The sequence below is a fragment of the Cannabis sativa genome, chromosome 8, assembly GCF_029168945.1.
Source record: "Cannabis sativa cultivar Pink pepper isolate KNU-18-1 chromosome 8, ASM2916894v1, whole genome shotgun sequence".
In the NCBI taxonomy this organism is placed as follows: domain Eukaryota; kingdom Viridiplantae; phylum Streptophyta; class Magnoliopsida; order Rosales; family Cannabaceae; genus Cannabis; species Cannabis sativa.
Window position 1 is genome coordinate 49365177 of NC_083608.1, and position 72089 is coordinate 49437265.

A 72089-nucleotide genomic window follows, 5' to 3' on the forward strand; every position below is an offset into this window, starting at 1 on the left:
TATTGCATTAGCTCGTATACCTGCATATGATGATACGCACACAATAAGGCCTAGGTAGACGAAATATAGTGAGTACTGCCAAAAATGGAAGGAATAGAGAATTAATACATGAATCAGATCTGAGATCTCTAAGTTCAATCCAAAAAGCTTAGTTCTTTAATTTAAAGATATAGTAAGTGAGTAGTGAGTGTGTCATTCATTGCCAAACCTTTGATACTTCATCAGTCATTTTCCTTAAATCCATTTGGTTTTTCCCAAAACCATTGACCATTTCACCAAACAAGAGGAAGAAAATAGGCATGGAGGAGCCATGGATAACAGCTCCTATACTTCCAGTTGTCATGAGAAGCCAATCATACTTGTCTGCAAAACAGAAAAGTTGGTAAAAGGGAAGGGTTTGCTCCTTCTTCTTTTCAGCTTCTGGCAATGTCTTCGCCTGATCATTGGTCTCCGCCATTACTACTAGTTATGCTGGTCAAAACCCAGATTTTATTTTCTTTTTTCCCCTTAAGTGGGAAAAATGGTAAAGTAGAGAACTGAGTGATCAGTAAAGTTGGTTCATTTTCACCATTAGAGAATGGGTTTGTTGTATTTGATCAGTGAGAAGTGTCAATAAATGATAAATTTTTTTTCCTGGGCATAGAAATACAAAGGAGAGAGATCTAAATTAAGAAGAAAAAAAAAATCTTAGCTTTTTTTTTTGTTTGTTTTTTTTGGGTGTTGAAGAAGTGTCAATGTCGTTTTATAGTTTCATCAATTCGAGACAGACACTATAAATAAACCTCAGTGAGACAGAGTCCCTAGAGGGCTACGAGAGCTTCGTTTGCCGGAAAAGAAATAGAAGAAGAAGAGAAAGAGAGTGTTGTTTGGACCAGTGGTCAAAGGGACCTGAGAGAGAGAGAAATGAGGTTTGGAGAGAGACAGGTGGTGAGTGTGGTATTTTTATAGTGAAGAGTGAAGAGGGTGTTGAATTGAAACATGTATAGCTAAAGCTAGCTACCGTTTTGATCCTGGTTAATTTGAAGATTCTGGTAAAACTGTGTCTTACTTACAATTGCTTTGGTTTTCGTTCCTCACCCAAAGTTCAAAACATTTTATACACTTTCCTTTCCACACCTTTATTAAATAAATCTAAATACATAACAATCACACTAATATCTTGATCAAAAAACAAGCACAAATAATTATATATGAATTCCTAATATTTTGTTTGGCAAAATAGTTAGTAATTACATGGGAAAATAATATTTTTTAATAGCTAATGTTTAATATGAAAAGTTTTTAGTAATTACACAGTGTAATTACATTCAATTTTCATGGGGGGCCATGAGAATTGGAGAGTGTAATTGAAACCACTTAATTACTTCCAATTACACAGTTACAATGTAATTACATGGTCAGACAAACATGCCAAATTGTGTAATTACCTCCAATTACACACAAATCTAATTACATTGTGACTTTCCAAACACATAATTGTCAAAATATTCTGACAATTAATGTGACACAGATACTTGATGGATTATCTCGCCTGTAAATATAGGTTTTCGGTACTCGAGTTCTTTACTCATTCTGTTCATAACAGTAAAATTTCATCTAAAGAAAGTTTAGATATTGAGGAAGCCCGAACTCCAATTCTGAAGTTATCGCAGGGATTGAAGCTCAAACATTAATGACTGAAGGTATTTTGATCATTTTATTGCATATACATTTCGATATGTTTATAGTTTATTCTGCGTTACACATCGTTATATATGTTTTATTACATATTCAATATTATAGTCTAACATGAACTTTTCAGGTCATTAAAAATTCTCTTTGAACTATTAAGATTATTGAATTTAAGAATTTTTGTCCAATTTTATTAAAAAAAACGTCTAACCTGGATAAAATTTTAAGAGACACAAATCAATATAAGTTAAAGTTAAGGGGGCATGATTTTGTAAATATCAAAATAAAAGAGAAAGATGAATATAAGTAGTGAGACCAATAATATATGAGAAATTTACAAAAATACTGGAATTTTGGTTAATTTTTACAAAAATACTGTCACACAGAAATTTTTTCGAAAATACTGTGTTTTTATAAAACACCAGTAAAACACAAAGCAGAACAACTCAAAACAACAGTTGAACACTAGTAAAACACTAGTAGAACACCAGTGAAAACTTAACACAGTATACTGCAGTATGAAACTTATAAAAAAACACAGTAAAAAAGTAAAAAATACCGCCTGGCAGTATTTTTGTAATAAAATGACAAAAGTTAGTATACCATGTAAATTTCCCTAATATATTCAATATATATGTGATATTTAATTACACTGTATTATAAAATCCAATGTGTTTAGATATGAGATGAATGTATTTTAAATATTTAATTTAGTAAAATAATTAATAATTATACAAGAAAATGATATTTTTTTAATTACTTTCAATTATACAAAATTATGTTAAATTATGTAATAAACTATAATTATACTTAAATCTAATTACACCATAGTTTTCCAATTGCATTTTTTTTTAAATAATCACCACAATTAATTATTGTAATATTTCACAATTAATTAGAAAATAAAATTATGTTAATAATAAATTAAATTAGGTGACTTTGTGAAATTAAATAATTAATATTTTGTCAGTTAACTACAATTGTTTTTTGAACAATCAACATTCAACTACAATTTTTTTTTTTTGTTGCAATCAATTAACTACAAATTGATTTTAATATTAAATCAATTATCATTAATAAGTATATTAACTAACTATGGCTCGCATGTAATTTCTAAGATTGTTATAGTTAAAAGGGTTGGGAAAGAGATCTGTTTTGCACCACATAATTCCTTCTTTCTTAATAAAAAAAAATATAAAAATTAAAATAAAATTTATTATATAGTTATTAGTATTCATTGTCTCATTAAAATATTTATTTCTAAGCTTACCATCCTTGTACCTTTTCTTTTCTTTTTTCTCATTTAATTGAAACACACACTATTGGCAACTAAATCAGAATATAAAATTAACAGACTTATATTATTTTTTATTTTATAAATAAGGATATCGTCCTACTGTACTGATGAAACTTAAATGCTTTTAAAAGTTAAAAATAAATAAAAAAGTTTTCACTTACTATTGCTTTGTTTGGTAATAATAATTTTTCAAACCAATAAGTAAGAATAAAAGATAGATAGTAAAAGGCAGACATTAGTTGGTGGATGGTAATGAACTATGGTTATTATTAGTTGCTATGAGTTTGGCTATACTGAACTAGTCAACACTTGATTCCTTTAATAAAAAAATAAAAAAACAATAATTGATTCTCATTTTCTTTAAAACTGGCAAAGTAAGTACTTGTTATCTTTAATAATTAATTATACACTACTCTTTCTTCACCAATAAAATAAAATTCAAAAAAAAAAAGTGCTATTTTCTTTTATTTATGTATTTATGGGTGTAAAGTTGGGTTATGAATTTCATATTGGAATTTGTGTTTCTTACTTCCTCACAGACCTTTCATACTGACATTTGCATGTGTTGTTTCAGACATTTTTTTCACAAGTAAAAATATTAGAGGTGTATTCAATTAGTGATTAAGATTGATTAACTTATTTAAATTCAATTTAGCCTGTTAATTTAATAAGTGTCTTTTAATGATTATGAATATTAATTATATTATATTGTAGGCTATGATTTTCATGTAATAGTTATAGTGTGTCTCTTTTAAAATAAAAATAAAGAAATTAATTTGTGTCATTAAAAATAGTATTCTTGCTTCATCTTCACTGACAACTGAAAAAGGAAATGAAAGTCTGTAAATTTAAGGGACCCCCAATTCTTCACATGCCATACCAACTATTCTTTTTAATTTTTTTTTTTATTATTTTGATGGAACTGTTCTTTGTAATTGCTACCATGAAATGTAAAAGAGAAGAAATTGAATTGTTGGGGATTTCAGATCTTCTTGAGAAAATAACAAGTAAATCCAATAATTGGACTGGTGAAGTTACTATTTCAACAGTCTCTTCTTCTGCTATCATTTGCAGGATTTCATGTGGAGCAATAGAAAACACTTATTGTGTTTCTGCCCAAAAAGGACACCAAACACTTCTTTACATCTCAAAATTTAAATCTATAATAAAAACTCATTGGAATGGAGTACCATGATGAGTAACACCTAAACCACTCCAATACCAAATAAATATAAACTACTAGTAGTAATAACATAAGCAAAGGAATAATGCCCGAGCTTCTGCTTTCTGCTTGTAGCGATTTGTTTTGAAAAAATTACTAAAATTGACTTTTGTTAAAAAGAGTTTTTTAGAGTTAAAAACTTAAATATATGTAACGTCCCCGCTTCAAGCTTCCATTGGGTCCTTACACCCACGGAATGAATGGCTCTTACACACGAGTATGCCACTCTGGCTGCTTCCTGGATTGATGACTGACCCTACAGACCAATACGAGTGTTTCCACCATGTTTTGTCCTCACTCGCACGCTTCCTGGGAAAACTTCCCAGGAGGTCACCCATCCTGAAATTGCTCCAGGCCAACGCTTAACTGTGGAGTTCTTTCGAGATGGGCTACCGAAAAACAAGATGCACCTTGTTGATATATGTAGTACCAATCAATCCATTTAAGTTCTCTTTAACTGTGTAGTCCCATACCTACACAGTCTCCGAATCATCACACTTGACTTTCTCCAGCGGTGTGGGATTGCACAGCTTACCCGGTATTTTCCCTTACGGATCACGGGACTACTGACTGTCACAATATATATTTTGAGCTTCAGAAGCTCGAAAATAACTTTTAAAAGTCGAGCCAACCTGGACAATATATTAGTTGCTTCATACATTTTTGTATCTTATTATATTATTTCTTAATGTTTAAAGTATAGTAGGGTAATGTTACACCTATACAATTACAAATTCTTGTAGCTATATCAACTTCTTTAACCCTAATGATATATTTAATTTATAGAAATAATATTATAAATATATGCATGCATATATCACTAGTCACATGGAAGTTAGGTAAGCACACCTGAATAGATTTGCAGTAATATATCTTCAAAATCATGATTTGATTATATCATAATAAAGCTAAAAACTCCATAATTTTCAACCATGATTTGATTTTGTTATTATATTATATAAATGAATGTCGATTAATATATCTGGTCGGAACAGGTACAAGCTAATATTATTACCATTGCCATGTTATGACAATGACTACCAAAAAAGGAAAAACACAAAAGCATTAATTCCCAGTAAATAATAATAGCAAAAATAAAATGAATAATCATATCACCTAATAAATTCACCATCAACAAATCCTAACATGCCTCACAAAATGGGCTTTATTGGGCTCCAAATAGCCCATATTGGATAAAGTTGGGCTCAAATACGAAATGGGGGCCCTAAGATTTGGTGATATTCCATGTTTGAAATGGACCTTGATTGAACACGTGGCGTGGCCCAAATTTTTTTTTTCTTCTTAAAGAAAAATGTGAATATGTTTAGTCGAGTTGACACTCTATCTGATTTGATGATACAGATAAGGTGGGGTCAACATATGTGTTTGTACATGAATGTTAAAATGAATAACCAAATAATACAACACCAAAAAGAAAAAAGTAGCAAGTTAAGTGATACCTGTTAAATAAATTAACAATTAACCCAAGATCTATTTGTATATAACATAGAACACAATAATAGTATATGATAATTGAGTATGTGTACCTGATTGATCCATAGCAATTATCTCTGATTGATCCACAGCAGTTACTCCAATTCGATAGTGCAATACTATCAACTAAGTCTTCCTCCCTAGATCTCTAAATCAGAAGCAGTTTATTTTATCTGATTATCAAAAAGTATACAATTGTGATGAGACAATATGTATTTATAGAGTTAGGGAGGGGACTTAGCTACAAAACCCTAGTTGGGCTGGGCCTGCTCATCAAAGGCTTCAGTCAACTAGAAAAGCCCACACTTCTGCTTCACCTAGACTTTACACACAGATGCTAAGCCCATTAACAATTGATCACCAACAACATGGGCTAACACAGCAAAGAACTATCCAATCAACCCAAGTTTTAATAAAACCAATAAAATTTAATGTAAGCCCAAATAAAAGTCTAACATTCTCCCACTTGGGCTACATTGATTTTAATACATATATATTATATATCAAAATAATTTTATTTGAAAACGACTCATGGGTTGAACAACAGGAAAACATTTGTGGCCACTTTAAAAACTCATAGTTCTCGATAAGATCTCAACATACCGGTCCAATTTAACCTTTGATAATGAACTATGACAGTCATATTGTTTTTAGCTCAACAAAAGACATTCATAATCACAAATACCAAAGTATTAAATCGACATGGTCAATAAGTCTAGTAGTGTGGTAAGGAATTATGTTCAACATGTGATCAATTTAAAATAACATAATATCCTTATCAGTCCTCAATTTCACTGATACCGTGATGCTTAATAAATAAGCCAGTGAAATTCATCATACACCACTTAAAATAAGTTAGTGTCACTAAATATGCTTAAAGAATTAAGCCAACAACATATCATTGTCATTAAGCAAATATACTTAAAATACAATGATCACAACAAGATATGAACTACATGCTTTCAATTCAATTATTCTCGAGAATATAACAAAGCCTAACTGAAAGCATAAACATCCAATAATAAAAATTATTGGCCCACAAAGTAGTTCATAACATCAACAAGTAAATTACATATAAATGTAATCTCAAAAGATAAAGCAAGAAACTCCCACTAACCCAAAGGAACAAAAGATTATAAAATGCCTATATCAAAAACATGTTTATCAAACAATATGGCACTTGATCCTTTGGTTAGAGAATCTGCAAACAACAACTTGGTCTCTCAATATTCTATCACAATGTCTCCTTTCTTGACCAAGTCTTTAATAGTGAGATACTTTATTTCCTTATATTTGGAAGCACTACTAATCTCATTATTCTTTGAAAAGAAAACAACAATATTATTATCACAATAGATTAGTATAGGAGAGGAAATAGAATCAACTAGTCGTATCTCTAAAATCAAATTCTTTAACCATAAAGCTTGCAAAGATGCACCATAACATACGACAAATTCAACATATATAGTAGATGATACGATTAAAGTCTATTTAACACTTTTTCAAGAAATAGCAGCACCAACAAAAGTGAAAATATAGCCAGAAGTTGACTTTAAATCATCTACACAACCACCAAAATCTGAATAACCAACAACTCGAAGATTGTCAACATGCTTATACACAAGCATAAAACTCTTCGTTCTTTGCAAATATCTCAAAACTTTCTTGGCTGCAACCCAATGATCAAGGCCAGGATCAGATAAATATCTCCCAAGAACATTGACAACGAAAGCTATGTCAGGTCGAGTGCAAACCTGAGCATACATCAAACTCCCTACTACACTTGCATAAGGGATGTTCTTCATTGCTCCTCTTTCCAAGTCGTTCTTAGGACATTGCTGCTTAGTGAACTTGTCCCCTTTCAGAATAGGAACAGAACCAGCTTTACACAAATCCATGTTGAACCTTTTGAGCACAGGATTATTGTAAGCTTCTTGAGGTAAGCCAAGAAATTTTCAATTCTTATCATGATAAATCTCAATCTCCAAAACTAAAGATGCCTCTCCAAGATCTTTCATATCAAAATTGGAAGACAGAAAATTTTTGGTCTCATTTAGTAATGACAAATCACTGCTGGCAAGTAAAATATCGTCTACATAAAGAACAAGAAAAATATGATGACTCCCACTGATCTTCATATAAATACACTAGTCAAACTTGTTCTCGATGAAACCCAACAGTGTCACAACCTTATCAAACTTCAAGTACTACTGGTGAGATGCCTGTTTGAGACCATAAATGGATCATTTCAATTTGCAAAACAAATTGTCATTTCCATTTTCCTCGAAGCCTTCAGATTGAGACATAAAAAATTTGCTCACTCAATTCTCCATTCAGAACAATAGTTTTAACATCCATTTGATGCAACTCTAAATCAAAATGCGCAACTAAGGCCATAATAATTCTGAATGAATCTTTAGTGGAAACAGGTGAGAAAGTTTCAGTGTAATCAATACCTTCTCTTTGAGTAAAGCCTTTAGCCACTAAACGCGCTTTAAACCTTTCAATCTGTCCCTTTTTATCCCTTTTAGCCTTTAAAATCCACTTACAACGTATTGGTTTAAAAACATCAGGTAATAAAACTAACTCCCATACACCATTTTTCTTCATGGAGTCGATCTCATCATCCGTAGCTGCTAACCATTTTGAAGATTGTGGACTATTAAGTGCTTCACTAAAAGTGACAGGATCCACAAAATGATCAATATCATATTCTCCTTCTCCAAGATAAACAAAATTATCATGACACTTTGTTGACTTCTTTTGTCTCTGAGATCTTCTTAGAGGAGGTACTTCAGGAATAACTTCTCTTTGTTGATCATTGTTTTGAATAACATCTTTCACAACTGGAGTTTCTTCAATAACAGGATTCTCATTAACAATAGGAGCTTCATCATTAATAGGCCCTTCATCAATAATAGGACCTTCATCATCTTCGATATCGGGAGCAATATATTCATCAACAATGGGAGCGTTATCAACTAGAGTACGAATAAGACTGCTATTATTATCATCTCTTGAAAAAGACATAGGAATAAAAATTCCTTTAGATGACTCCCCCGTTTCAAGAGATGTTGAAGGAATATTTTCAGCAACATCAAATTCCAAAAAAATTTAGCAGTCTGAGATTCAACAATTCGCGTACCACGAGTAGGATAGCAAAAGCGATAGCGTTTTGAGTGCATTGGATAACCAATGAAATAACAGCGATTTGTTCTCGGATCTAACTTTTTCAAATTAGGATCATAAATCTTTACTTCAGCTGGACAACCCCATACACGAAGATGATTCAGACTAGGCTTCCGCCCAGTCCACAACTCAAAAGGGGTCTTGGGAACAGATTTACTGGGAACACGATTTAAAATATAACTTGCAGTCATAAGTGCTTCACCCCATAAAAACTCTGTAAGATTTGTTCTACTCATCTTGCTTCTAACCATATCCATGAGAGTGTGATTTCTCCTTTCAGCAACGCCATTTTGTTCAGGTGAACCTAACATAGTGTACTGAGAAACTACACCATTTTCGAGAAAATATGCAGCAAAAGGCCTCATGCGTAGTCCATATTCTGAATAACAACCATAATTTCTCCTCCACGATCTGAAAGAACAACTTTGATGACTCTTCCTAATTGTTTCTGAAGAACATTTCGAAAGATTTAACTTTATCAAGGGCGTCAGATTTTTCTTTAATTAAATTGGTGAATCCATAACGAGAAAAATCATTGATAAAAGTGATAAATACTTGTTTCTGCACAACGTGGTGGAATAAGGTCCACTGATGTCAGTGTGGATAATCTCTTATAAAGAGTGACTATAGATAGCAGTCTGTTTTCTTATTTTAGTCAATTTTCCACGAGTACAATCAACACAAGTATCCCAACCAGAAACATCAACAGGAGGAAGAATTTTAGCTAGAAGGAATCGATCATTTTTGTTTAGAAATATGTCCCAATATATTGTGCCATAATAATAAGGATGTTTCCTTAATATGAGGTCTTTTACCCACAGTATTCACAACATTAAAAGAGGAATCTAAAGGAGCCAATGACAACTTGTAAAGACCATCAGAATAAAAGCAATTTCCAATAATTCGAGAGTCAAGCATAATGTCAACATTATCATTTGCAAAATGAAAAGAATATCCTCGTTTAACCAAAAGCGGAAGCGAAACTAAATTCCTTTTAAAAGTAGGAATCAAGAAATTACTGTTCAAAATAATCTGAACACTAAACTGTAATTCAAGAATAAGTGTGCCAACATAGATAACATCAACTCCAACATAAGTGTCACTTTAAGCTTTGACTCCCTCTCACTTATCTTCTGAGATCCCTTAGCCCCTGGTTGTGGTTGCTTCTTTTCATATTTTCTTTATCCTTTGTTGGGCTTGAGTTGAGAAACAAAGTGAGAAGACTCATGCTTTTCATTTTGTTAGCTTGCTTGTTTCAGCTACACACTGAGAAATTAGATCACTAAAACTCCATGTTTTATTATAAGTGTTTAGGCAGTCTTGATAAAGCTAAAAGAGGTAGGGAGTTCATGAAGAACTTAAAGAATGGTGTAAAAGCCGGGAAGAGGAATATTATGTTCTTTCAACTCGATCTGAACATGAATAATTTTCAGAATAAAACCTCGCACTCCTTTGATTTTTCATACTTAATGGTTGCCAGTTCATCCATAAGATGTCCAGCTTTAGCGATTTCACTAGTGTGAAATAGTTTTTCTACTACTTTGAAAAACTCATTAGTATTTGAGGTGTTTGGCAAACCATCAAAAGATGTTCAGGAATTAAACGGTTCATAGCAATGAGACTAAGATGATTTGAATTTTTCCAATGTGCATGAAGAATTTTTTGGGCAACAATTCTGATATTAGAATAAGATCAGCAGATTTTTCTTCTCGAAGGCATAAGTCCAAATCTATTATGCCTAAAGTAATTTTCACATCTCGTTTCCATGTCTTAAAGTTGGAAGCATTCAGAATTCAGATGAAAACGTTATTGTTGTTCGCAGAAAGGAGACCGCAAAATTCAAAAAATTAAAACTTGAATAAGCAATATGAGCAATGCATTAGAAAATATTGTAGAATCAACTGGTCATTATAAACTCCCCTTTGGGGTGAGAATATAACACACACATGATCTACCTTCATGAAGTTAACAACAAAGAAAAAATACATATCATTTAAGAATTTTATTACCTTTGGGCAAATAAATTTCTTAAAAATATGTATTAATTCAAGCAAAAAATAATAATAAATTTATATATTTAAATTATTACCTTTGGGCAAATAATTAAAATATATACATTTAATATTAACTCACTTCATGGAATGTGAACTAATATATGTAAATACTACCTTTGGGCAAGTAATTACACATATAGTCAACCAAAAGATATAATATTTTCTTCAACATGTGAAATTTGGTGATAAAACAATCATTGAAAATTAATAATTTTCAACCAAATTTCCAAAAGAGATATATAATTGCTTTTATTATATTTATAAACAAAAATAAAGTGTCCACCATAACACATTATTTTTGTATCAAACAACCAAGTTTTATAACTTTAGAACAACAAATAATTAAAAGATGTGAAATAAAAAATATTGGTGGAGATTACATAGTCAAAATAAATTAAACAAGAGAGTGACTATGTCATATGGGACGAGAAGAAACCCAAAAAATTTTCTATGATTGACAAATTTCGAAAAATTATCAAAAATTATTTTTAATAATTTTTTAACTGCATAATTATCATTAAAATAATAATAATTATTAAACGGAGTCAAAAAATTAATTAAAAATCATAGAAAAATCAGAAATTGAATTTTAAGCACGCTGGAAAAAAGAACGTCGAAAACCGACGCCGGACGGCACCGCACGCGCCCCCACGCGCCGCTGCCGAGAGTGGGCTTTGCTGGCAGACTTCATCTTCAAGCTTGAACCGGGTCTGAAAGTGGGTCGCACGACCCGGTTCCAGGCGGTCGGGTCGGAGACGAAAAAAAATGCCAAAAATCGACGAAAACAACGGGAAAGCTAGGGGTTTTGTTTGGAATCGATTTTCTACTCTATTTATGGGTTCAATTTGGGATTAAACATGTAAAACAATGCTTGAATTTAATGAAACTAATCCGAAAATATAAGAACTTAAAGAACCGATTTGGCTATGTGTCTCATCCAATTCGAAAAAATCAAACGTCTAGAAACATTTTAAATCAATTGGTAATGAGATTTCCACCATCAATTTTAGTGTATAAACCATAGAATCAAAAATCCCAAATTAAAATTTCATAAAGAAAAAAAAAAAATATAAACCCTAAAAATTTAATCTTAAAATTCTCCTAATTTGTTCAATTACTTTAAGCAAGTAATATATCAAAAGAAAGAAAATTCAATAATGAATAAAATCCCTAACCTTTTAAGATTGAAAAACAAAAAATTCAATATAAAATAATAGCGAAATTAATATGTAATTGAAGAAAATTAACATATACATATTAATTGATATACAAATTATAGGTTCTAAATCATATACAATAGGCAATCTGATACCACATGTTAAATAAATTAACAATTAACCCAAGATCTATTTGTATATAACATAGAACACAATAATAGTATATGATAATTGAGTATGTGTACCTGATTGATCCATAGCAATTATCTCTGATTGATCCACAGCAGTTACTCCAATTCGATAGTGCAATACTATCAACTAAGTCTTCCTCCCTAGATCTCTAAATCAGAAGCAGTTTATTTTATCTGATTATCAAAAAGTATACAATTGTGATGAGACAATATGTATTTATAGAGTTAGGGAGGGGACTTAGCTACAAAACCCTAGTTGGGCTGGGCCTGCTCATCAAAGGCTTCAGTCAACTAGAAAAGCCCACACTTCTGCTTCACCTAGACTTTACACACAGATGCTAAGCCCATTAACAATTGATCACCAACAACATGGGCTAACACAGCAAAGAACTATCCAATCAACCCAAGTTTTAATAAAACCAATAAAATTTAATGTAAGCCCAAATAAAAGTCTAACAATACCAACTAATCAAAACTTGCATTAGAAATTGTTTTTTAAAAATTGAAAAAAAAATACATTTTGCACAATTTTTCAGAATATATTCGCATTTTTAGTATTTTTAATTAATTATAGAAGTACCGATGAAAGTATGTTACAAATTTTTATTCTCTAAATATTACCTACAAAATTATAAATATATAGATATAAACCTGTATATTTTAGTAACCAAAATATAATACATTTTACGACTTATAAATTTTTGTCTTTCTAAAAAAAACAAACACTGTAATTACTACTTTACCCCTCTATATTTTTGTAGTAATTTTTTTTTTTCAAAAAATTTAAATGTAATTGATAATTTTTTTTAATAATCTCTAATATGAGGCTCAAAATTATTAAGATAGGTTTTTTAACCTCGCATTTATTTTCTATAGCTTCTATACAACATGTAAAACGTTCAATCATGATAATTCTTTTATATGTTCAAAGCATCGATCTTAATTATGATATAATAAATTAATAATGACAATTATCTATAATAATTTATCCTTAATTAAGTTAATTAGGGCACACATGTATATAATATAAGTAAGTAGCATCTTATTGGGAAATGTTACCAATATCAAACCAATTATATTATAACTAATCTGGTTTTACCTATCCCATGAAAATAATTTTTGTCGCATTAACCCCATTATATATTTTCTACATATGTAATCCTTATTTTAATTGAAATACCAAGAAAACCTCAGAGACCCCATCTAGAAAATTCCATTAATTAAATGAAAAAAAAAAAGTTACGAAAAAAGTAATTATAAACTAATTATAATAATCGAAGGAAGGTGGTTAGCGTTGAAATTTAGATTAAAAAAAAAACAAAAGTCACCAAAAAAACATCCCAAGTGTGTACTTGTGAGGTCCCTATATTGTGAGTCCAAAAAAGTATAGTGTGAAAGTTTTGTTTAATTAATAAATGTAGAGAGTTTGTGAAATGTAAGGCTAAAGAATTTATCAATAATATGAAGTGGCTTTGGTCTCTTTGTAGCTTCTTTTGGGAACACATGATTCGTTTTGGTGAACTTATTTTAGTCCTATATATACTTTAATATTTCTTTCAATATCATCAAATGAATTATTCTTGCATGTGATATGTTCCTCTACCAAATTAGCTAGAGTTTAGCTAGTTTACTATATATATCTTTACTCCTCATTATAAATTCCTCCTACAAAATTAATAAAGAAAAAGCATTAATATATATTCTACTTCTTCAATGGACACTCTTTCCACCATAAAAAATCAATCTTTATCACACACACATTTATATATATATATATATTATCACATATATAATTATATTAGTTAGGTCCTTTTAGGGTTTCGGATTATCAAGTTTGATGGAGCATGTTATAACTTATAAGTATAGTCAAATGCTCGTGTCTCGAAATGATCATGGACCACAATGCTTTGGACTACTCTTTGTTCCATTTCTTACTTATTATATTTATAAGCTATACATTTATATATATAAGCTTTGAATATATATCATACGATTTTCAAAAAAATATATAAAACATATGTATATATATCATACAACATTGTAATATTTAACAACCATTTAAAAATAATAATACATATGCGCCGAGCGAGCATGTAATAATATATAAATATATATAATCGATAATAATGCAACTTAATATATATATATGGAGATCCTTATCTAACTAATAATATATATTGTGACAATATTGAAAATATTTTATAACATATATACTCCATTTTATGTGTAAAAAGTTTTGGGTTTATTATTGTCATAATTTATAATTTCTTCCCTACAAAACTATCTAATAATAATGTAATGTTTGTGTATATATATATGATAAAATATATAGAGTACACGTACACGTAGGATGGTTTGTTATAAAGGAGAGTAAACAATTTGGCCCATTTTGGAAAATTGAGAATAACGACTTTTAGATCACATGATGAAGCTGACCTGTTCTTTTGTTTTTTTATATATCGTAATTTCTTTAAAAATCATTATTATAGTTTATAATTATAAAACAAAAGTGGCAAACTACTATATTGAATATATATGCAAATAAAGTCCCTGAAAATCATGGAAGAGAAAGAAAAAAAAAAAGTTGTGGTCCAACATCTAAATACATAGCCCAAATCACATTTCAGAGCTCTTTTGGGAGGACCCAAAAGCTTTAACAAACAAACTCAATAATCTTCATTATAAATTAAATCTCAAATATATATATATATATAAGTAACTTTACACCATTCTTACTCAAGTATATAATAACTTTCTTTCTTTATTATCCTTATACCCTTTTTTCCTGGCTTAATTATTTTACACAATCATCAAGCCACAAAAATATGTTAGCTTTAGGCATGTGGGGGTGCTCTAGTGCAACTTTTGTGAATGGATTTAATGAGTTTGGCAAGTGACTCAAAACTATATATATTAATTAAATGTGTTATTAGGAAGAAAGTTTTATGTATATATATTATAATAATACACTATCAAGTATAAAAATTTGACATATTAATTAATTATTAACAAGAATATATATATTAATTATGTGGGCTCTTAGTAAAGTACTTGTGTCTTCAAGTTTCCAAAACCACACCCCTAAATAACAAAAGTATGCTTATTCTTTCTCATGCATGGGCATAATAAAAAATCACAAAATATTTTTTAAATGAATAAAAAAAAAAGGTGAACTCTATCTATTAATTATTTACATACATGGAGGAGGCAACCCAATATTTAAGTGGAGGCAAGAAAAATATTTGAAGTATTAATAAAAAATATAATTTTTATTGAAAAAATATAAATTTTGTGAGAACAAGAATGAAAAATATAAATTTTATAAGGATACAAATAAAAATATGTGAGATAAAAATTAAAAAAAAATACATAAATTTTATAAGGACAAATATAAAAAAAAAAAAAAATATAAGAATATAAATAAATAAAAAAATTATTTTTATGAAGTTAAAATATAAAATACTTAAAATACTATATAAATAAAAGTTAGGGAGAGGCAAATGACCCACTTGCCCCCTTACTATATATGAAGACATTTCTTTCCAGCAAATGTATAGAGATAAATATATAATAATATAAATAATAAAAGTGAGGAATTGTAGTGTGAATCTTTAAAATGATGGGCAAATTGATATTAGCAATGATTTGGCAATGGTGGAATTGCCAGTGAAAATACAGGTAGAGCCAGGTTTAGGAATTAGGCTTTTTCTGATTTGATACATGACCTATATATATATATGTGTGTATGTATAGCTTAATTGGCTATATATATATATTGGATTAATTGGGTGTAGCCAGTAAGTAAATTGTTGGATTTTGAGCCTTTTACATAATAAACTATTAGAATATTTTAGCCTCTATCTCTCTCACTTACTTTTTCTTTAGTTTGATCTTATTGTAAGCTTTTTAGATCAACCATTTGTACATCACAACATCATTATGTACTAGTTTAAATAAGTGAAAACTAATCTTTCTTTGGAAAATTTATAAATAAATAATGTGGGTCCATGGTTTTTTAGGTTAGCCTTTGATAATACTTTTATATAATATAGAGTAATCACACAAAATATAGGTTTTATCCAATTATTAACATTTTATCATGTTGAGTTTTGGAGATTTCAATTTTACATTTGTCTTTTTCTTTTTTCCTCTCTCAAAATAGGGATCACACAGTACATATATATTTCTTTCTCATTTTGATAGTTTAAATAATTTTACGGACCACGTGTTAGTTATAAAAATCTTATATACGTCATTCATTAGTGTAAACTTTGAAGATTTTCATCCCACTAAGAATGGCACCATTGCAAGATAACCTCTTAAAGGGCCAAATATAATATAATCTCTCTTTTGAGAAGTTGTGATAAAATTTAAACTTTTGACCCAAATAATAAAAAATACTAATAAAAATATCTCTACCACTACACTATACTACACAACATGTGGTCAAAACTATATTATGGTTGTAGCAAATCTTTAATATTACAGTTAAAAAAAAATGTAAATAATTCATTATTTTGAATAAAAAGAAAAACAGCTTATTACTTGTATGTTTATATTTGTAAATTAGATTAGATTTAAGCTTTTGTGCGAACTGAATTGAATTAAAAATATAAAATTTATACTTAATGTGAAATAAATATACTATAAAAAAAAATAGTGTGAATTTGATCAAACGAACACTCCATAACTTAAATTTTTGGGATGAACTTGGAGTTTTCATTTAGGTCTGGTTTGGGGGGCTATATTATATTGCTAAGAGGTTTGGGGGCTTATATGGATGCCCTATATAATGTCAAGAAAAAATTATAGATATAGATAAAAAAAAATGGAACAAATATTTTTATACAATGTGTGCAAAATAAGGTTTTTTTATCAAAAATTATTTTGTGGGAAATTTTTTAAAATTCAAATAAAAAAAGGTTAAAAAAATATAAGAAAAACAATTTAAGGTAACCAGTTGCCTTTATGGGTGTTTGGTATTGTTTAGTTGAGAGGGTTTGAAATGAAGAGAATCATTAACCCAAAAATAAATTTATTAGTGGAGACCATTTAATCATAAGCCCTCCACTAATGTTATACCAAACATAGATTTGGTTTTACATTCTCAAGAGCCCAAATCCCATACCAAACACTCCATAATGTTATTGGACCTGGTTACCCTAAACTATTTTTCCCCCCTTTATTTAAATTTTTCTCATAAATTTTTTTTTTTTGAAAAAAAACAACATTTTTGTAAAAGTTTTCCAAAAACCCATAAAAATTAGAATTCCAAAAAAAAGCCACCAAAATATATAATTTTTATTTTATTTTATTTTACACTTTTATGGGTTTTTTCTTGACTTTGGTTTGTATTTCATCACAATAATTAGTTAGGTTACCAATGTCAAATTGATTATTTGAAAATTAGTATACTATTAACTAGTTACTACTATTAAACTAGTTTTTTTTTATTTTTGTGATGTGATAGTAATCGGTTACCACTATCAATTATCTTAGAATAATTATCTTTTTTACCCCCTGTACTTATGACACTATACTATTATGCCCCTTAATCTATTCAGCTTGTTACAAATAGTCCTTGTATAATTTTATATGCATACATTTAGTCCTTCTGCTTATTTTGTTTAAAAATACCGTTTGTATTGATGATGTGGTATTATAACAAAGGATAGAGTAGTAATTTCATCTCTTTTTAGAGGGAAAATTGACTATGAGGTGGCATAATAACTGACAATGAAAGATGATTAAAAAATAATTTCATAACCTTTTAAAAAAATTTAATAAAAGTAATTTTATTAAAATAATTCCAATCGTTTTTTAGCCGTTCAAATTAGAAAAAGGTGTAAAATTAGGATTCTACAGTATTTGAAGAGATGGATATCACTAGAAAGAACATAGAATTTTTGGAAAATTAAGGTAATGATATTCTATTTTTTGGGATGTTATTTTTCATTTTTTTTTTCCTGTGATTGTAATTTTTATGACTTGTAATTTATTTTCCTAATGGTATATAATTTTTCAACTACTATCTATGTATCATCCCACATTATTAATTTAACAGTCAACTTTAGTCAATTTTAACAGAATTAGATAGAAGGATTATACTATTCCAACTGATATATTTTAGGGGGTATTTTTAACTACACTTATAAATTAAGGGGCATCATAGTATAGTGTCATAAGTACAGGGACTAAAAAAGCTAATTATTCATTATCTTATATACAAATAATGAATCAATAATAACATGTTATTACCTCCTTAATTGGTAACCAGTGATTGTTTTAAAAATGAAAAAACAAATTCCATAAAAATGTTTTTAAGAAAAAAAAAAGAAGTCATAAAAATGCACACAAACATTAGCAAACAAAGAGGGCTGAAGCTCAAAACAAATGGGCCCAAACATTTTAATGTTTATAATTTGTAGTTTCTTGAAATTATTAATAGGACTATAAAGCTAAGCTACCTATCAATGGCAATGCATGCGCAATCTACACTACATCTTAAATAGGACTTTGGTACCAAATTAAAGTGGTCATCATACACTAATTCTAATTAATAATCATGTTCAATTTAGCCTTTTTATTATTGTTGTTATTATTATTATTATTATGGGACCTAATCATCTTATTAGAATGATGAGCTAGTGTTTGTTATGGCCGCAAATTTTGAATAAGGAAAAGACAATTAACCTCTTTTTTTCAAAAGACTAAATAAATAAAAAATAACACAAAGTACTATTGTTAGCAAAATTTTAATGTTCTTACGGTCAAATAAGTTTTTTTACATTTTATATATTTTTTTATTATTTTACGGCTTTTTTATTTTTCTTAGTTTCAAGTTTACATTGTCTTATTAAGAAAACATAAAAATAACAAAAAAAAAAACATAGACTTAATAGAGAAACAATAATAAAACAATATAAAGATAACATACAAATAATTAAAAAAATAAGAAAATAACTACAAAATAATATGAAAATATCAATATTCTGTAATTTATAAAGAAAAAATAATTAAACTGTAAAAATATTTAAAACTCCATACAACAATATTTTTGCAATTTTTTTGAAGTGTACTGGATAGACTTGGCCCATATGAGAATGGACCAATCCATTATTACGACTTATGAGTCTACTAAGGATGCCATCTTAGGCCCAAGGTTAATGTGTCTTTAATTTGGAAACTGTTTGGACTACTAGTGTTCAAAGGCCCATTATACAATTTTATAGGATTTTTTTTCATAAAATTAATATTAGTTTTTAATAAAAAGTTTCAACAAACGTTAATCTACTTCTTTTGGTGTGAATTATATTTTCCACCATTCAAACAACATATGCATAATTGTAGTTGGTGAATTCCTTGTATGCCATCCATATTCAAAACAACATAATCATCTTAATGAACAATTAAAGTAGAGCAGAAATCTTATACTTCTTTTTAACTTCCCAGTTCCCACTTTCTTTTCAACATTATTTCACATAAAAACTAAACTTCAAGTTTTTACTTAATTTATTTACTTCAAATGTAGAGAAACTATCTCTGATTGCAAAAAAAAAATATATATATATTTAATACTAAGTCGATGATCACATAAACCTACTAGTATTCAAATATTATGATTAGAAATAATACTAACGCGATAATAAAACTTAACTCGATTTAACTATAAAAGAAACTTCAAAAATAATATAGAATCATACCTTAAATCCAAAATTTTCAGTTAAATATGATGGTGTGTCTTGGTCAAAGAAGTGATAATGGTATGGAGGGTGGCTTGATTCTTGGAGATGATGCTTAAACAAGATATAAGATTGAGAATATAGTAGCTTTGGTCTAGAGAGCACAAGGGGGTGAGAGCATAGGCAGACCTAGGGGTATTGAAGAATGGGTAAAATTCACCTTGAGATTTGAAAATATATTAATATACAATTGTTACTTTCATATATACATACTACATACTTAGTAAATAAGACAACTGGTTAAGATGCTTTAAATTTACATGGGAGACCATGTTTTGAATTTCTTTGTCTTTTTTTTTTCTACGTATATCTACATTTTATTTATTAAAAAAATAAATAAATGAAGTATAAGGTTCAAACTAGGATCAAACTTATTATCACTAGAATAGGAGGATGTTGCTAAACTATCATTCCACTTAAATTTAGCTAGTTATTTATTATTTTGAATTATATTAAATATATAACTAAGTCCACCATAAAATTCAATCCTAAGTCCACCACTGAGTGAGAGGGTGATAGAGTAATCTTGAGAGCTTGGATGAGTGAACTAGGTGAAGAAAATGATGAATAAAAAATGGTATTTATATAGACTTTAGATAATTGCACCCGTCCATCATAAGACTATCTTCAGTAATAGATGTAAAAATTGTGCTATATTTGGCATAAAATATAACTTTTTAATACATTTGCATAATTTTTAACATTGTGCTTCAATACATAATTGAAAACCTTGATGCAAAATTTAATATTTTCATTAAAAATATACATACTATTAACTTTAACATTAATTTTACTATGTAAAATAATAAAAATAAATTTAAAAGGTTTATAATGCAATAATTAAATATTAAAAATAATATAAAAGTAAATAAAAAAATAGTACATTTATTGTAATACAAAATTTGCATGTGCCATATTGTGATTCAAATTTAAGTTAACTTTCAATATGTGATAAATTTAGATGTGTACTTTTGGCATACCATTGAAGCAAACATTTTTACATGAAGGGCTAGATTTTAGCAATAGATCACCAGTTTACATCTTTATTGAACATGCTCTAACTACCTGTTAATGATTGATTCTCGTCAACGAAATAAAGGTCATAAAACCAAAATTAAGATATTAAATCAAAGAGCAATATAAGTTAAAAAGCTTGAAGGTTGAAGCTTAGAATAACAATGGAGAAAAAAAAAATCTTTAAATTTCTTATGATTACAATGATTTACCAACCTCCTCTTTAGTGGAGGAAGTTTGGTATTTATAAGAGGCTCTACTCGCCTCAATTTACAAGTAGATTTTCTTGTGTGCTAGGAGACAAATTAGTATAATGTACACCTGTGTATTTTCAGATAGAAGAGTCATGGCTATAGGGGTAGTGGCTGCAACTTCATGGTTGTTGGGATGTCAACGGCGGATACCACACTTGCACGACATGCATCCACCACTTGTCAGGTGCAAAAGTTCAAATCAATTTTACTATTTTTTTTTATTGGATTGAATTGGTTTTAATAAATACTAGATCTAAAAATTGAATGGATCCAATTTGATAAAAAAATATTAGATCGATAATTTCAAATCAATACAATAGATAAACATAAAATACATCAAATAGATGGAATCGATCTAATTAAATAATCAATTGATCGATCGGATCAGATTGTAAAATCTAACATCTAATATATAATTAGATTAAATTAAAATTAACCAAAAAATATTAAAATGTGATCCAATAACATTACTAAATTTCCACGAACAACAAAAGAATACTAAGTCACATATCTTTAAGCTTTTAGAAGTTGGTTTTGCTGTAGAAGAACACATTGGACAAGCAAACTAAGAGATTCCCCTTTTTTGTAAATTAGCTTTGGAAGATTGCATAATGAACAACTTGATATTTGTTTGGGATCTTAACCCAAGAGATATTTTCTTTAACAAGTCTAGTGATATTTTCCACTACTAAATTATTACAATTATAGGCAAGTCCAATAGAGTGAATTCCCTCCAATTGGAATTCAAAACCACAACGGTCATGACAGCTGGACCCCACACCCACATCCCCACAACGGTCAGTTTCAAATTTTGAAACGTCCCCAATTTTTTTAAAAACCGACTTAAAAATTTGTCCTTTTTATACCCTAAAAAAACCCTAGCTGCTCAATCATATTTTCTCTTGTAAAAAAAAGTAACCGAAAAACCTAAAACAGAAGAAAAAGCAAAACCTAAAACCAGAGAAGAGAAATGAGAGAGTGCATCTCGATCCACATTGGTCAGGCCGGAATCCAAGTCGGTAACTCCTGTTGGGAGCTCTATTGCCTTGAACATGGCATTCAGGTTGGTTTTTCTTCTTCTTCATTTTGTGATTTATTCTCATTTGGATCTTACTTACAATGATTCTCTTCTCTTACCCAGCCCGATGGTCAAATGCCCAGTGACAAGACCGTTGGAGGTGGAGACGATGCCTTCAACACGTTTTTCAGTGAAACCGGCGCCGGAAAGCATGTTCCCCGTGCTGTGTTTTTGGATCTAGAACCGACGGTCATCGATGAAGTGAGGACCGGTACTTACCGCCAGCTTTTCCATCCCGAACAGCTTATTAGCGGGAAGGAAGACGCAGCTAATAACTTCGCTAGAGGCCATTACACAAGTAAGAAGCTTTTTAAATTTTTGGTTAGGTTTTTGTTTTGTGAGTGTTTGTTGAAATGTCCTTGAATTTTTTGTTCAAATTTTTTATATTTTGTTTTTGTTTTGTGGGCAGTTGGGAAAGAGATTGTAGATCTATGCCTTGATAGAATCCGAAAGCTTGCTGATAACTGTACTGGGCTTCAAGGGTTTCTGGTTTTTCATGCTGTTGGCGGTGGAACTGGATCTGGTCTTGGATCTCTACTTCTTGAGAGACTCTCTGTTGATTATGGAAAAAAATCTAAACTTGGGTTTACGGTTTACCCATCTCCACAGGTTTCCACCTCTGTGGTTGAACCTTACAACAGTGTTTTGTCTACTCACTCTCTTTTGGAACACACAGATGTGTCTGTTCTTCTTGATAATGAGGCTATCTACGACATTTGCAGAAAATCACTTGATATTGAACGACCCACTTACACTAACCTTAACAGGCTTGTATCTCAGGTATAAAAGATTCTAGCTTGATGTAATCTAGTCTTATGTTATTCTTGTTTTAGGTTACTTAATGAGCTTTTTTCTATGTTTGGGCAACAGGTTATTTCTTCACTCACTGCTTCTCTTCGATTCGATGGAGCTCTTAATGTGGATGTGACTGAGTTTCAAACTAATCTTGTCCCTTACCCTAGAATCCATTTCATGCTTTCGTCATATGCGCCTGTGATTTCTGCAGAGAAAGCTTACCACGAGCAACTTTCGGTGTCTGAAATCACAAACAGCGCTTTTGAACCATCTTCAATGATGGCCAAATGTGATCCTCGACATGGAAAGTACATGGCTTGTTGTTTGATGTACAGGGGAGATGTTGTACCAAAGGATGTGAACGCAGCAGTTGCCACCATCAAGACCAAGAGGACTATTCAGTTCGTTGATTGGTGCCCAACTGGGTTCAAGTGCGGTATCAACTACCAACCACCCACAGTCGTTCCAGGAGGTGACTTGGCTAAGGTTCAAAGGGCTGTTTGTATGATTTCAAACTCCACAAGTGTTGCAGAGGTGTTCTCTAGGATTGACCATAAGTTTGACTTGATGTACGCAAAGAGAGCTTTTGTGCATTGGTATGTCGGTGAAGGTATGGAGGAGGGTGAGTTTTCTGAAGCGAGAGAAGACTTGGCTGCCCTTGAGAAGGACTATGAGGAAGTTGGGGCAGAATCTGCCGAAGGTGACGATGATGATGAGGGAGAGGAGTACTAAGAAAAAGCTTTCATTAATATAAGTATGTGTTCTGCCAATGGACTCATTGGTCTGTAACTGAGATTACAAACATCTACTATCCTTGTTTTTTAATTTGATGTTAATTACATTTTGTTCTTTGGTTGTTGAAGTATAACAATTGTTCATTTTGCTTAAAAAAATTCCAAATTTTTCATATGTTGAAACTGAACATATGGATCAACATGATTTTGCTCGCTTCTTGGTTATTTTAGATAATGATTCACTTTGAGAGTGAAGGCTTATTTAATTAACCATCATCAATTTTTTTAAATAAACATGAAAAAGTTGGGATTGAAAAAGGCTTATTTCTCCTCCTAGAACCATTATTTCAGACTGTACAGAAAAAAGGTAAAAAGAAAAACTGCTTCACTATCTATCTCTCACTACTTCTTGGTTACTGACTCCTCCCTAATCTCTAATCAAAGAAACATAAACAATAAGCTAAAGAAAGAAAAGAGAGAAAAAAGTAACTAAGTGACCGAACATCACACATGTCTTCTCAAGTTCCCAACTTCATCATCTGCTCTGCTCAGCTGATTTGCTTTTGTTCTTATTTTCCTGCCAAATTATATTATATTATTATATTATTTGTACAGAAAATAATAAGGTAAAAAAATATACTAACAAATCCTTATATTAAATACATAAATTATATTTTCATTTGTGAAATGAAATCAAATAGTCTCAGATATGATTCAGATCTCAAAAATAAAAAATATTAAAATAACTGTGTCAGAAAAATGTAATGGATACCGCTGGATAATTTGTAATTGAATTCAACCAATTATATTTTTATTACTTTTTAAAAAAATTTAGAAGAAAAAATAGATTTCAAATATTACAATTTAATTATGCAGAAAATTATAACTTAATTATTTTATTCTCATTTAAAATTTATGTTAGAGAGAAGAGAAACGCTGTCGTTTGAAATTTGAAATAGAAAATGATGAATGGTATTATGGTATGGTGGCTATGGAGTATGGATGCGAACCTTTGTTGAAAAGATGTCTTCAGTGCAAAGCCCTGACATTTTTATCAGGGTTTCCTCCGCCGAGAGGTGAACATGGTAAGATCGGCCTTGAGAAAACCACTACGTTCAACGAAAACCCACTATTATTGATACTGATGTTACTATTATTACTCTCACCTAAATCCTCCCCCAAATGCAAATCCTCTTCTCTAATTCTCAGAATCTGACTGTGTACCAACTCCTTCTGCTTATTCCTCCTCCCACTAAACCCTCCCACCGACCTCGGCGACTCTATTTCCTCCGACGATTCTCCGCTCTCTTGCTCCGTAATTTCTCCCGCCTCCGAACAAATCATATTCCCCTTGGATTTCATCACCAATACCCGATCGATCGAAGGTTCTCGAGAATACTCTTCTTCTTTTTCGATGATATTCTTCTTCTTTTTCTCAATTTCCTTATTCAAAACCGTCATCCTTACACGAAACGACACCGTTTTCAGTAATAAATAATTTTGATTCGAAATAAAAATGCAAAGCTGATCTCTCTGAGGAGAAGTGAAGAGGCTTATGGGCTTATATTGTGGCCTTTCGTTACGTGAAGTAGAGGAGAGATGAGCTCTCTCTCTGACACGTGTCCGAAGAGTTAGGTAACGGAGTCTTCTCTTTCTTTCCAATTTTTTATTTTTCCTAATTCATTTTAAGAATTTTTTTTTTTTTTGACAATCAACTTTTTAAGAAACTTTTATTTACACTCTAAACCTCATTTTAATTATTTTTATCTTTCATAAAAAAAATATATATTAATTATATTAATTTTATTTATTTTTTTAATTTACATTTTTTAAAAATATACTTATTAAATAAAAATAAATTATGTTATAACAAAAAAAAAATAATGATACAAAACTTTATCAAAAAAGTTACATATAATTTAACAAAATTATAAAAATAAAATTAAAATAAGTATTAAAATTAACACAAAATATTATGAATACAAATTTTAAAAATTATTTTAAATTTATTTTTTATTAATTTAAAATTTTCTTGGAGTGCATTTGGAACTATTGATTTTGTGTGTAATTACTGTAATTAAAAGTAATTGTGTGATTCTATCAACACTCTAATTCTCATAATTTCATAAAAATTGATTGTAATTATATTATGTAATTATAAAAAATTATTATTTCAAATATAAACTATTTTTTTGTGTAATATTATTTGGGAAATTTACAAAAATACTGGAATTTGGGTTAACTTTTACAAAAATACTGTCACACGGAATTTTTTTCAAAAATACTGTGTTTTTATAAAACACCAGTAAAACACAAAGCAGAACAACTCAAAACAACAGTAGAACACTAGTAAAACACCAGTGAAATCTTAACACTGCAGTATGAAACTTATAAAAAAACACAGTAAAAAAGTAAAAAAAATACTGCCTGACAGTATTTTTGTAAAAAAATTACAAAAGTTAGTATACCATGTAAATTTTCCTATTGTTTTAATAATTGCAGAATTATTTTTAAAAAATTTGTAGTAGTGATGAATAAAATTTCCGATTCCTTTACCGTTGGCCTAATAAAACGACATGTGATTGTGATTATTTATTGAATATGAGGGTTTGGAAGACCAGTCTAACGGAGCCGTTGCCGTTTGGTAAGGAACTGGTTTTAATAATCGGATCTCTCTAACGGTGCCACGTGGACTTGACTTTTCTCTATCATATTACATATTCAGACGTAACGTGACTTTAGACTAATTAATTAATTAAGTTTTGTAATTAAAATGTAAACATTGATTGAGTACTATATTTATATTATATGTGGGCTAGTGAGATTTGTTTAAGGGTTCACATCAAAATTTGCCTCTACGTGTTTTGAAGGTGGTGAGAGTTTTGGTACACCTAGGATTCCATCACTTTGATAGGATAATATATCCAAGAGTGTTTTCACACGTGGCAGAATTTCAGTACACGTGGCCCCACTTTGTTGGACTAGTTGTGATGTAAGGCCAGGACACGTAATAATAATATGTCAACTTCATAATGTACCAAATTAACCGTTATATTTTGGTAAGAAGGAAGTACAAAAATATGGATATGAAATTGAGTATGTTGTAGAATGTTATACGTGTAAAACATAGATATGAAGATTTAGAGGGGCCCAAATAAATAGGTAAGGAGCCTTTATGTGGCTATAATAAGAATTGGGATTTAAATGAAAATTATGATTTGATTAAGAATTTATGCTAGTTAGATGAAACTTTAATATATATTAATTTTTTTTTTTTTTTTAATTTTTTAGGTCATTAAAAATTTATTAAAAGTGAACGAAATTATAAAGAAATTGTGGAATTCAAAAATTTTAATAGTTCGAGAAAATTTTTCACTGATTAAAAAAGTTGTAAAATTTAATACATGTTAAGATTTAAAGGACAAAATTAATTAGCATAAATTTATTTATTATTAAGTTAATGTGGTTTCACTATAGGATTATATGATGGCAACAATGATTGTAAATGAGTCTCCTCGTGGCATTAAAGAAAACCGTGAAATAAATGTGGCATATTATGTCGTTATTGGGTATGGACAAATGTCTTACTATGCTTGATACAATCATACAAATTAATACAATAAATATATTTATTGGAGAGAAGGGAAGATGTTAAGATAAGTTTGTTTTTGTTTAAGTTGTGGAGACAAAAGCTTTAGTCATCATTTAATAAAGAAATAATATAACATTTAAATAAAGTGCTTCTTCAATTTCTCATATGCCTCGTCAATTAATAAATGAGTGTTCTGTGATTAGGAGTGTTTCGTCAATTTTTCATATATTATTTAGTTATTTTTTTTTTTGTCCAAACTAACATAAGAGGAGTTCAAAGAATAATAGAAATTCTACATAGTTTTGAGAGGATATTAAGACAACAGATTAATTTAGCAAAATCTACTGCTTTTTTTTTGGTAGGAATGTAAATAGAGCTATTCAGAAGGTTGTGTGTGATATTTTAAATATAAATGAAATTGATGAGAATAATATGTACTTGGGTCTCTTAAGTACAGTCGGTCTAAATAAATTTAGTATATTGGGCTTTCTAAAAAAAAAGAGAAATTTACATGGTATACTAATTTTTTGCTAATTTTTTATAAAAATACTGCCAGACGGTATTTTTCATTTTTTTACTGTGTTTTTTTTAAGTTTCATACTGCAATATACTGTGTTAAGTTTTCACTGGTGTTCTACTGGTGTTTTGTTGTTGTTCTACTGTTGTTTTGAGTTGTTCTGTTTTGTGTTTTACTGGTGTTTTATAAAAATACAGTATTTTTGAAAACTTTTCCGCGTGACAGTATTTTTGCAAAAATTAACCCAAATTACAATATTTTTATAAATTTTCCAAGAAAAAATGAAAAAATTTATACAAAGTTATAATAGTAAACTCTTATCACGTGCTAAAGTTTGAATACAGCATAAGTATACCACACACAATTTAACATACTTGTGTGTGGTAAGACATTTAAATTAATTATGTTTATTTAAAATAAACACATTTGTTAACAAAAAAAATTAAATGTAAAAAAAAAATAATAAAATTTGTTAAATGTAAAATATATCTAAAAATTATGTGATTCATATGAAAAGATATTATAATAACTTTTGTAATTCTATATATTAATATTTTTTTCTAAAATTTCTTTCCTTTCTTCATTGTCGTAAATTATGTGAGGTTCAGTTAGGAGATTCACTAACTACTTGCGATGATTTTATGTATTTATGCACAATTTCATTGACCCCCCTTTTGAATCAAAAATTTTGTGACCTAATATTAAATTACACTAATACCAATTTAACACCTTTCTAAAGTCCCCCTTAGTATTTATTTATTTGTTTTTTGTTAGAAAATCCAAAATTTTGTTTATTCTTAGGAAATCACTTTCTCGCCCCCCCTCCAAAAAAGTATCAATTTGACCTGATTTCATTTCATTGACCATTCTGAAATGGGCCATCTTATTTGATTTGGGCTTGGGCTTTTACTTACCCAAGAGTTTTGATCGTCTCTACCGCGGCCTTGCCCTAAACCCTGTACTGTACTCCACTCCAAAACTGCCACTTCAAGCGGCCACTTCTTCTTCTTCCTTCTCTCTCTACTGTATTAGCAGAGGGAGAGAGAGAGAGAGAGAGAGAGAGAGAGAGGAAACTGTGATATTGTAGCTTGCGAAAGCTTCTTCGATAAGTAACAATGTCAGCGAAGTGGAGAGCTATACAGCATCGTCACCGTTTCACTTACAACGCCGTCGTTTTCCCGGACTCCTATGTTGAATCACTGAACCTATTGCCATCGAATATAATTTCCTCTGCAAAATTCTTTTCCCAATTGAAAGTGTTTATCTCTCTCAATTCTGTACACGCTCAAGTTAACCACGCTAAAAGTCTTGCTTCGGCTTTTGGGGAGATATTGGTTAATGGAGACGAAGCTCAAGTTTCAGAGGCGGCCAGGTTTTTCTTGTGGATTTTGTTTTTGGATAATTCTATGCCTTTGCATAAAACCTTAGTGTCTGGTTTGGCTAAGGCACGTAATTCTCAGCCTGTGATTAGCTCGTGCTTTCGTACTCTCTGTGACGAGCATGGTGGTGGTAAAGGGAAGCGGTTTTGTGTGTCGAGGACGGCTTTGTCAATAATGGGTATGCCTAAATTGGGTTACTTGGTTGATATTGTTGAAGAATGTGCCGTTTTGATTGCTTGGGATGCAGTTAATAGCTTAAATGGTTTTGTTTTGGAGACCAGTGATTTGGTTAGGCCTTCTCCTATAGTGATGGAACAATGTCAAGAGGCTTTGTCTTGTTTGTATTACTTGCTTCAGCGTTTCCCTTCTAAGTTCAAGGATTGTGATGCTGACTCCAATGTATTGGCAATGAGTTTGACTGTGGTTTTAAGCATTTTGAAGTCTTTGGCGTATTCCAGGGATTGTTATGTGGCTGCTGGGGTGAGTTTTTGTGCAGCTCTGCAAGTTTGTCTCAGTCATGAAGATCTTGGCTTGGTCATAATGGAAGGTATTTTTCATCATCCTCTGTTTAGTTTGGATACCAAGTACGAGATTAAGTTCAGAAATGCAATTGCCAAGGTTCCTTATAATGGGGATCTCTGTTCTGAAATAAGTAGTTTTTCTGCTTTGAGTAGACTTTGCTTGATAAGAGGGGTACTAACGGCAGTTCCAAGAACAGTACTTAACACCCATTTTGTTTTTCCAAGTAATGATTTCAAAGGGGTCGATGGTTATAATATGAACGGTGGCAACACTGTTAGGACTATATTATATGATGGAATTTTGCCTGAGCTATGTAATTATTGTGAGAATCCTACTGATAGCCATTTTAACTTTCATGCATTGACTGTGATGCAGATCTGTTTACAACAGATTAAAACTTCCATGTTAGCTAATCTTACCAGCCAATACGGAATTTATGATCCAATTCCAGAAGATATGGGGGCCCGTGTACTGAAAATTATATGGAACAATTTAGAGGATCCTTTAAGTCAAACTGTCAGGCAAGTTCATCTCATCTTTAATCTCTTCATGGATATATACTCATCTCTTCATTGGTCAGAAGGTAGTGAAAGAATAAAGTCGTTTTTGTTAAAGATTACTTATGATCTTCTTCGCCTTGGACCTCGTTGTAAGGGAAGATATGTTCCTTTGGCTCCATTGACTAAGAGGCTGGGGGCAAACACTCTGTTGGATATGAATCCCCACTTGCTTTTTGAAACTATACATGCTTATATTGATGATGATGTCTGCTGTGCTGCTTTTGAGGTGTTTCTTAGAGTGCTTGCGTGATGAGTGTTGGAACAGTGAGGGTATTGAAAATGGTTATGCTCTTTATAGAGGGCATTGTTTTCCCCCTTTACTTTATGGGCTCGCTTCTGGAGTCTCAAAGCTCCGCTCAAATTTGAATACTTATGTATTGCTTGTTGTACTTGAAATTGATGTAGATAGTATTTTTTCAATGCTTGCTTTTATATCTGTTGGACCAAGTGGGGATGACAAGCTGTTGTATCCTGAACTTAGTAGTGCAAAAATGGAACTGCGAGTTGAACAAAAAGTGGCCATTTTAGTTTCACTACTTAAGGTGTCTCGTTTACTTGCTTTAATGGAAGGAGATATTAACTGGTGCAAAGATTTTAAAGTACCTGAGATTGGGCTTGATACAGAATTCATTGATCAATATGCTCTTGTTTGCATGAAGGGAATAAATGTAGAAATCCGTGTTGAATGGCTGGTAATGGCATTGACCCACGTGGATGAATCCCTCCGTGTTGATGCTGCAGAATTCCTTTTCTTAAATCCTAAGACATCTAGCCTGCCATCCCATTTGGAGCTCACCTTGTTGAAGGAAGCAGTGCCATTGAACATGAGATCCTGCTCAACGTCTTTCCAAATGAAATGGTCAAGCATGTTTAGGAAGTTTTTTTCTCGGGTTCGAACAGCTCTAGAGAGATAATATAAGCAGCATAATTGGCAACCATTTGATCAAAATAGTGAAATTGTAGTCACTAATGGAAGTGAGGAGGGTCAAGCAAATAGGGCAAATAATCTGTTTCACTTTATGAGATGGTTAAGTTGCTTCCTATTTTTCTCTTGCTATCCTTCTGCTCCCTACAAGAGAAAAATTATGGCTATGGATCTGATCTTGATAATGCTTAATGTTTGGAATATCTTGCCATCTGTTAAAGAAACATGTGATTCATTTTCTACAGAAAGGTGCCTTTCTCCTTACAATGAAGGAATTACCTTACCAGATTCTACTTTGTTGCTAGTTGGATCAGTTATTGACAGTTGGGATAGGCTGAGAGAGAGTTCTTTTCGTATACTATTGCATTTCCCAACCCCATTGCCTGGAATTTCAGATGAAAACATGGTTCAGAACATGATTATATGGGCTAAAAAGTTAGTCTGCAGTCCGCGTGTGAGAGAAAGTGATGCTGGAGCTCTGACTTTAAGGCTCATCTTCCGTAAATATGTCTTGGACCTAGGTTGGATACTAAATGCCTCAGTTAATGCTGTTTGTTTGAGACCTAAACTGGAAAATAAGGATGGAATGGTTCTCAACTCTACATACCCTGTGATAGATTATATAAAATCGCTAATTGATTGGTTGGATGATGCTGTAAAGGAAGGGGAGAGGGATCTGTCTGATGCATGCAGAAATAGCTTTGTTCATGGTATATTACTTGGGTTACGATACACTTTTGAGGAATTGGACTTCACCTCTGATGCAGTGATGTCGAGTATCTCTGGAATGAGACACTTGTTGGCTAGGCTCTTGGAGCTTGTGTTGCGAATAACTTCACTTGCTCTATGTGTAGTTTCTGCAGATGCTTGGCATCTGCCGGAGGATATGGATGAGCTGGTCGATGATGGTACTTTCTTGCTAGATGTTTCAGAGGAAATTGATTTGCAGGCACCTGCGCTCAAAGACGAAGAGAAAAATTCAAAACTGCTACAAAATAGCGGGTCTTCAGGACAGGCTGTAATGGTTGGTTGCTGGCTTGCTATGAAAGAGGTAGTTAATTTTCAATTGTCATCTATTTCATCAACCTGTAATTAACTGTGCCTCTTGTTGAAGTTCAACTGTTGATGATTAGAAAGTCATTAGCCAATATGCGGACCATTAGACACCTGACTTATGAGATGTTATCTTATTGTTCCTGCATTTTAAGGATTAGATTTATTAATAAAGTGAGATCATATTGCTAATGGCTATGCAATAATATACCTTTATTTCAGGTTAGTCTTCTCCTCGGGACTATCACAAGAAAGATTCCTTTACCAGGTAACACGGAATCATTAGACCCTGAAGGTATCTCTTCCAATGGTGATGGTTTTTCAGATATGACATCGAGTGCGATGCTCGAGGTTAAACAACTTGAAACAATTGGAAATCATTTTTTGGAGGTCCTTTTGAAAATGAAGCGTAATGGTGCAATTGACAAGACAAGAGCTGGATTTACAGCTCTTTGTAATCGTTTACTTTGTTCAAATGATCCTCGGTAAGTTATAATTTCCTTAAGCAAATTAGTGTGTTCTCAATTTATATTGTTGCATTTGCATGCCTTGAAGATAATAAATTTACTTTACATGTGTCAATTTCATTCAATAGCACTGCACTTCATACCAGAAAGAATATAACAAGGGAAAAACTGATCTGTATTCTACTATTTACTTATATGCATTTTTTAATATGATAGATGAGCATTCATTTATCTACTTAGAACATATGAATTGATTAAAGTTATCCAGCTTTAATCTGAATAAATATGGCAACACACTCTTACATTATATTTGGTTGGGAGGAATATAAAATTTTATGATGGACAAATTAGGATTGATAAGAAATAAGATTGATAGAAAGAGACATATCTTTTCTTATTGCCTTGTATGAAGGAAAGAAAAACTTGATAAGTAAAATACTAATATAACCATTAAGGGACACATAATTTACACTCAAACATGGCAGAATGTTTCTAACAATATTTATTTTAGAAATAAGTCTTTACAATGTACAAACATGAGTGGTTATAAACGTATACCACATTATTTTTAAACTGGTAACCTTTAGTTCAATCTTTTGTGCTGCCTACTATAATGTTATTTTTACGAATACTTGTAACCTTTAATTCAATCTTTTGGCATTGTCTACTATCTTCTGTAGTTACTCAATAGGTAATGAATCATCAAGTGCATTTTCTGTTCAAAGCACACTCACAAAGCCATATGTTTGTATTTTCTGAAATGGATTATTCTTTTTCAGGCTTTGTCAGTTGACAGAATCCTGGATGGAGCAACTAATGGAAAGAACAATTGCCAAGGGTCAAACCGTGGATGATTTATTAAGGAGAAGTGCAGGTATTCCTGCTGCATTTATTGCTTTATTTCTCTCTGAGCCAGAAGGCGCACCCAAGAAACTTCTTCCCCGGGCTTTACAGTGGTTACTTGATGTTGCTAATAAGTCTTTGCTGGATCGAATTGAAACTAACAACTCAAATGGTGACTTGTCAACAAAATCAAACCAAGAGCTTGAGTGTAAAAGGTCACCTGAGATGACTGATAGTAACATGGCCTCTAAGATCCGTGATGAGGGTGTCATTCCTACTGTACACACATTTAATGTCCTTAGAGCTACTTTCAACGACACCAACTTGGCTACAGATACATCAGGTTTTGCTGCTGAGGCTCTAATCCTTTCAATTCGCTCATTCTCTTCCCCGTACTGGGAAGTCCGAAACAGTGCTTGTCTTGCATACACTGCTTTGGTTCGTCGAATGGTTGGATTCCTCAATGTTCAAAAGCGAGATTCGATACGACGTGCACTAAGTGGGCTTGAGTTTCTTCACAGGTAAGGTTTCCATTTTTAGTTACTGAATTTAACTATTGAGGTTCCATATGGGAGGTTTTCCTTTTAATTTGGATTCAACTAAGTCAGTTCTTTCATTTCATAATATTTTTGATCATGTTATTGCTTTTCTGTGGTTACACAATTTATTCAGTGATGCCTTTATTCAAGTTATTTATAGCATATGAATGTCTCTATGTTTTCTCTTTTGGCAATCTAGTCCGTAAAGATAGGCGATCAAGTCCTCAAGTTTTAGAACAGAAATATTTGTAGTTCTGGCTCAAGAATATTTTTTTATAGCCGTCTCTGGTGCCGTTATTTATGCGTAGCTTGTTTTTTAGCAGAAGGTTATTTTTTTTTAATTTGAAATATTTATGTATACTTATGTAGTGTTTAACTGAATTTTATTTTCTGTAGGTATCCCTCATTGCATCCATTTTTCTTGAATGAACTGAAAGTGGCAACGGAGATGCTTGGAAATGGATTGTCTGAAGATCCAAAATCTAACCTTGCAAATGTTGTTCACCCTAGCCTGTGCCCTATGCTTATTCTTTTATCCAGGCTGAAGCCCTCAACAATTGCAGGTGAAATTGGAGATGAACTTGATCCTTTTTTGCTCATGCCATTCATTAGGAAGTGCTCAACTCAAAGCAATCTTCGTGTCTGTCTTCTTGCATCCAGAGCTTTGACTGGTCTAGTATCCAATGAGAAATTGCCAACTGTGCTCCTCAACATAGCCACTGAGTTGCCTTGTGTGGATAACCAAGTAACAATTGAGAAATCTGAAGGACGCCGTCATGTTTCATTCAACTGGATTCATGGAACACTGTTGCAGCTTGGGTCTCTCCTAGCTGATCTCTCAAAGAAAGATCATATTTTAGGTGATTTGATTCAAATTCTTTTCTTGCGTTCATGGATTGCATCCCCTAGATTGTGTCCTTGCCCAGTCCTCAACACCTCTTTTCTGAAGGTGCTTGACCACATGCTAAGTATTGCTAGAACCTGCAATACAAGCAGAAGCTTTCATGCTATTCGAAACCTACTTTTGGAGCTATCCTCGGCATGCTTAGATGTAGAAGCTTCATATGGTCTCTCATACTACGATCCAACTACAGCAGAACTTCGTCAGCAAGCAGCATTGTCATACTTCGGTTTGTGTATTTCAAGCATCCGATGAAATTACTGAAGACATTTTGCCAGTGCCACAGCAGCCTCCTCTGCTTGAATCAAACTTGTTGAAGATGTCTGAAATGGAGAATACTTTTTCAGGACTCCAGGAAAGGCTGGTCCGTACTTTGTCAGATTCAGCATATGAAGTTAGACTTGTCACATTGAAATGGCTATTTAAGTTTCTAAAATCAACAGAATCTGGTGCACAATGCCTTGACGTGTTTAGTAGTGAAATTAGGATTATTTGGGGCTGGTGCAATACGAATCTCCAGCCAACACTACTTAAGCTCTTAGACTCGGAGAAGAATCAAAGATGCTCATACTATATTCTGAGGACTCTTTTCACCTGGAACTCTCTTCAGTTTCGGAAAGTACAGGACAAAAGACCCACTGAAGCAATTTATATTGGTACACTGAATTGTGATTCTGTGTTTGTGCTTTGGGATAAGTTCATTTCCTCATACAAGCTTGCAAGGAATGCCAAAACCCGTGAAACGCTCATTTGCTGTATTGGCGTTTGTGTGAAGAGGTTATCTTCTTTATTTTCTTCCTCTATTCTTATTGATGTAGAAGAGAGAAAACTGACTGGTGTCGTTGAGTCCGAACAAATTGAAAAGTTGGCCCAAGTATATGATAGAATTGCCTATTTCACAAACTTAATTAAAGAGCGAAGTGTTTCATCTGAGACAGCCAGTATGCGTATGGCAGCAGCGGAATCGATTATAGCCTCTGGTTTGCTAGAGGAAGCTAGGCTTGTTGGTTCTTTCGTATATGATAGCCAAATACCACCTGATAATTCGGCCACTTGCTTTCAACCAGATGAAGCTGTTAACATGTATGCTCGTCAAATACTAGATTTATGGTTCATATGTATCAAGCTTCTGGAGGATGAGGATGATGACATTAGACTAAGGCTTGCTAAGGATGTTCAGAGATGCTTTGCATGTAAAAGATCTGCAAGAAGCTCTCATACTGGTTTAGTTCCAACCCAAGTGGACAAAGTGATAGAATTGAGCTTTGAGCATCTGTCTTCCATCTTTGGTCATTGGATTGAGTACTTTGATTATCTTTTACAATCGATACTGAATGCAGCAGAAAGCTACGAAGTTTCTAATGGAGATCTTGTTAGACAGGTTTTTGATAAGGAAATCGATAATCATCATGAAGAGAAGCTTTTGATCAGTCAGATTTGTTGCTCCCATTTAGAGAAGCTACCAGTTTCAAAATCTTGGGCAGTCAACTTATTGGACAAGCCACAGTTTAGAAAGTATCTACGTGAGTGGAGACTCAGATTTTCCAATCAGTTGACGACATTTGCGAAAGACCACAATGCAAAATATGGTGGATCTAATTGGCTTGGCGGCGTTGGCAATCACAAGGATGCATTTCTACCACTATACGCAAATTTACTTGGCTTTTATGTCCTTTCAAACTGCATTACCAATGAGAAAGTTGAGGATAATGCAGTTCTGCTGTCTGATGTTGCCGATCTCGGAAGAACGGTTATTCCTTATCTTAGGAACCCTTTGATTTGTAACCTCTATTTGTTAGTAGTAAAATCACATGAGAAACAAATTGGAGCAGCCATTGAAGACTTTGCCCCTGGATTTAGAGAAGACCATGCAATATGGGATGGTTTTGAACCTTATTTTCTTAGGTAAGGGGCCAATTTGTATGATAAGACTTTCTATTCAAGCTATTCATTGGGGGGATTCTCTTGAAGACCAAATTTTTGCTACAAAGCCTCATGTATTATATGATTCATTTGATCCTAAAGTGAGTCTGATATATTATACACTCTTTAGATTTATTACTCTTAACTGCACTAGAAGTTTTGCGCAGCTCTCTTACTACATTGGCTTGCCTAATATGCATAAATCGATCAAATATAATAACAATCGACAAATCCAATTATAATCGACGGTTAAACATTAGATATTCAATTGTGATTGAATTAGGTTGAATGTTATTTTTGAATATCTAATTAGATCAGATCAGATGTTGGATATGTAGTCTAAAAATTTAATACATTCAATATTTAATCGAGCTAATTAATATTTTTATATAGTTTAATGAGTAATTTGATTTTATATTGTTATACGTAAAAATATATATATATATATATATATGAAAATTAATATTAAGATTTTATTTTATTTTTTATTTTTGAATTGGATTAATATAATTCAATCTAATAGATACCGAACTTAATATGTTAGATAGATTTGATCTGATTTAATATTGTCTAAAATATTAGATAAATCCTATTTAAACCATTTGTATATGAAATACAATCTAATACATTGGATGTTGGATCGATTATTAGGTTGAAGTTAATGTCTAATATCGAGCTTAGCATGACTTGATTTTAAATATTAAAAAGAACTAATTATAATTTTTACTCATAAACTTTGATATTTACCAAATTATGACTTCAAAACTTTTTTAACCGTTAATTTTTTTTTTAAATTATTGAAATTTGTTAGATTTAAACACTTATGTTCAATTTCATTTAAACTTACTAATTCTATAGTTTATGTATTAAATGATGCTCTCTAAATTTAATATTTACTAAATTATTCCACTGATTTTAACATGTTAAAGATTTTTAACGCCTTACAAATTTAAGAAAAATTTGAAGGAGATAATCTATATATTTATATATCTAAATAAAGGAAAGTTCAAATCCTGTTAGGTGGCTCTCTATAATAGCAGATTAATCTAATACAATTTTCTAATTGTTCCAAAAAAATTCACAATTGTTTTACATTTTTACAATTAATGTTTTTTTTTTCAATCAATATTAATTAATACTAATTAAAGCTAAAGAGAAAAGTCTCACCTTTCAACTTTCCTATTATTCTCATCTTAACCTTTCCAAAAAAATTTACATGTGTTTTTTTTTTTAATTAATGTTAATTAATATTAAATAAAGCTAAGGAGAAAACCCTCCCCTTTTAACTTTCCTATTATTTCTCATCTCAACCTGCTGCTGAATGAACTCCTCTAACCCCAGGAACCAACAAAAAAAATACATGCAGAAAGTCAAGGGCACCGATTCTTTGCCCTCCCCACATTTCTTTTGTCGTGCTATCCTCTTGACTCATTGATTTCCATTTCCTTCGTCCTGATATCTTCTTTGCTCACCATTTTATCCTCTTTCAATTTAGTTTCCTTCTTTGTATTTGAGATCATTCGTTGCTCAAAGAGTTTCGAGTGCAACGATTGTGTGTGATGATGAGAATTGTAGGCTTTTGTTACATTATTCGTATGTTAATTGGTTTGTGGACGTGATGGGTTGTACAAGATATCTAGAGGTACAATTTTATATTTATTTGTTTTCTCTATTGGATTGCTTTTGATTTGTCTGTTCTTCAATTTTTAGGTTAACTTTATGGATATATTTTGGATTTCTTCTTTTTAGTGGGCATTTCAATTGGCCAATGGCAATTTTCTTTGCCGCATTTTGGATTTGGTGATCAAGTTAAGAGTTATCATTGTTTTTTTTGTTGAAAAAATCATATTGATTAACTGTTCTTTTATATATTTAGGTGTTGAGACACAAAACTCTTGACCTTCTCAAGCCTAAACTCTCTCTTTTATAAATAAATAAAGAACATCGAGCTTTGTGGTCAATGAAGTGGTTGCTAAAGTTGTTATAGGGAAAAAGTGTTACTGGTCTTGGAGTGGAAATTTCTCAAAGAGAGGAAGAGAAGTAGTAGCTGAAGAGGCAGCCACTGTTGTTTGATTTTCAGCAGTTTCAGCTCATTAATTTAAACTAGGATGCTAAACCTTTTTCAAACCAAAGAAGTGTCTTTTCATTCAGACCCAAGAGCCTTTTAGTCCAAAAGGTAGGCGCATATACTACATTATGATCTCTCTGTATATATAAATTCAGTCTTATGTCTTATAATGAATGTTATTGCTATTTTTTCTTTTGTATTCATCTTTTCACTAATTACTATATTATATAGGTGGAATTTGTGATATCCATTCAAGCATAGAGGCACTGAGGAATATTTTGAAGTCTCATCAAGATACATCATTATCATCTATCATAGACGAGGGAGAAGAATATTAAAGAAAATTTAATTTGAATATCCCAACTGTAAGAGCTTATTTTATTATATTTTTTTTATAATGTACTGTAGTGTAGTGGTCTTAATTAGTGCTCACTTATTATTATAATTTATGTATTGATGATGATTAGATTAAAAAATTCATATGGGCATTCAATTAAAATAAATAGAAGGTAAAGATTATTTTCAAAATTAAGCTGGAGAAGCTATCAGTTGTGTGCATCAAATTCTTATAGGGTTTGTTTGAAGACGTGAAAGAGAGCTCTAAAATAATCAAAAAAGAAAGGTCCAAACCTCAGACAACATCGTCTTTTGAATTTTCTCTTTTGCCAATAACACAATCAAAAATATGGTATACATATTTATAAAGGCACAATTGTTTCATACTAATTAACTTTTTGATAAATTGGCATAATTATCTTACATTTTATTTCAATAATTTCTCATGCTATATAGCTGTTTCTACTATAGGTGTTTATATATATACATAGAATGAGAATTATGAAGGATGATGGCAAGGGGTTTTTTTAAATAAATTGTTCGGCTAATTATGGTAGCTTAGACTTAAAAATGAATTATTGTGTTAAAATGTGATAAGAATTAGCTCATAAAATTTAAATTATGTAACAAAATTTTACTATATTATTAGTACCCATCAATCAATGAGTATAATACCCATTAAAAAGTGTTTTATATATATATATATATATTTAGTTATATATGAAATCTACATATGCAGGCCTGAGACTTTTACTTGAGAAATAAAATTGATGCTAACAATCTATGAAGAGTTGGATCGTCGTTAGCTTTTGTACAATCTATTTATCCCTCTTATGAACATCTGAAGATCTTTGTGAAATCTTATCTATATCTATTAAAATACATATATATATATTTATAATCATAAAAATGCATAATGAAATTTCTAGGTGTTATAGTCTACAACAACCTCTTGATCACAATATTGGTGAAATATTGGTTGTTGGCCACAATAAGAATTGTTGGCCAAAGAGATGCAGAATGCGATTTATGAAGAATTGTATAAATGTTATTTTTTTTTTAAATTGTCTTACTAATTATGTTAGCAAAAACTTGAAAGTAAATTACTGTCGCCTAAAATGTGATAAGAATTAGATCTTTATTTTCTTTTTATTCTGTAACTAAATTTTAGTTGTGCTAAATCAATAGGGGGTGAGCGTGTTCTGGATCATGAAGCATTCCTTCAAATATCACAATTTTAGAATTTAGTGGGTGTGAAAGTAATTTTTGTTTCTGTTTACATCAAAGAGTCAAGGACAATCCAAACTTTTAACAGACAACACCGCGCGAAGCGGCCTAATTCCCTAGTTTGGTATATAACAAAATTTGAGGAGAGTAATTTCATTCCTAATTTCCTATTTATTCTTTCCATTTATAGAAATCCCTAAATCGAAATCGAACTGAGAAGTGAGAAATCCCGAAGACTCCGAACCCACTCCGACTTCCACCCTCTGCTGCTCCTCTTCTGCGCTATTTATATATTACAGGTTCGAAACTCGTGTTTTTTCTTTCGAAATTGGCTGCCCTGTCGTATTTTCAGTAGTTCCAGTCATTTTGAACTAATTTAGTCAATTATACATATATTTACGTAGTAATATTATTAACGAAATGGATGGTTCTGCAATATCGTCCAAAGTGTGAAAATGGATGGTTTCATGTTTTCCTGTAATTTTGAATATGCTGTGAAAATTGAAATGATATTGAATGTAAAAACTTTACTTGCTGTTGCTGCAGGTTATGTTCATCGCTTCTTTTAAGACTGTGAATTCACAGGCATTTGGGTAAGAAGCATATTGAGCATTAATCATTGGAATTCGGGTCGTTGTTATTGGTTTATTTATTAGTTAGTTGTTTTGTTTGAAATATTGCTGAAACAGTTTTACATTCTGCCTTTGGAGCTAGGAGTGTTCATAAAATACTTAATCCAATTCAATCTGCAGATACCCACACTTGTGCAGATTGGATTGAAAAATTTAAAATCTGTACTTGTGCAGATTAAATTGGATTAAAAAATTTAAAATCAATACTTGTGCTGATTGAATGTTGATTGACATGTAAAAGTGAATGATTCAATCCAATCCACACATATTTATATATATATTTCAAAAATTATATATACAATTAACATTTTAATATAAAAAATTAGTAATTTAAAAATTTAATACATATGATCCAAACATATTTAAATACTTATTAAATCAAATATGACACATAGAGTAAAAGTGGGTTGTTTCAATATATTGTATATTTAGTAATGGCAAACAGCAAATACGAGTACGTGAAGTCATTCGAAGTCGAAGATGAAGTAATGTTTCCCAACTTGATCGTTGTTCGGGTTGATGGTCGTGATTTCCGAAGGTAAGAACCAAATTCACTTTGATCTTTTATGATTATTGTGTCTGCCTCAATTGATTTGTTGATTCTTTTCTTTTTTAGCTTGAGATATTCTAGCTTTGTATTGTACACTTCTACATTGGTTGCTCTTACTGTTTTCTTAGACAGTCTAAGCGTGTTTCATTTTAATGGGGGTTTAGAGGTAAAATGATGCTTGGTCTGTTTAGCTTCCTGGAGTTTATAGGCTTGTATTTGGGATTCTAAGAAGCTTGATAGGGGAGCCAGATGACATTGTAAAGTTTTATTGTAAAACACTCCTACATTGCTCAAATTCTTATGTAGAAATGATATTAGAATGACTAGGGGTGTTTTTGGAGGTAGGATGGGGCTGGAAATAGTATCACTACTTAGTGATGTGATCCTTTTGGTTCGTGCGTAAGCATCAATTAGATACACTATATTGTAGTGAGTACTTATTAATAAACTTGGGTTTTATTTCATTGTTTTGGTAGGTTTTCTGAGATTCATGAATTTGTAAAACCAAATGATGAGGTAGCTTTGAATTTAATGAACTCATGTGCAGTTTCTGTGACAGAGGAGTTTCCTGACATAGTCTTTTCCTATGGATATAGTGATGAGTACAGGTACGGCCTATTTTGTTTTATGTTTAATATCATTATCGTATTCTCTTCACTTCTGCTTATTGTATTTCAGTCCAATTTACATATTTTTTTGTTGATTGCAGTTTCGTTCTCAAGAAAACAACAAGGTTCTATCAAAGGCGTGCAAGGTTTTATTTCTTAGTTTTCAAAATTCACTATCATTGTCTGAGCTGCATATGATATTGTCTTGGTCTGTTTGGATGTGCTAACAAGAAGAAGATTCCTCCAAATAATGCTACGTTTCTTTCAATGCATATGTGCATGTAATACAAATGCAAATGTATATTATTGTATATTCTATCTATGTGCATTTGTGTGTGCACATATTTTAATGATGATTGATAGGTGTAATAACCATAAACTTCACTACAACCATGATAGCATTTTTGCAAGTAAATATTAGGGTCAGCTCAAGAAAGTAGTTTTAGTGTTTATGCATAGCATTGAGTAATATTATCATTTAGATACGTGTTCGCTTTGAGATCCTTTTTTCCTTTGTCCTCGTCATTATTGTGAAGTGCTAACTAGTGGAAATTGAATTTGCAGCAAAATACAGTCTCTTGTTGTTTCCTTTTTAACCTCGGTATATGTTACTAAATGGAAGGAATTCTTCCATGATAAGGAGTTAAGATATCCACCATCTTTTCGTGCACGAGTAATATGTTGTGCATCAATAGAAGTCCTTCAAGCATATCTTTCTTGGAGACAAAATGATTGTGAGTAGTCTCCTAGTACTTTTAAGATAAGCAACAAATACAAACTCTAATTACTGAGATAGGCTGAATTCTTATTTTTATTATTTTAGTTTTTCACTCAGAATTTGTAAACTATTAGGTTTTAAGTGAGAAAACCTATGGATGTGACGTTACCGTTCAATAATTCTCTTTCACAGGTCATATAAACAACCAACATGCCACATGTTTTCATGAGCTGGTTAAACATGGAAAGACTGAAAAGGAAGCACAGCAGTATTTGAAGGTGTGAGCATTAATTACATGGTTACGAGCTAACTTTTGACTTGTTGAACGGTTTAAAATAATGACAATGTCATCCTAGGAATCTTTATATTTTGTGACAATGTCAATATCTCTACTTTAATTACTCGAGGATATTTAGGGATTTTATGAAATACTAATTCTTATTTTACCTTATGTGAAGTTAATTGTGAATATGTGCAGGAAAGTGGAAAGAAGGAGAAGCATGACCTCCTATTTGAACAATTTGGTATCAACTATGAAAAGCTGCCCGTCATGGTACGGCAAGGATCCTGCATCTTAAAAACTGAGGTAATAATCTACCTTGTTAAAATGAAAGTGCCATATTAATCTTATATTTAAAGTTACATTTTCCTAAACATAATTATTGCTGTTAAAAGAGAGACTTCACTCCTTAAAATTAGGGCATAGTAAAATTGACTTGACTTTTATATTTGGACTTTATGTCAATCTGAAGTCAAAACACTTGAAGTTTGTCATTGACATAAGATGATTAGATACAGCTGGATGTGTATATTATCTTTAGCTTGATTTCTTCTTTTTGATGTTTGTTGAATTCCTATCCTGGGTTCTACTTATGTATTCACATGGGTTACCTAAGGTTGAAAGGAATTTTTTTGGCCTGCTGAAAATGTGTAAAAGTAACCCATCTTGTTTAACTTGTTATAATTTAAAGACAAAAGGTCTTAATCTGCTACAATATCTTGACTGGTATTCTATCTGGCCACAAGTACCCGTGAATTTTGTCATGTTGAGAACTCATTCTTATATTGTTTAGACAGAAGACATAGTGAAGTACAACGAGAGTGGGGCTCCAGTCAAGAGACTTCGGAGGAAGACGAGTACAGTCCACTCAAAAAATATAGTTGGGAAAAGTTTTTGGAATCTGTACCCAAAACTTCTGAAGGAACTTGGCGGTTTTGTGGATGATATTAGAAAAATTGAACCAGATTATATTAGGTCCTTCCTATGGGAAGCAAAGTTGTTACCATCAACTTGGATTGTAATCAGAATTGACGGATGTCATTTTCACAGGTGAGTCTTTACTATCAAATAAGAAGATAAAAGATTAGAGAAAACGTTTTCATTTTGGCCTCAATATGATGAATGGAAATTCAAATTGTTGCTTCATTTACTAGTTCTGTTAAAATGAGTGAAACTCAGAGTCAATTTCTTTTGCTTTTTAGGTTTTCTACGCTCCATGAATTTGTTAAGCCGAATGATGAGCGCGCTCTCAACCTCATGAACTCATGTGCAGTGGGTTTGTTAGAGGAGTTCCAAGACTTAGTCTTTGCCTATGGGGTCAGTGATGAGTACAGGTATTTGTGTTTCATATCTTTTCAGTTTTGAATACCCATTTTTTAGACTACCAACTGAATTTATGAAAATTTTAAAAAATTTGAAACTGTTATAAAATTGATAGCTCAGAAGGATAGTATGACATATTAGAAATTTCTATTGTATTAGAATATATGAACAAAAAGAAAATAAACAAGAATGAAAGACACAAGATTGTGAACGTGGTTAGGATACCCTTAGTCCACGAGTCTACACCTTGACATGAGGCTATACCCAGAGATAAGATTGAGTAAAGTCACAAAGAGTACAAGACAATTGACTTAAAATAATTTTAGACTGAGATAAGATTGACCATTTCCATATCAGGCATACAAGTTTAGAATTAAGATATTTTTTGATTATGTGGCAAGACATTATTGTAATTAAGATTTACTAAGTTATTTTTTTGTAATTAGTTTGTATTTTAAGTACATACTTGAAAAAATCTCAATTTTTTTTCCATAGGTTTGCTTGTTTCAATTGCAATAATATTTTGTCAAATAAATGCGCTAAAAAAGGATTTTACAAGTTCAATTTTGCCAAATACACCATATCATAACCATGTTTATCCCTCTTGTTTCCTTTCAGCTTTATTATGAAGAAGGATTCTCAGTTATATCAAAGACAAGCAAGGTACGGTATCTTTCATTGTTCCCATTATCCCGTAATTGTTTTGATCATAATATCAAGTAGGCTTATTAGGGACCCAGAATTTGAGGAGCTTTCTCTGGCATGAAGAATTCATTGCATGAAGCAAGTGATTTTTCTCCTGCTTCTCTCTGAATTTCTGCATTGAAGGAATTTTAGAACTTGCTTTCTTCTTTGATTGCTTGTTGAAAAGCACTTTGTTTATTATTCTTTAGTATGTTTGCCATTTTCTCTATTTCATAATTAGGATTGTATTTTTTATTTTTATTCACGAGGAACCTTATATTTTTCTTTTGTATTTTAGCTGTTAAACATTCACAAAAGTTTATTTTCTTATTAAAAAAGTCATGGTGAGAAGAAGAGAATGAAACGTATTACCTAAAGATATATTCATGGCATTATGTTCAGCACTGACTTGAATGGTTTGACATTTAGGATTTTGTCAATCCCTATAACCTAACATGCCCCTTGGGCTCAAATATTACCCTTTTACCATGCTTTGTAGTTGATATACTTGTAATGATTTTATATATTCTCTTACAATGTCATTTTGACCTTGAACATTAGCATATTGCAATTCATTTTGCAGTGACATTGTAACTGCAGTTGTATCACTCTTCACTTCGTTGTACGTAACAAAATGGAGAGACTTCTTCCCACATAGAGAGTTGAAGTACCCTCCTTCTTTTGATGGACGTGCAGTGTGTTATCCATCATCTGAAATTCTCACTGATTATTTGGCATGGAGACAAGTTGATTGTGAGTACTTGACCATTTTGGTTCTCTGACAATAAACAAGCTAATGTTCATGAGCATTGCTTGTATCTGTTTGTTTTAGGCAACAATGAAATTTGGTTTTGTCTAAGATGAGATTATAATTTCATTCTTGGGGTTTTGCAGGCCACATAAACAACCAGTATAATACTTGCTTCTGGGAACTTGTTAAGTCTGGAAAAAGCAAAATTGAGGCTCAAAATATATTGAAGGTGCAAGACTTGATCACTCTTGTTGTCACATTTTTTTTCCCTTTAAGGACTCTTTGTTTGTTGTCCATGGGATTTAGTATGCGTCGTTGTCTACAGTAATTGAAAATGCTAAAATTAAACTCCTAGCAGAGAGAAAAAGAGAAAAAGAGCTCACTGTTAGAATGTTTTCTTTAAAACTATAGACCGTTCTATACATTTTGTTTCGAGATAATCATTTCCTGTTGGATGTACATTGAAATAGATTAAATGTTTATTTAAGATAATATTAGTTTAGTTGTACACTGATGTTCACCCATGTATTGGTATTTTGCAGGGTACTCAAACGCCAGAGAAAAATGAACTGCTAAAACAATTTGGTATCAGTGACTACAACACCTTACCAGTGATGTTTCGGCAAGGTTCCTCGGTCTTTTGGGACAAGGTTACTTTTCTCTCCTTTTAAATTATAATGTCGTATAATTACTTGGGTTAATCATTTACTTGAGTTTATAAGGTTTCTTGGGCTATATCTAACCATATTCTATGTGTGGAAATGTGGAATGAGTGCCTCCGATTTAGTTTTTGTAACGAGTAATGATAGATACACTCCCAGTGAGAAGTAATAAAAGGCTTTAAGAGACCATCTTGGTCCAACCCTTGACGCTTTAAGATCTTTTCTTAAATATGCTCCCATAGTCAAGAGCTATTTACACTTGTAGCCACACAAATTGAAAGTTAAGGGGATTGTAGTATGTAAAAATAGTCTACAATTGTTGGTAAAATGATAGTGATTATATTCAGGAATTGTTTTTGTTCCTATTTCTAGAATTCTTTACTGAATCTTATTAGTATACTCGTTTTTCTATGCAGGAAGACATTACTCCAGAACATGAGAATGGAACATGTAATGGAACTTATCGAAAGAAAGTTGTCGTAGAACATTGCAATATAATCGAACCAGACTTTTGGAACTCCCACCCAAGCATTCTTAACCTGAAGCCATAGATTCTTTGAAATGAAGGCTAGCTTTGATAGGTCACTCTTTTTTTACACCTGAATTATGGTCATTTGAAAGGTTTAACCAGTTAGCAATTTTGAAACTGCATAAATCTCTCTTAGCAATTCTAATTGAACATTTAAAAGCCTTATTATTATATAACAAACAGTATGGGTAATCAAATCATATTGTTTTTTGTGTGGCTGTTACAGTTATTATGTCAATGATGTCTAAGATGTTTGTAGCGAGCTAAACAGAGCAACAGTGATCCAATTAGCAATCGAGAAAAAATATTTGAATTTTCTATGGATAAAAAGATGATAAATGGATGAACTGAATTTGAATTTTCTATGGATAAATTTCCAAAACAATAATGATTATCACACACTCAATAAATTTCTAAAATTTTTCATTTAATTTTTCAAGTACTGGTGCATGAATTTCACATTGATATAGCAATCAGATAGTTGGATATAGCTTACTCAATGAAGACATTGAGATGACAAATGAGGTTTACTCAATTGACAAAGTTGATTTAGTATGATTATGTTCTTTTTTCCTTTCTCTATTCTTCTTATTTTTTATTTTATAAATCACTAAAATATTTATACAAATGACAAATGAGATGGAAATGTCAAGTGTTTAGTGATTTGTCAAATGATAGAGAGAGAGGACCATGTAATATGGGATGGTTTTCAACCTTATTTTCTTTGTATGTTGTATTGTATTAAATAATAAGTAATATTATATTGTTTGGATAAAACATTGCATTGCATAGTATTAATCATTATGAAATATATATTTTAATACAATGCAAATTTTATTATTTAATACATAACAAGTGATTTATATTAGCGTGCATTACAATATTTAAAAAGGATCTGGGGTTGGGGATTGAAGCCTAGACTAGGATCCTAGACCCTACCCTAATGCCGGACTTGCACCCAAGCACGGACTTGGACCCGGGGCCCAGACACGACCCTGGATCCTGACCTCGGTGCTAGACTCGCACTCAGACACGAACTTGAACCTTGGATCCATACCCAAACCTAAACTTGGACTTGGACCTTGGACCACAGACCTCAAATTCAGATTCGGACAAAGACCGGAACCCAAGACTTGAACCTAGGCTTGGATTTGACCTTAGACCTGAACCTTCAACCCGGATACGGGACCCGAACCCATGTCTAGGTCTAGGACCAGGGTTCGGGTCGAGTTTATGGTAAAGATAGTATAATTTTAAACAATCTATTCATAGGAGTCAGTACCAAATATAGTCTTGTATCAAATAATATTAATGCAATAGAATATAATTCAACACAATATTATACAATACGGTGTACCAAATAAACCATAAAAATACATAACACACTATATGTATGATAATAAAAATGCCTCCTAATTATGAATAATATTATATTTTAAGGAAGCAAATCATTAAGAAACTAACGTAATAATAATGATAACTGTGAACCACATAAACTAGATACACACTTATACAAGTAATTTTAACAATTATCTATTTGCTAAAAATGACTTGTCATATAAGTAGGTGTAAAGTTAATTTGTGTGCATATTTCATTACCCTAATGACAAATAGAGAGAAGGATTCAAACGAGGGACTGCATGTGCACACAATGGCTTAGCCTTAAACATTGAGTTCCCTTCTTCAGTACTCAAATCTATCTTCTCCATCTCATGAGGAATCTTCCATGTAAAACCTTGTAATAATCTTCCCAAAAGCATAACCGTCATGTTTGTACCCAACTCCACTCCAATGCACCCTCTCCTGCCAGTGGTGAAGCTAATAAACCTTAAATCTGTCTCCCCCAAGTCACAATGCTTCTCGTCAAGATGGCGATCTGGATTGAAGCGCATCGGTTGATCCCATACGGTAGGGTTTCGACCGAGCCCGAATCGGCTCAGAAGAATATTGCTGCCTTTAGGAATGAAGTAGCCAGCAACTGTGGAATCAGAAGTAGAGACATGTGGGACATTGAAAGCTGTAACCGGGTGGAGGCGAAGAGCTTCTCTTGCACAAGCAATGATGTAAGGGAGTTGAGGAATGTGAGATTCTTGGAGGAGTGTGATGTTATTGCCAACAACACTATCTATTTCGGTTCTTGCTTTTTCAAGCATTTCTGGTTGGTTCAACATTTCTGATAGTGCCCATTTTGTCATTTGTATGGATTGTCTACAACTGTTAGGAACAGTTCCTGTTTTTCATTAATATTAATTACCCATTAGTTGATTAATTAATGTAATGTTAAAAATTAGAGAAAATTAAAGGTAGTAATGTTTTTAAAACATATATATATTGTACAAAAAACCATGGCTAACCATAAAAATTATTTATATATAAATTAAAAATAAAAAATTCCTAAGGACTACGTATATTAAAGAAGTTATTTATGAGATATGATATTAACATAATTTTTTTTTTAAATTATAATAAATATGGAAATTGACATGTTACTAATTTACATACACCATTCAAACTTCAAAGTATTAGTCACTATAAAATTACTTGTCGAATTGAATTCTTGAATTTTGAATTGATCACGATTTAGAAGTAGTAACTTTTAAAACAACATATAAAATTCAGAGCCATAATAATGTATTGTGGATAAGTATAATATATCTTTTTTCTATTTTAATATTGCTATATGCATGAAACCATAAACCTAACGATCCATATGTGCCAAACATATAACTTATTAAATTAAATGAAGCCTAGTTTTAATAAATTGATCTACCTACATACAAATATTTAGAGGTATCTTAATGTCTAATATAGCATTAATATTATTTGGCAAGTACTTAATGCAAATCAAATCATGCATGCATATCAAATTTATTATAAATTTAAAATAAGATCGAAATGATATATATTGATTTTGCATGTATATCATTAATTATAACACTTATTAAGTGACGTTTCTTTTGTTGTTGCTCAATTTAATTAGACCTTCATCATGATCTATTTGAATATGATTATCTCAAGATATCTTCACGTAATCTATCACATATATATATATATATCTATTCTATATAAAGTGTGCCTATATAACTGAAATTCTTGTTTTATGAGAAATTCGTGGGTGACTTTTTATTTTTATTTAATAAAATAATAAAATATTATTTATATTAATAAAATATAATAAAACAAATACTATTAATATTTGAACTGATATTAAATATTAGCCAATGTGCTTCGAGGTGAGTTCATGCACGGCGGTGTCGTTCTCGACTGTTGCCTCCACGATGATTCTTCCGCGTATAGTGTCGGTGCCGACAATACAGTGAGACGGTTAGTTCGTTTTTTCTTTTTTCATATGCTTTAGTTTTCTGTTTGGTTGGTGAATCAAATTTGTAACATTTTTGAAGATTATGGTTGTTCTATCGATAATTATAATTTGACTGGTTTTGGTATTTTAGGCTTGTTTTTAACTACAATAAGGGGGCATTCTAGGTCGACATGATGCACCTGTAATTCAGTCGGACTCGGAGCATCTTCGTTCCTCTTCGTCACCAACGCCACCAACGCCACCAATGCCACCAACGATCGTGATTTCTACCAAACAATCGTCGCAAGAGACACACCTGACGCTTCTACCGGCTATTTCCAATGCCGCTAGGACATAAATGCTACTGTATGCCAAGAATGCGTCAAAAACGCTTCTACAGAGGCACTTAAGCGGTGCCCACTAGAAAAGGGAGCCATAATCTGGTTCGACGAGTGCTGGGTCTCGTGCCCGCGTTACCGTTGTCTAATGTGCAGAATGTGACGGAAGCGGAGCGCTTCAACCAATTGTTGGGGGGTCTTCTGAATAAAGTGGCGGACCAAGCCGTTAGTTCCGAGTCGACTAAGAAGTACGCGACGGAGGAAGAGAACTTCACGAGTTCCCAGACTTTGTACAGCTTAGCACAATGCTCATCAGATGCACCCACCTCTTTTTGCAACATGTGTTTGCTTAGCGCCATTGGTTTCATACCAGGGTGCTGTGGTGGCAGACGAGGTGGGGCTGTTTACTTGCCCAACTGCATCATTAGATTCGAGCTCTACCCCTTTTACTATTCAATTTCTGCCACTCCAATTCCACCACTAGATAGTCATTTTTAATTTATTTGGTAATACGTTTTGTTATCTTAAAAACTAAAAGAAATACTAACAAAATCCATAAGATTATATATTGTCCAGCAGCAAAAGAAAAAGAAAAAGCTTAAACAATTACAATTATTGCTATTGTTCTCCCAATTAGTGTGGCTATTGTGGCCTTCTTGATTGGCTTTTTCTACCTCCGTAATAGGAAAACCACGAAGATAAAGAAATACCTCTCTGTTCGGCAAGACAGTGGTAAAAAGAATTCATTTTTTCGAATTAAAACTATTTTATCATTTGAGTGCTTTGTTCATTTTATTTTGACCATTGATTGAGGAATGTTTCATATTCAAAGAAAAAAAAGTGTAATAGCTAGAGGCTAGAGCTTTTATAGTTTTATATCTGGAATGTAGTTCGGGAAGAAATTTCAGAAAGCGACACTTTTCAATTTTCTTTGGAGGAAATTAAGACTGCCACTAATAACTTCTTGGATGAAAATAAGATAGGAAGAGGTGGATTTGGTGCAGTTTACAAGGTTGAAATATTATGATGAATTTCTCAATTGTATAATTTATAAGCCTTATATATTTGTAGTTCTTATCCCATCGGATTTTATTTTCAGGGTACCCTCCCTAATGGTCATGAAATTGCCGTGAAAAGACTTACTGGAAATATGGGAAAAGGAGCAGATGAACACTTTAAGAATGAAGCCCTTTTGATGACCAAGCTTCAACACAGAAATCTAGCTAGACTAATAGGATTTTGCTTGGAAGGACAAGAAAAAATTCTGGTCTACGAATATGTACCCAATAAAAGTCTTGATTTCTTTCTATTCGGTATGGCCGATCATTATTCTTAGTCTGTGAATTACTCTTTGTTCATTTTTATGTTTCTGCTAACTAGAAGAATGGTACTTGAATTTTAATATTGCTTCTAATGACTTGTTAAAGTAGTACACAATTTACTGAATGTTCTCCTAAGGTTGGATGAATTTTGATCAATTTACTCTTAAATAACCTTTCTAATGGATTCAAATTTATGTTATACATACAAAAGAAAAACATGTTAGATTGGACAACACGGTACAAGATTATAACAGGCGTTGCCAGAGGAATTCTTTATCTTCATGAAGATTCTAGACTAAAAATTATACATCGTGATTTGAAAGCTAGCAACGTTTTATTAGATGATCATATGAAGCCTAAGATTTCAGATTTTGGCTTAGCAAAAGTTTTTGTTGTTGACCAAACACATGTAAGTACCAATCGTATTGTTGGAACTTAGTAAGTTATAAATAAAGCCTATCTATTATAATAATTCCATATTTATATATTGTTCATCACTATGAATTATAAATATTAATTATGCTATTTTTGTAGTGGTTATATGTCTCCGGAGTACGCCATGCATGGGAAATTTTCTTTTAAGTCGGATGTGTTCAGTTTTGGTGTGTTGGTTCTAGAAATTCTCAGTGGCAAGAGAAATTTTTTTCCGATGAATCACAAGATTACTCAGACTTGGTTTTATGCTCTGTTACTTATGTCTGGTTTTCTTCAAGGTAAGATCGCTTCTGTGTTCATATAAATATATATTTCTCTATCTATTGTTATAATGTAAAAATGTCCATATTAAAACTCATTTAAAGAGAGATAAATGAGTTTTTTTTAAATGATAAAATAAAAGAATTTATGTTATCTTTCTGCTCCAAATTGTCATTCGGTTTAGAGGCGGTTTTTAAGCCATTTCAGCGTCGGTTTTCGCGAAATTCGCTACCGACGCTGATCAGGGCGACGCTAAAGGGTTTATAAAAACCGACGCCATATGTACCCCTATGGCGTCGGTTATTATTAAATAACCGACGCCATAGAGGTACATATGGCGTCAGTTTTTATAAAATAACCGACTCCATAAGGGTTTCCTAAATTTTTTTTCAGCTTTCATTAATATATTTTTTTTACATTTATTAAAAATCTAAATTTATTTTTGTATTATTTATTAAATTAAATTAAAGCATAAATAAAATTAAATTAAAAAGTTAAATAAATACAAATTTACATTGCTCTATATGTTTGTATATTAGGTATTTTTTTATTAATATTTTATATTTTATAATTAATATGTGTTTGTATTCTAGTATTTTAGTATCATTTTTATAATTTTTTAAGTTATGTTTTATATAATAATTAGTATATTAAATATTAAAATAATGTGTAATATTTTAATTTTTATGTAATTTAATATTTTTATACATTTAAATTTTATAATATGGGTTTGTATTTTTCTAGTATATATATATATATATATATGTATACACATTTATGTATAGACTTTACCATCACTTGTGCTCGAATTTCATCCTCAGACAAAAGTGGTTTCCCATTTGAATCTTTAACCGAAATGAGAACATCAAGCAAATCTTCACTTTCTCGGCTTCTACTTTTCATTTCAACCTCTCTCCAGTCTCGAATTCTTTCATTGATTATGGGGTCATGGAGCTTGTTGATCACTTTCATGGCTTTACAAACAATCCTTTGATGGCCATCTAAGTCCAACCATCGGAGCCAGGGAAGATAGTCAGACATAGAAAAGGCATATATGTGTGAAAGCATAGCAAGCAGAGCCTCAACATGCTCCTCTTCTTCTTTACCAGGCCCTCCATCATCCCTTCCTTTCCGGTCCAAAATATCTTTTACCAAACATCATTTTTCTCATGATACCTACCGAGTATTGTTGTGCCGCAATTCTAACATTAACCACTCCTCCACTTTTAGCGGAAGAGTGGTTGTAAACAAAGCGAACAAGATTATCAGCTTCTTCATTTCTCTTATGAAGAAGCCAAGCAAGTGTAGAGCAGTTGAAAACATTAGACACGAGTACTCTCCTCATCTTCTTCCATTGTTCACCCCACGGTGCAAATATAATGGTTTTGTAATCATGGGAGATTAAACGAGTGACACCTGTGAGAGGTCTTGAAGCGAACACCATGTCGTGTTTCTTCAAGAACTCTCTGGCAATCTCCGGAGAGGTGACAGAGATGACATGAGTACTTGTCCCGAGGCGGATACAGGCAATATCTGTGTCCAATTCTTTCATGAGAGTGTGGATCCATTGGTATGTCGATTTGTTTCGCAACATCTTCGGAATGCATCCAAGAATTGGCCAAGGGGAAGGACCTGGAGGAAGTAGTGTTAGGGCACTACTACTATTTGGCTTATCATTATTCATTATTTTGTGGAGTAAATATTTGATAACAAATATTACTAACAATGACATGAAAAATATCATCATGAGTAGGGAAGTGGTTTCTTCCATATATATTAATACAGTTTAATTTGTATATGTAAAGAGATATATTTCTATACTTTGATAATATATATCTAACGATATTCTTTCGTATTTATAACCAGGGGAACAAGCAATCTATATATCTATTTAATACAATCATCATAGTTCCTTTAAAGGAAACACAATTATATATATTAAAGAGGTTTTATTGATTACATTAAATAGGTTTTGATTAGTCCAACTGAGACTAAAATCATGGATCCAGGACTAACTTTGAAAATAGTGGCAAAACGACCTTCTCAAAGCTCTTCACGATCAGAAACCATGGAGGTCTAAAATCATGGATCCAGGCTTTGCTGGTGGCAACTCGGAGCATCACGCAGAGACTCGGAGGGAAAACTTCGATGATTTTAAACTTGCATCCCGTACAGAGAGAAAAAGGGCTTTTTTCGACAAAAAAAATCAGATCTGGTTTTGGATCTTTGTTTTGGTGTTGATGGTGCATGTTATTGCATTAATGCATGGTGGTGGTATTAGAGTTAGTCCCACATGTGTGGAAATAAATTATATATAAGATGAATGAGCTACTCTTCCCATTGCCAATTAATTTTGAGATGGAACTTCATTTATCTTAACCCAAATTCTAACATGGTATTAGAGATTAGGGATAGTGTCCCAATTCTATTTGGGACCTTTCGGCGTGTCAATTTCTAATATTGGAATCTTTGAATTGTTTTAAAATCTACAAATTTCTTAATGTGTACACTCACAAATTTCTCAATATTTGGCTTTGTGGGATTCTTTAGAGTTAGTCCCACATTACTTATATGTAGAAATAGTTTGTCATATATAAGATGAATGATCAACACTTTCTATTGCTAATTAATTTTGAGATTGAACCTATCTTATTTCAAATTTTAACATGTGGCATTATAATGGTGATGATCATGATTGTGGCCGATGGTGGTAGTGGTGAAGTTGTGACAAATGGTGATTGAGGTGGTTACGTTATTTTAGTTTTAATTAATTAATTATTTTTTAAAAAGAAATAAAAACTAAAATTAAATTTTAATATGTGCCTAGACCAACGTATTTATTTATTTTTATTATTTTTCTTAAAATTTTAATGTGTAATAGCTAAATAAGTTGGGATAATTTTTTTTTTTTGTAGCATTGTTATTGGACACTAGTGGTATACTTAACACCTTCTAGGTGTGTCATTTTACAATTGACTAGCAATACTGCTTAAAAGTTATTACATTAAACTATATGAGACCCGATACTTTTGTTGACTAATAGCGATATTGACACATAAAGGTCGTTAGGCAGCACTGGTGTCTTTCAACATTTCTCTCTCTCTTTTTTTTTTCTTAAATATTGAGAGAGAGGGATTCGAACTTGGAACATTCTTTGTGAAGTATGAACTCACTATGCTATGCCTAGGACTACAGTCAGGGTCGGCCTTGAAATTTAGTGGGCCATAAAAAAAAAAATTAGGCCCTCATTTAAAAAAGATATAGTATTTTTTAAAATTGATAAAAAAAAAATGTGTAATTTTAAAAGGGGACAAATTTTTTTTGGGCCCCTGAGATAGGTGGGCCCTAGGCACAGGCCTAGCCTCCCTATGCTCAGGGCCAACCCTAACTACAATTAGTATAGCTTCTAAAGTTAATTTTACGTGTTCTATTTAGATAAGCAATTTAGATTGACGATCTGCATCCCCAATATATTAACTCTCTAAAATTATTTACCATATAGCATAGAGTAGCTTAGACTATTTTTAATAAAAGATGTAAAAAATTATGTTATAAAAACTAGAACTACGCACCACTTGAGGCTAGCTCAAGTGGCCATAGCAGGGTGCGTGTGTGTTGGAGGTCCTGAGTTCGAGTCCCAAGTTATAAATAATTGTAATATATAAACGCTTAAATAAAAAAAAATATAAAAAAAATAAAAACTAAAACTACCCACGTATCAATTCAAAAAAAAAAAAAAATTGTTGTCATTTTTCATAAAAACTTTAATTTGTAATAGCCAAACAAGTTGGCATACCTTCATCAATTAAGTCAATTGCACGTGTTCTATTTAGATAGGCAAGTTATAGAATGACGATTTGCCTTGGCAATATAAATATTAATTTTCTAAAATTATTTACCATATTATATATATGGTATATAGCATGTAGGTAGGTTAGACCATATTTAAAGAAAAATGTAAAAATTGTACTTTGCGTCAAAGAAAATAACTTTGTAATTTTTTTTTACTAGAGAAAGATTATATAAATATATCCATTATATATAAATGAGCTATGAATTAATTAATTAGCTGCTCCCAATTATTTATAGTAGTACGTATAAGGAAGCATATAAAGCATTAATTACGTACTTAATAATATAGTGGAGGCTATAAGCTAAATGTTGATGATAATGAGAGATAAAGAGAAGGATTAATCAAGCGAGGTGTTGCATGGGCATACAATGGCTTAGCCCTTAAACATGGAGTTTCCCTCTCCACTACTCAAATCTATATATGCTCTCCATTCCTTCACAAAGGAATGGTCCATGTAAAACCTTGCAATAGTCTTCCCAAAAGCATAACCGCCATGTTGGACGTCCCAGCTCCACTCCAACACAACCTCTCCTCCTTGTCGTAAATTAAGCTGATAAACCGAAGCTCCGTCTCTGATAAGTCACGTCCCTTCTCTGGAATCAGCAATAGAGAGATGTGGGACATTGAAGGGATGTGAGATTCTTGGAGGAGTGTGGTTTTGTTGCCAACAACTCTATCGATTTCTTTTGTTGCCTTTTCAAGCATCTCTGGCTGCTTTAACATTTCAGATATAATGCCCATTCTACTGCGTTGTATGAGTTATCTATTGCTGCTAGAAACAATTCCTATTTTTCACCAATGCAACTAATTAAGTTATTACCAATTGATTATTAGTGTCTATATCAGTATATACTCAAAACTATATTGAATTATCTTAAATTTGCTAACTGAATCCGAGATTAGCAGGTCTTATATACCACCAAATTTTTTATAGCAGGGTTATATGTGTAACTGAACTTAAAGATCGATTATGGAGTTTTGCTGTAAATAACTCTATATTAATATATTCTTACGTTCTATTCGATATATATAGTAGTCACCCATAATCATAAATATATATATATAATTAATTAATTATTTAGTGGCATACATATCAACGGTTAGATTTTAATTTATGTCTCTTAGCTAGCTAATGAAATAATCTAAACCGTGTAAAAATGAATGATTGTTTTAGTTAGATCCTAGAAAAATTACACATAAAAACTGATCAAATTTTCGTAGTAATAATTCATGATTAGTGGGTACTTATTAAAAGTATATCCATGTAATTATTAAAAAAATATATAGAGACTTCTCTAGAGAGTAAAAGTACGGCAAAACTCCATATTTATATATTTTATATAGTGTAGTATAAATTTATAATCTTTATTGAAAAAAAAAAGGCGCAAAAGTTGATGTTATTAATTAGTATAGCAATGGTCTAAGGTGCTCGATAGCCATATATATTAATAGAGCATTGTTATACCCATCATAATATCCAACACTACTATTACGTTTTATAATTAATTAGTGATTTTTTATATTGTTTATTAAATAAAAATGTAATGCCCTAATAGCAAGGTGCTTGCCACGTTAAGATTTCTCTTTGTATTTTTCATATTAATATATCATATTGACTCAATTTACCATGATTTGTGCTCGAGTATGTGATCATCATATTTTCACTCTCATAAACCCTCTAAATAGTGTAGAAGTCATCATACGTCTCAACTAGTAGGATCAGGACATTTGGATTCAAATTTGGAGCCAAAACACGATTAAAATGCAAAGCTAAAAAAATTTGCATTTTAATTCCCTAGGCGACATGTCTCCCAGTACCAGGCGACATGTCACCTAGAACTTTCACTCGGGGATTTAATTTTTTGTTTTTGGTAACTCTATCTCATATCCCAGGCGACATGCCTCCTAGAGCACTCTGACAGAGTCAAAGTTACGTAATTCATGCCCCATGTATCGTGTTCCACGAGACATGTCGCCTAGTCTAGGTCACATGTCACCTAGACACAGAGTATCTATGTAACTGTCCTCTTCAATATCAAAATTCCCACTCCTAATGTGAAACTATCAAATGTATAAAGCACCATAATTATGCTTACCTTTTTATTATATTTAATATATATACAACAAAAATAACATATAAGTACGTACAACAACAATTATTTAATTAGCTGCATCTAATTATTAATATTGTATGTTTAACTTAGGAAAGGAGATCATTAATATTTATATAACAAGAAGCTAAAATAACCTAATCCAATAATGTTGATGATAATGACAAATAGAGAGAAGGATTCAAGCGAGGTCCTGCATGGGCATACAATGGTTTAGCCTTAAACATCGAGCTTTCTTCAGTACTCAAATCTATGCTCTCCATTCCTTCAGGAATCGTCCATTTAAAACCTTGCAATAGTCTTCCCAAAAGCATGACTGTCATGTTCGTTCCCAGCTCCCCTCCAATGCACCCTCTCCTCCCTGTGGTAAAGCTAATAAATCGAAGATCCGTCTCTGACAAGTCACATCTCTTCTCATGGAGATGGCGATCTGGATTGAAGCGCAAGGGTTGATCCCATACAGTAGGGTTGCGGCCGAGGCCCAAGCGGCTGAGGAGGACGTTGCTGCCCTTGGGAATGAAGTAGCCAGCTACAGTGCAGTCTGAAGTAGAGACATGTGGGACATTGAAGGGTGCAACTGGGTGGAGGCGAAGAGCTTCTCTTACACATGCAATTAGGTAATGGAGCTTAGGGATGTGAGATTCTTGGAGGAGTGTGGTGTTGTTGCCAACAACTCTATCGATTTCTTTTGTTGCCTTTTCAAGCATCTCTGGCTGATTTAACATTTCTGATAGCACCCACTCTGTTGCGTTGTATGAATTATCTACTCCTGCTAGAAACAATTCCTGCTTTTCATTTATGCAAATTACAAATTGATTGTTAGGTATGGTATTTAAGTATTCAAAACTATTTTAGTATTCTTATGTTCTATTCCATATTGGATAACTTATTATATTATAAGCATCACAAACAATAACCACATAATTATGTGAGACAACATGTATACTAAATTGCACTTATAGATATAATATAAAGAGTAATTTGCGGCATAAATATCTAAGTTTAACTCTAAGTTACAAATAAATATCTAAGTTAAATTTTTGGCGATAATAATAATAAGTTATAATTTTTGAACTTTTGTAGGTAATTGACTGTTAAGTGTTAAGTAAATTACCACGCGACAACCTTTGATTAGTCTAGGTCATTAATTTTTTTTTTTTAAAAAAAGTTAGTTTAAATATACTAATAATAAAATGACATGTGAATAATGACTTGATAATTAACGGTTAAGTACCTACGAAAATTTTAAAAATACAACTTAAGTATTATTACCGCCAAAATTTAAACTTATGTTTTTATTTGCAAATGTAAGTTAATCTTAAGTATTTATGGCACAAATAACTCTAAATGACAACTTATTATATGTCACGTCGTATTAGACTCCTTAATTAAAATATCTAATATTGCTATAAAATTGGTTTGGTATATATTGACTTTTAACTTAAACCTAAAATATTTGCCAACCAATACTAATTTGCATCACTAATCAACAAAGACAGAGCTAAATATTTGCCACCCAATTTATAGAAATATTTGTGGCCTAAATATTTATGTACTTCATTTTACATTTAAATTTTTATATAATTTTTTTTTTGGCAAAAATTCACTTAAATAGCCATAAAAATTTCAGTGTACACATTTTGCTACAATGTTTATTGTCCCTTTGGTCCTACTATCTCAGAGACTAATGTTATATCAAACGTGTAACTGTTGAAATTTTAGCTGCCATATATAGATGAACTACAAAAAGATTTTTATCACAAAAAAAAACTATATAAAAATTAATTAAGTGCATTAGAATAATAAAGTACATAAGAAATTTTTGTAACTAGAAAATTTATATATACAATAACAAAATTCCGTATAATTATTTATATAATTTATATGTATAATATATGGAGTTTATTAAGGGAAATTTGAAATTCTATGCTTAAAATACCATTTAATTTTTCCCCTAAATGCATAGTTATTAAAATTGGTCTTATATGACAACTTTCCTAATTTTCCTAAATTACCCCTCACATTTCAAACAATCATCCTCTCTCTTCCTCTTGCTCAGCCGAACCACCCCCACGAAACCCATCCCTCTCACAGCCACCCAACTCCATCAACGCTCAACCCACCCAACTCCATCAACGCTCAACCCCGAAGCCTCAACCCACCCAGCCCCCTCTCTCTCTTCGTCTCTCTCTCGGACCCGAAGCCTCAACCCAACCAGCCCCCTCTCTCTCTTCGTCTCAGGCGAAAAAAAAAAAAAAAACAGAACCCAGGGGTCCGATGGTCGGACCATGGGTCCGATGGTCGGACCATGGGTCCGATGGGATCGGACCCATCGGACCCATGGTCCGACCATCGGACCACTTGAGTTTTTTTTTTTTTTTTTTTTTTTTTTTCGCCTTGAGACGAAGAGAGGGGGTTGGGTCCGATGGCTCGGACCATGGGGTCCGATGGGTCCGATTGGTCGGACCCCATGGTCCGACTATCGGACCACCGGAGTTTTTTTTTTTTTTTTTTCAGTTTGAGACGAAGAGAGAGAGGGGGCTGGTTGGGTTGAGGCTTCGGGTCCGAGAGAGAGACGAAGAGAGAGAGAGGGGGCTGGGTGGGTTGAGGCTTCGGGGTTGAGCGTTGATGGAGTTGGGTGGGTTGAGCGTTGATGGAGTTGGGTGGCTGTGAGAGGGATGGGTTTCGTGGGGGTGGTTCGGCTGAGCAAGAGGAAGAGAGAGGATGATTGTTTGAAATGTGAGGGGTAATTTAGGAAAATTAGGAAAGTTGTCATATAAGACCAATTTCAATAACTATGCATTTAGGGGAAAAATTAAATGGTATTTTAAGCATAGAATTTCAAATTTCCCTTTATTAAACTCCAAATCCCTCCAAATAAAACTATTCTTTTTAATTAAATTCTAGTCAATTATAAAAGAAAATAAAATAAAAGAATGATTAAGGATGCACACGAGACCGTAAATTAGCGGAGAGTGCTCCCCATCCTCATTCCCGTCTCATCCTCCCATATTTCTTATTGGGAATGGAGCAAAGACGGGACAAAGAATCTTCTAATGTAAAAATAAAATTTATATTAAAAATTTAAATATATAAAAATATATTTTTTTTGAATAAATCACGCTATTTTATTAACAATACTCAACTGAAATAATAACTACAATCCAATCAGGACATCTTATTCGTTGAAAACATGACCAGGATTAGAATTAGAAAAACAAGCAAAATAATCAGTCACCTAATTCTCAAATTGTTTGGCAAAAAACTGAAAAATAAAATCAGATAAAAAAGATTGCAGCATCACAGTTAGCCTTAAGAATACTTATATTCAGTTTCATCTACCGCTCAGAAGACACAACAGTAGAAACTGTTGCAGCAAGCTCATTCAACCTTGTAGCTTGAGCACTCAACTATTGTGTAAGGTACATAATTGCACTACTAACGACCCCTTCAGTTCTAGAACTTGTTATTCCCATTCACTAACAACAATTTGATGGCGAGCCATCGAAGAACAAAGAAGAACCAATAACAAAGTAAAATCATGTCATACAGACAAGATTTAACACTCAAAATCATGTCACAGAGACAAAAATAAAATACTCAAAATTATGTCAAAGAGACAAGACTAATTGCAGTAGCAAAAATTGAATTACAATAACAAAACACAACCCCGACCAAGCCGCACCTATGCCCAAGGTTGGTGGACCTGGCCAAAGAAAAAAGACAACCTCTTGTAACTATAAATTTAAAAACAAGAAACTTTATTTTTTTTTTAATTTAGTTAAATGTATAAAAATATTAAACTATATAAAAATTAAAATATTACACATTATTTATTATTCAATATAGTATTTATTATTCAAAACACAACTTTAAAATTTATAAAAAAAGAATACTACAATACTAAAAAATACAAACATAAATTAAAAATTATAAAATATTATTAAAAAGATAAAAAAAAAAAAAAATATTAAACATGTCCCCATTAAGGCATGGTGTCATTCCAATTCCCGCCTCGTTTAACATTCAAGGACAAAAATGATCTCTATCCCCATCTCATTATCCATTTAGGTGGGGACAAAAAATGATCTTGTCCGTGCAGAGCCCATCCCCATAGGAATAGTATGCATCCCTAAGGATGATCATTTCAAATGGGATAATTAAACTATACCCTATTTTTTACTTCTAATAATTAAATTCCAACAATCAAACAAATTTGAAAAACTCTTTAAAACGCTGTATCTATCTACATAATTTTTTTTTCCTTTTTAATAAAAAAGTCAAATAATAAAAGCTTCAAAATATTAATAAAGTTCAATTAAAAAGAAAATATATATTAATGGGTGTTTCTATAATACACCTCCTAAAAAAAATATGCTAATACATTTTTATTTATTTCAACATCTAAAAAAAATTTAGTTCAATTTTTTTCATAGTCGCGTACGTTATAATTATTTAAGACATCATATTAAAAAATTCTGAATAATTTACAATATACAAAGCATGTTCAAATAATTTATTTTACACACGTATAAAATAAATATAAATCACGTATAAAACAGATTGTTTGAACCTTATTTTTAGCGTGTTAAAATTTTATAAAATATCTTAATAAGTACAACATGAAAAAAATTAAATTAAAAAATTATTTCGATTACTGAAATAAATAAGAGAGCATCGATACACTCTTTAAAATAAAATCTTCCTATATTAAACCGTTTAAAAAGATGCATAGTAAAGTGATATTTAAATATTGGAAATTTCTTTATTGGTAAACCTTTTCACTATCTAGAAAATATATTTTAGTTTTTTTTTTTTTTTTTTTTTTTTTTTTTTTTTATAATTTCGTACTTTAAATGTATTTAAGATTACCTCTAAATTTTAGATAATTCTAAATAATTTTCAAAAATAAAACAGTAAAGAATAAGGCCAACAATATTAATGTACACGAAATTGTACCTTGCATGTCCATAGGAACAAAATGATTTGTGCATATTGATATCAATTAATTTACCATGATTTGTGCTCGAATTTCGTCCCTCGACAAAAGTGGGCTTTCATCAGAGTCTTTAAGCGATATGAGAACATCAAGCAAATCATTGGGAATACTCAGCTTACCTTCTCTCCACTCTCGAATTCTTTCATTGATTATGGGGTCATGGAGCTTGTTGATCACTTTCATGGCTTTACGAACAATCCTTTGATGGCCATCTAAGTCCAGCCATCTAAGCCACGGAAGATAGTCCGATACAGAAAAGGCAAAACTATATGAAAGCAGAGCAAACAGAGCCTTAACATGTTCCTCTTCCTCTTTCCCAGGTCCTCCATCATCCCTTCCTTTTCCAAAATATCTTTTACTGAAAAACATTTTTCTCATGATACCAACAGCGTACTGTTGTCCCGCAGTTCTAATGTTAACCACTCCTCCGTCTTTAGCAGACGAGTGGTTATAAACAAAGCGAACTAGATTATCAGCTTCTTGGGTTCTCTTTTCGAGAAGCCAAGCAACTGTAGAGCTGTTGAGAATATTAGACACAAGTACTCTCCTCATTTTCTTCCATTGGTCTCCACATGGCGCAATCACAGTGGTTACGTAATCATGGGAGATTAAACGAGTGACACCCGTGAGAGGTCTCGAAGCGAACACCTTGTCGTGTTTCTTGAAGAACTCTCTGGCAATCTCTGGAGAGGTGACAGAGATGACATGAGTACTTGTCCCGAGACGGATACAGGCAATATCTGTGTCCAATTCTTTCATGAGAGTGTGGATCCATTTGTATGTGGGTCTGTTTCGCAACATCTCCGGAATGCATCCAAGAATTGGCCAAGGGGAAGGACCTGGAGGAAGTAGTGCTAGGGCACTACTACTGCTACTTGGCTTATCATTATTCATTATTTTGAGGAGTAAATATTTGATAACAATTATTATTAACGATAACATGAAAAATATGAACATGATTTCTTCCATGTTAATAATATTTGTTGAGTACTACTATAGAAAGATGTATAAAATATAGGGTTTAATTTGTTATATGTAAAGAGATACTTTGATAATATATATAATATATCTAACGATGTTGTTATCGTATTTATACTTTGTTATATGTAAACCACGTTTTGCTCGTGGCCATTGTCCCCATACGTATAACATTAAAAGCAATCTATATATGCATATAAGAAGATATCAAAACCATTCTATATACTAGTTTTTGTCTTTATCTATTTAATATAAGAGATTTTCACCCAAAAAAAAAATACTGGTAAAAATTTATAATTTTATTGTTATATAGAATTTTTTACAAAAATACTATCTTTTTATAAAATAATCGTAAAATAATAAAAATAGAACAATTAAAATAACAGTGGAACAACTAAAAAATATTTGTGGAACAACAGTAAAAACTTAACACAATATAAAACTTATACAGTATTTTTGAAAAAAATTCTGCTCCACAGTAATAAAGTAAAAAAAATTAGAAATTTCAGCATATGATATAAAAACTCTTTAATAGAATCATCATATCTCTTTAAACAAAACACTATATATTAAAAAGATTTTAATGGTTACATTAAATAGGTTTTAATTAGCCATTTGATCATAATTGAAAGTTTGAGATTAATTTAAAAATTAGTTAAAAATAATTAATAAAATACCTAACCTAATTTTATTACATATAAAAAATTTTATAATCATGAAGAAGCAATATTATTACGATGTTGCCAAACTTGTATAGGCATGAAATATAGAATCTGAAACAATAATTTAAAACATTTCCAAATTAATTAAATTTATTTTTAAAAATATTTTTCAAGTAATTTTCAAAAAGAAAAAAAAATATTTTTAAGTAAATAATTAAATATTTAATATTTAGTCAAATAAATGTTAAATACATTCATCCTTGCTTGCACTTAACAGTTTTGTGGCAAATTTTGCTAAAAGATCTCATTTAATATTTTTGTTAAAAAAAATTAATTTATTTTAAATATATGGTTAATTTTAGAGGTAACGTTCAACGATTGGTTAGCGATATTCTTTAAAAATTATTATATTAAATTATATTTGATCTTATATTTAATTGCACCAATAGCGATATGACAACAAAAAAAGTACTAGGCACTACGGGTACCTTTTAGCGCTTCTCTTAATTTAATTCTGAACTTCTTTTTAATAATAACCTGTTGGTAACCTATATTATAGCACGTCGTAAAAAATATAACCATTATAGTTATATTTTTAATGTAACCATTGAATAGACACCTCTCTCTATATATAACACATATATTTAAGATCTGATTTATCTTAAAAATAAAGAAAAAAAATGATACCTACATTATATACGAAAAATCTATAATACACCCCTCAAATGGGATTGTTCTGGTACACCTCCTATTTCGTCATTCAGAAGAATATATACCATTATAGTTATATTTTTAATGTAATCATTGAATAGACACCTCTCTCGATATATATAACACATATATTTAAGATCTGATATATCTTAGAAAGAAAGAAAAAAAAGTAATACCTATATTATATACGAAAAATCTATAATACACCCCTCAAATGAGATTATTCTGGTACACCTTTTATTCGTCATTCAGAAGAATATATTAATTCGATTTTTTTTTCATAATCGTGTATGTTAGTTAGATAGGACCATTTGTAAATAAAGTTCAAATGTCTTGTTGTACATGTGATTTCTTTTTCTTACATATGTGGTAAGCAACTACTTAAGCCTAATTTCTTACACTATAAACTATGCAAATTTTTTTAAAAAAAATTACAAGTTGTCCCCCTAAAACAAAATTAAGTCAAAACCCTCTCGACCAAACACTTGGTCTCGAATTCACAGCTAGATTAGAAACCCTAACATTGAATCAAAACCCAAAAACACAATCGAACTAAACACCTCACTTAGAGGCTTAAATGAGACTTAAAGTGACTTAGGTTTCTAAGGTTAAGTTCAGGCCCTTTATATAGGAAAGTATAAATCGTAATTAGCAGATAAAATCATAGATATTTATAAATTAAATTAATAAATACAAATGACCCAATTGCCCCTTAAAAGTATATATTTTTGTAGCATCTTAATGGGATGTCAAGGACCAACTCTCAGCTTGGCTTGTTGTCTACGGGTGAAGGTTGCGCATCATTGTCCTGCTAGAGAGAAGCTGGTCGGCCATACACCTATAGGATAAGGTGTGGTCGACCATGCAAGGTCTGCAGGTTGAAGTCTGGCCAGCCATGCTCCTGCTTGGACTTGGTAGGTCATGTGTCTGTCAGGATCCAGCAAGTCATTTTCTTGTCAGCTTTACCAAGAGGAGGCCAGCCTTTGGATGTGGAGGCCAGCCTTTGGCAAGTAGAGGCCAGCTTTACACATTTACTTTGTAAAGGTCAGGTTCCCTTGGTCGAACGAAAGCTCCCTTAGTCTGAAAGTCACCTTCTGGGCGGTCAGCTTGTGCCCAGATCCTGGCTGGCATACAAGCTCACCTTGGCCAGCCTATAAGCTTCTCTTGGCCAGCCAGACATGTTGTTACAACTCTTTGATGGCTCGTGCTTCACTCATTTCGATTCCTGCTTGATAGTTTTGTCATGCCTTGTAAGGAGATCTTGTCTTGCTATTGGCAAGGTTGTGTTCCACATGTACTCTATCTTGACTTATGTGAACATGGCACGATCAGGTAGACAAAATTTGGGATAACACATTTGAAACTTGATTTTGTAATTAATTGTGGTCTCTATTTTGTTTATACATGATGATGGTGGTGGTGGTGATGGAATGTTTTGTTTTAAAAACTAACCATACAGAAATTTTTATTAAACTAAGCGTCATTTGATATTAATTGTTTTCCTCTTAGGCTTTTATAAGCTCACTCTTGATTTTCTCCTATTTCAAGAACTCAATTTGATGCAAGTGGATGAGAATAGTACTATTGAGGAAAAATGTCGTTATTAATTTAATCTTATTCTATAGTTATGAAATTTTTCCTTAAAATTTGATTTTGTAATTAAAATTAAATGAATGATTCATATGACTTAAATTAGCTACAAATATAGCAGCATATATCAAGGAAAAACAACAAAAGCAAATGAAATAAAAATAAAGGAGAAGAACTAATAAGAAAACAACAAGAGATCATTAATACTTATATTATAAGAAGAAGTTAAAATAACGTACATAACCCAATAACATTGATGATTATTATAACAAATAAAGAGAATGATTCAAGCGAGGTTTTGCATGGGCATACAATGGTTTATCCTTAAACATTGAGCTTTCTTCAGTACTCAAATCTATGCTCTCCATTCCTTCAGGAATCGTCCATGTAAAACCTTGCAATAGTCTTCCCAAAAGCATGACCGTCATGTTCGTCCCTAGCTCCCCTCCAATGCACCCTCTCCTCCCTGCGGTAAAGCTGATAAACCGAAGATCTATCTCTGACAAGTCACGTTGCTTCTCATGAAGATGGCGATCTGGATTGAAGTGCAACGGTTGATCCCATACAACAGGGTTGCGGCCGAGGCCCAAGCGGCTGAGGAGGACGTTGCTGCCCTTGGGAATGAAGTAGCCAGCTACAATGCAGTCGGAAGTAGAGACATGTGGGACATTGAAGGGTGCAACCGGGTGGAGGCGGAGAGCTTCTCTTATGCATGCAATTAGGTAAAGGAGTTGAGGGATGTGAGATTCTTGGAGGAGTGTGGTTTTGTTGCCAACAACTCTATCGATTTCTTTTGTTGCCTTTTTAAGCATCTCTGGCTGGTTTAACATTTCAGATAGTGCCCATTCTACTGCGTTGTATGAGTTATCTATTGCTGCTAGAAACAATTCCTATTTTTCACCAACATGCAAATTAATTACGAATAAACATATAGGTGTGTATAAGTATATATACACAAAACTATGGTGCCGTTTTGTAACATTTTTTTAATCAATTTTCTGTTTTTAAAATTGAAAAAGTGAAAATATTTTTAAAAAATATGTTCTATAAAACTGTTTTTACTTTTTAATTTTTTAATTGAGAATCAAAATTTTAAAAAACAAAAAAAAAATCACTTTAAATATTTTTTTAAACAGTTTTTTTTTCTTAATCAATATCTTGGACTTCGATCATGACCCGAACCGAAATCCCCCCACGGCCCTGGCGCTGAACCCGACCTCTGACTTGAACCCAAATCCGACCCCGGACCTAGACCCGACGTAAATAAAATCAGAAAATGAAAAATGAAAATGAACTTTACAGAACACACTTTTGTTTTCTGTTTTTAAAATTGAAAAACAAAAGTGGTTACAGAACGCATTTTTGTTTTTCAAAAGCTTTCATTTTGTGATTAAAAAATTAGAAAACAAAAGTGTTACCAAACGGCACCTATATATACTGAATTACAGGAGCAATAATTATTAATATACTATGTTATTATGTCATATATAAAAATATTATTTTATAGATATATGTATATATATAAATATTTCCTATGTACTATTCGATATATATATATATATAGAACAACTTGTTATAAGCATCACAAAGTGAATGAATTTTTGATAAATAAGAGAGTATGTTATGGCACTTGGGATGTATAGGGTCTAAAGGGACGTCCCGTGCCAATGGGTGAGAACACACTTGGCTCACCAGTACACTCGTGGTGCTCGATAGCCATATATATTAATATATCGTATTGACTTAATTTACCATGATTTGTGCTCGAATTTCGTCCTCGGACAAAAGTGGGGTTCCATCAGAATCTTTAAGCGATATGAGAACATCAAGCAAATCATTGGAGGTTTTCCTACTAATACTAGGCTCGCCCTTTCTCCATTCTCGGATTCTGTCCTTGATTATTGGGTCATGGAGCTTGTTCACCACTTTTATGGCTTTACGAACAATCCTTTGATGGCCATCTAAGTCCAACCATCGCAACCACGGAAGATAGTCCGACACAGAAAAGGCATAAATGTGTGAAAGCATAACAAACACAGCCTCAACATGCTCTTCTTCTTCTCTACCTGGCCCTCCATCCTCCCTTCCTTCCCCAAAATATCTTTTACCAAACATCATTTTTCTCATTACGCCTCCTAAGTATTGTTGCGCGACAATTCTCACAGTTACTACTTCTCCTTCTCCTTTAGCGGACGAGTGGTTATAAACAAAGCGAACCAGATTATCAGCTTCTTCAGTTCTCTTGGGGAGAAGCCAAGTAAGTGTAGAGTGGTTGAGTACATTAGACACAAGTACCCTCCTCATCTTCTTCCAGTGGTCGCCCCATGGTGCTAACACGGTCTCTATGTATCCATGGGAGATTAAACAAGTGACACGCGTGAGAGGTCTTGAAGCGAACACCTTGTCGTGTTTCTTCAAGAACTCTCTGGCAATCTCCGGAGAGGTGACAGAGATAACATGAGTACTTGTCCCGAGTCGAATACAAGAAATGTCTGTGTCCAATTCTTTCATGAGAGTGTGGATCCATTTGTATGTGGGTCTGTTTCGCAACATCTCCGGAATGCATCCAAGAATTGGCCAAGGGGAAGGACCTGGAGGAAGTGGTACTAGTACTGCTGCATTACTACTATGAGGCTTCATCTCATCCACTATTTTGAGGAACAAATATTTTATAACAAATATTACTAATAAGGACATGAAAAATATCATCACTAGCAAACTGGCTTCATGCCTGGAGCCTTCCATAAATATTATATATTGTGTTTTACGAGATTGTATAAAATTTGTAATTTAATTTGTTATATAAAGAGATGCATATATAGAGTATACTTTCGTTCCTTTATCTCTTTGATTTGATAATATATCTATATATGTTCTCTCCCATATTTATATAATATGGAGGGAGGGCATTAGTAGTGTCTAGCTCTAGATATATCGTTTTGCGATTAGTTAGAGATATTTTTTAAAAATTATTATATTAAATTATATAGGATCTGATATTTATTTAGACCAATAATTATACATAGGAGTATTACTATTAGACACTACCGGTAATTTTTAGCATTTCTAGTATAATATATTAAATGATGCAAATTCGTTTCCGTGCATGAGTCATTATGTATGGGGAAAGAAAATAATATAGCATGTCCTAATATATGTGAGTCAGTCTAAATATATATATAGCATATAGCAGGTGTACCGTGTATGGCAAAGAAAATAAATTATGTAATATATGGGGAATCTATGGCGTGTTTGGAAGTCACTTCCTAATTATAGTTAGTTATGTAATACTTAAGGTAGTAATTACATATTAGAGTAATTACAAGTAATTACAGTCAGACAAATTTAGACAACACTAAACAAAATAAGTAAGGATTCAAAAATTATTAAAATACCCATGTGAGAACCCGCTCATAGAATATAATATAAATATTTATATATATGCGAATATTGTATATAAAAATACACAGAAATTATAGTGGTTTAACAATAGTTTAAGTTCAGTTTGCTTAGTCCATTGTTGAAAAAAAATCGCGTGCTTTGTAATTTTATTATATGAGTCCAGCCTCCCTTGAATAATGGAGGGAGAAACTCCTACTTATAGATAGTAGGTAGCGGTTACAAACTAATAGTCATAATGGAACCTACAAATAATAATAATACTTAATTGCACTAATTAATACAACGGTTATAAAGTAAAAATGTAACACTCAATTTAATAGCACTTGAATGCTTTGGCTGTTATTTCTATTGATTGGTATGTATTCGCACATTTTCTGGTTGATAACGCAATTTTACTAAACATGTAAGGTTCCTTCCTTAATAATGTAATGTCTCTTTTACCCAAAAGTGCGAGAACCTTTTAATACCGCGAGTTTTTTTTAGTGTAATCCTTCTCGCGTGGGAGGAGAAATTTATCCTAATAACACATGCCCCTAATTCTTCAATAGAACTTATTCTATGCTAGACAACTTAAAGTTGACCAAGCTCTCACTTGTCAATTGACGTGATGCCTTGTTATATTGAACGTTATATTTCATATTGGTT

At 31.9% G+C, this 72089-nt stretch overlaps 6 protein-coding genes, 1 long non-coding RNA gene and 2 pseudogenes across 9 annotated transcripts in view; 4 read left to right on the forward strand and 5 right to left on the reverse strand.

Annotated features, from left to right (window-relative positions):
- Nucleotides 1-1109, reverse strand: part of LOC115699259 (ABC transporter B family member 19) — a 7646-nt gene extending 6537 nt beyond the window's left edge. The window contains exons 1-2 of the mRNA XM_030626577.2: nucleotides 209-1109; nucleotides 21-75 (exon numbers count right to left, since the gene is read on the reverse strand). Coding sequence (XP_030482437.2) covers nucleotides 21-75; nucleotides 209-457 — 304 coding nt within the window. The 5' untranslated portion in view covers nucleotides 458-1109. The remainder of the gene's footprint in view (nucleotides 1-20; nucleotides 76-208) is intronic.
- Nucleotides 1110-21961: 20852 nt separating this feature from the next.
- On the forward strand, nucleotides 21962-24092 carry LOC115699267 (tubulin alpha-1 chain). Its single transcript, XM_030626599.2, has 4 exons — nucleotides 21962-22348; nucleotides 22427-22661; nucleotides 22773-23143; nucleotides 23234-24092. The coding sequence occupies exons 1-4, from the start codon at nucleotides 22256-22258 to the stop codon at nucleotides 23888-23890; spliced, it is 1356 nt and encodes a 451-aa protein (XP_030482459.1). The 5' UTR covers nucleotides 21962-22255; the 3' UTR covers nucleotides 23891-24092.
- Nucleotides 24093-24901: 809 nt separating this feature from the next.
- LOC115699274 (uncharacterized) lies at nucleotides 24902-25450 on the reverse strand. The gene has a single exon (XM_030626610.2). It carries the CDS (start codon nucleotides 25351-25353, stop codon nucleotides 24922-24924), a length of 432 nt encoding a protein of 143 aa, XP_030482470.2. The 5' UTR covers nucleotides 25354-25450; the 3' UTR covers nucleotides 24902-24921.
- A 3484-nt stretch (nucleotides 25451-28934) lies between these two features.
- Nucleotides 28935-37263, forward strand: LOC133030356 (uncharacterized; annotated as a pseudogene).
- Nucleotides 37264-38432: 1169 nt separating this feature from the next.
- LOC115699264 (tRNA(His) guanylyltransferase 1) lies at nucleotides 38433-47704 on the forward strand. 3 transcript variants are annotated; one of them, XM_061103054.1, is made up of 18 exons: nucleotides 38433-38755; nucleotides 38990-39289; nucleotides 39413-39546; nucleotides 40935-41043; nucleotides 41291-41337; nucleotides 41809-41914; nucleotides 42403-42534; nucleotides 42636-42680; nucleotides 43099-43268; nucleotides 43445-43530; nucleotides 43731-43838; nucleotides 44326-44582; nucleotides 44735-44866; nucleotides 45474-45518; nucleotides 46123-46292; nucleotides 46434-46519; nucleotides 46833-46940; nucleotides 47369-47704. In XM_061103054.1, exons 6-18 carry the CDS (start codon nucleotides 41811-41813, stop codon nucleotides 47501-47503), a joined length of 1578 nt encoding a protein of 525 aa, XP_060959037.1. In that variant the 5' UTR covers nucleotides 38433-38755; nucleotides 38990-39289; nucleotides 39413-39546; nucleotides 40935-41043; nucleotides 41291-41337; nucleotides 41809-41810; the 3' UTR covers nucleotides 47504-47704. The 3 variants fall into 3 exon arrangements, with proteins under 3 accessions (XP_060959037.1, XP_060959038.1, XP_060959039.1); XM_061103055.1 differs by having other exon boundaries at nucleotides 38434-38755; nucleotides 42474-42534; XM_061103056.1 differs by having other exon boundaries at nucleotides 38434-38755; nucleotides 42486-42534.
- Nucleotides 47705-48769: 1065 nt separating this feature from the next.
- On the reverse strand, nucleotides 48770-55369 carry LOC115699279 (tryptophan N-monooxygenase CYP79A68-like; annotated as a pseudogene).
- LOC133030357 (uncharacterized) lies at nucleotides 50585-52132 on the forward strand. The gene is made up of 3 exons (XR_009684197.1): nucleotides 50585-50805; nucleotides 50934-51852; nucleotides 52011-52132. It is a non-coding gene; the product is annotated as an uncharacterized LOC133030357 (long non-coding RNA).
- A 3650-nt stretch (nucleotides 55370-59019) lies between the features above and the next one.
- On the reverse strand, nucleotides 59020-65158 carry LOC115700878 (tryptophan N-monooxygenase CYP79A68-like). Its single transcript, XM_061103057.1, has 2 exons — nucleotides 64117-65158; nucleotides 59020-59887 (listed from the first exon to the last, which is right to left on the reverse strand). Exons 1-2 carry the CDS (start codon nucleotides 65068-65070, stop codon nucleotides 59240-59242), a joined length of 1602 nt encoding a protein of 533 aa, XP_060959040.1. The 5' UTR covers nucleotides 65071-65158; the 3' UTR covers nucleotides 59020-59239.
- A 3063-nt stretch (nucleotides 65159-68221) lies between these two features.
- LOC115700877 (tryptophan N-monooxygenase CYP79A68-like) lies at nucleotides 68222-70907 on the reverse strand. The gene is made up of 2 exons (XM_030628542.2): nucleotides 69795-70907; nucleotides 68222-68932 (listed from the first exon to the last, which is right to left on the reverse strand). Exons 1-2 carry the CDS (start codon nucleotides 70785-70787, stop codon nucleotides 68306-68308), a joined length of 1620 nt encoding a protein of 539 aa, XP_030484402.2. The 5' UTR covers nucleotides 70788-70907; the 3' UTR covers nucleotides 68222-68305.
- Between the last annotated feature and the right edge of the window lie 1182 nt (nucleotides 70908-72089).

What these genes read in the sequence shown, in the direction of transcription:
- LOC115699267 (XM_030626599.2), top strand. Translation starts at nt 22,256, where the DNA reads ATGAGAGAGTGCATCTCGATCCACATTGGTCAGGCCGGAATCCAAGTC. An exon ending in GCCTTGAACATGGCATTCAG is followed by an intron (nt 22,349 to 22,426) that starts GTTGGTTTTTCT and finishes TCTCTTACCCAG; the next exon opens with CCCGATGGTCAAATGCCCAG. An exon ending in CGCTAGAGGCCATTACACAA is followed by an intron (nt 22,662 to 22,772) that starts GTAAGAAGCTTT and finishes TTTTGTGGGCAG; the next exon opens with TTGGGAAAGAGATTGTAGAT.
- LOC115699274 (XM_030626610.2), bottom strand. Translation starts at nt 25,353, where the DNA reads ATGACGGTTTTGAATAAGGAAATTGAGAAAAAGAAGAAGAATATCATC.
- LOC115699264 (XM_061103054.1), top strand. Translation starts at nt 41,811, where the DNA reads ATGGCAAACAGCAAATACGAGTACGTGAAGTCATTCGAAGTCGAAGAT. An exon ending in GGATATAGTGATGAGTACAG is followed by an intron (nt 42,535 to 42,635) that starts GTACGGCCTATT and finishes TGTTGATTGCAG; the next exon opens with TTTCGTTCTCAAGAAAACAA. An exon ending in GGCATGGAGACAAGTTGATT is followed by an intron (nt 46,293 to 46,433) that starts GTGAGTACTTGA and finishes GGGGTTTTGCAG; the next exon opens with GCCACATAAACAACCAGTAT.
- LOC115700878 (XM_061103057.1), bottom strand. Translation starts at nt 65,070, where the DNA reads ATGGAAGAAATCATGTTCATATTTTTCATGTTATCGTTAATAATAATT. An exon ending in AAATTCGAGCACAAATCATG is followed by an intron (nt 59,888 to 64,116) that starts GTAAATTAATTG and finishes AATGAAAAGCAG; the next exon opens with GAATTGTTTCTAGCAGGAGT.
- LOC115700877 (XM_030628542.2), bottom strand. Translation starts at nt 70,787, where the DNA reads ATGGAAGGCTCCAGGCATGAAGCCAGTTTGCTAGTGATGATATTTTTC. An exon ending in AAATTCGAGCACAAATCATG is followed by an intron (nt 68,933 to 69,794) that starts GTAAATTAAGTC and finishes GGTGAAAAATAG; the next exon opens with GAATTGTTTCTAGCAGCAAT.